This window comes from Giraffa tippelskirchi, chromosome 8 (assembly GCF_054371585.1).
Source record: "Giraffa tippelskirchi isolate mGirTip1 chromosome 8, T2T-mGirTip1v1.2.pri, whole genome shotgun sequence".
Lineage (NCBI taxonomy): Eukaryota > Metazoa > Chordata > Mammalia > Artiodactyla > Giraffidae > Giraffa > Giraffa tippelskirchi.
The window spans coordinates 70456-141744 of record NC_137282.1 but is presented as its reverse complement, the minus strand read 5'-3'; the positions used below and the strand labels follow the sequence as shown (position 1 = coordinate 141744).

Below are 71289 nucleotides of genomic sequence, written 5' to 3'. Positions count from 1 at the left end.
CCCATGCCCACCTTTGGATCCTGGGGGCAAGCGGAGCCTTAGGGCCAGCTGGCTTCCTGGGCTGAGCAATGAGTGGGATGTGCCTGAGCAAAAAAGATAGGGCCTGAGTCTCACTCCTTTCCCCCTACAGCATCTCACAAACGGCCCTTCCAGATGGGTCCCTTCAGGGTCCACAGTGCACTGCTGGGGGTTCTTAGGCGCTAGAAGGCTGCATCCTCAGGCAGGAGGCTGGACCTGGGCTTCCCAGCACCGGGGGAGGGAGAGGCCGCCTGAATAACCTCAGTTACGCAGATGACAGAACCCTTATGGCAGAAAGCGAAGAACTAAATAGCGTCTTGATGAAAGTGAAAGAGGAGAATGAAAAAGCTAGCTTAAAACTCAACATTCAAAAAACAAAGATCTTGGCATTCGGTCCCATCACTTCCTGGCAAATAGATGAGGAATCAATGGAAACAGTGAGAGTGTTTTTTTTTTTCCGTTGGACTCCAAAATCACTGCAGTTGGTCACTGCAGCCATGAAATTAAAAGACGCTTCCTCCTTGGAAGAAAAGCTATGACCAACCTAGACAGCATATTAAAAAGAAGAGACATACTTTGCCGACAAAGGTCTGTCTAGTCAAAGCTATGGTTTTTCCAGTAGTCATGTATGGACGTGAGAGTTGGACCATAAAAAAACTGAGCGCTGTGGAATTGATGCTTTTGAACTGTGGCGTTGGACAAGACTCTTGAGAGTCCTTTGGACTGCAAGGAGATCTAACCAGTCCGTCCTAAAGGAAATCAGCTCTGAATATTCATTGGAAGGTCTGATGCTGAAGTTGAAGCTCCAATACTTTGGCCACCTGATGGGAATACTGACTCACTGAGAAAGACCCTGATGCTGGGAAGGATTGAAGGCAGGAGGAGAAGGGGATGACAGAGGATGAGATGGTTGGATGGCATCACAGACTCAATGGACTTGAGTTTGAGTAAGCTCCAGGAGTTGGTGATGGACAGGGAGGCCTGGTGTGCTGCAGTCCATGGGGTTGCAAAGAGTCAGACATGACTGAGTGACTGAACTGAACTGAACTGAGGCAAAAAGGGCCTGACTTCCTCAGCTTTACCCTACTCTGGCGATCCCAGAACCTCTTATTTAAAAATAGAAATTTTGCTTTGGCTCGATTTATAAATTGAAAAAGGTCTGTGGTGAATGTCTTATACAATCTTTTAAGGCATAATAATTTAACTCTGAAGTTACAGAACATAGAACTTCCTAAAAGAAATTTCCAGCCAGTGGAGAGGGGAACCCCGTAGGACCATGCTTCGAGAACTGCGCCCCCTCCTATGAGGAGTCCAGGGGCTTATATAAGACAAGGACTTGCAGTCAGGACTTAGTGATGAGGAACAGAGGTGTTAGGATCTTGTCAAAAACAGTCTTAGGCTGGTGTCAATAGCCCAGTAATTGAGTCTAGCAGTTCAGTGACTCTGTGGCCTTTCTGATATGTAACTACAAGGGGAAGGGAGTGTTGTGAGGATAAACAAAGGATAATATGTACAACACTGTGTCCTTACATGGCAGGGAGAGAGACAGAGAGACACACAGGCAGAGCAGACAGTCTTTTAGAGAGAATTTGCTGAGAACAGAGGACTGAGGTAGGGAGGGCCGCTGATGAGACAGTGGGCAGACTTCCTGACCGACCAGAAGAGCTGATCTCTTTCATGGGCTTGAGGCAATTGTTATAGTCTCAGGACAAAGAAAGTTCCTATGAGATGGGATGGTGTTCTCATTGGTTGGGGGTCTTTTGATTGCCCACCTTGCCTAATATGGAGGTTGGAACTTGCTGTTTAGGGACAGCATGTAAAGTGAAAAGTGAAGTGAAGTCGCTCAGTTGTGTCCGACTCTTCGCGACCCCATAGACTGTAGCCTACCAGGCTCCTCTGTCCATGGAATTTTCCAGGCGAGAATACTGGAGTGGGTTGCCATTTCCTTCTCCAGGAGATCTTCCTGACCCAGGGATTGAACCTGGGTCTCCTGCATTGTAAGCAGACAGTTTACCGTCTGAGCCACCAGGGAAGTCCAAGGGACAGAATGACGAATGACAAACAGAATGGCCCATGACGGTGGTTGCCATGGAGCTTCGCTAATTCTGGAAATATTGCCCTATGACCGCAGCACGTGGTTCCACAGTTTATGCTTCAGAAGGACCATGTTGAGATGGGGTGTAAGATTCACCTTGTGGGCAGGGAGCTTTGTTAGGGCCTGAGGGAGGGATCAGGCTTGAGCCAAGGTTGTGGCCCTAGAGGGAAATCAGTGTGGGGACTGGCCATAGGCTCGGAGGGGGAACTGGCAGTCACTGGGACACAAGCAAGTGGGAGACTGGGAGGCCCTGGGCGTCTGGGCTCAGCAACCAGGGGAGGTCGGGCTGCCTCCTGGGTGTGGGAGCAGCGGGATCACAGTCCTCTGTGAGGCCTCTTGGCCCTCAAGGTGAGACGTGGATGTGGTGGCTGGACAGATGCACCTGGTCTGGGAGAGGGTCTAGGCTGGAAATGTCACTGGAATCGTTGCAGGAAAAGGAGAGGCTGGGCCGGGGCATGTGGGTCATAGCAGACTCCACGCGGGTGACTGTGGTGCAGTCCTGGTGGAGTCAACTCAGTGCCAGAAAGGGCTGCCTGTCAGGAGCTCAGCTTCTTTCTCTGTTCCTATAAAACCCCCATGTCAGTCTGAAACCCTGTCAGGAGACTTCTGAGACCAGTGTTGCATGGTTTCATCAAAGGGCGTGTGACCATGCTCAGTCATGTCTGACCCTGGGGATTGTAGCCCGCCAGGCTCCTCTGCCCTTGGAATTTTTCATGCAAGAATACTGGAGCGGGCTGCCATTTCCTCCTCCAGAGAATCTTCCCAACTCAGGGATCAAATCCCCTTCTCCTGTGTCTCCTGCATTGGCAGATGGGTTCTTTACCACTGAGCCACCCGGGAAGCCTTTTCATCAAAAGGTCCCTGGGAAAATAGAACCACTGCCGGCCCCGCCCGTGTCCGCACTGGGGATGAGTCCCATCAGGGCCCCGGGCCTCACAGACGACAGGGAGCTCTTGCCCTCAGGACTGGCTCCTCCTCCCAACCAGCTGCTGGTTAGAGGCCCAGGCATCCCCATCCTGGCTCCAGGCTCCAGGGCCTGGCTTCTGGGACAGCTTAGGGGTAAGGAAGACCCTCACATTCCTATACTTGCCTGGGGTCAAAATGTCTTAAAATCGGCACCTCGGAGATCATGGAGGGCTCAGTGTTTCCAGCGGGTATGGGGGAACCATGGGGCGTGAGGTTCCTAAGTGTGCAGGGCCTTCCCAGTGCAGAGGTCTGTGCGTTTCCCCGGCCAGTCAGCTCCCCACGTCATCCTCCCAGGAAGCCCAGACCCAGGGTCACCAGGGCAGAGGCCCTCTCTCCCTTTATGTGTAGCTGTCAGTCCCACAGTGAGGAACCCGGTGCCCACCCTCCGCCGTTTCTCTGTGTGCTGCTCCTTTCCAGATGACATGTTCAGAGGTTTGAGCATTCTCAGCTGCCACACCCTGGAGAGACCTCTGTAAAATCAAGCCCACTGTTTATGAAAGCTCCGTTTTGCCTTTAGTCTACAGATTCTGCTCTTTCCCACAGTTGTCAGCGCCTTTTGCCTCATCTCGCACAGTGAGGTTTTTCTATGTAGTTCTACTACAGTCAGATGCGGTGTCCCATTGTGTGTTCCACTCCTACACCCAAAATAACTAAAGTCAAATAGATTATAATCAACCCCTTGGGCTATACACATCTGCAGGCTCAGACAAATGCATAGTGACAGGTATCCATTCTAAAGTATCACATGGACTCCTTTAAACCCCCACCCCATGCTCTACTTATTATCTGTGTAGCTTTGCCTCATCCAGGATGTCATAAATGGGGTCACACTGATGTAGGAGATAGCTGGGCTCCAGGTTAGACACTAGCAACTGGCCTCCTGTTTGCATTTCACGGGGGATGAGGAAGTGGGCTTCAGCTGGATACTCACAACGGTTAGCATTTCCTGAGACAAGGGACAGCTGGACCCCGGTTACGGCATTTACAATCAGCCTCCTGTTTGCCCTCTGAAATGGCAGTAACAACAGAAACAGGGTAAATAGCCAGGGTTTGTCTCTTGGAAACACCTTAAAGTAACAGTCATGGCAATAGTCAAGGTAATAGTCAAGGCAAGGACAAAGAGGGGCAAAACCCTGTGTGAGAAAAGGAGTCAGGAATCGCTGCTCCCCCTCCTTTGGGACAAAGGAGACACTCCACATGCACAGGAAGGCTCTTTGTGGGTTGAAAGTCTGGGGACAGTGCCAGGTCAGAATGAGTCTGGCGCCTCCCTTCACTTTGAGGTCCATCTTGGCTGAGGGGTGTGTGCACACCAAGGGGAGGGTCCCAGCGTAGATCAGGTTGAAAAAGAAACCAGGTAACTGTCTGAAGGAAGACAAAGACCCGGAAGATCCGACCTGTATGAATGACTTAACCGCCTCTTTACTGCGCTCCTCCTCACCAGGGGGGCTGCCCACACACTTTCTCTCCGGATGTGCGTCTCTGCCTTGCTTCTGTCTCAACTAAACAAATGGTTTCTCTCTGTGCTCTCCCACTTGTTATGCTATGTCTATAATAATGAATTTTATACTTGCATTTACAGTCTCTGCATCCGGGATAAATGCATTTTTCTCTGGGACAAAGACTCAAGGGAAAATATCTTCTAGCCCGTAGCCCTTGCTGCTCTGGTGTCTAGGATCCCTGGCTTTCATCCAGGCTGGCCGGGTTCAGTTCTTGGGCAGGGAATTAAGATCCCGCTTCATGCCCTGCTCACTGTCTTACCAAGTCCAAGCTCACTCTGCTCGTCGCACAACAGGCCAATGAATCCAAGAGACTAGGTGTTGAGGCAATGAAGAGACTTTAATTGGGGAGCCAGCTGACTGAGAAGACCGCAGGCTAGTGCCTCAAAATATCCGTCTTGTCAGGGCCTGGTGGCCATGCTTTTTTATGGATCAGAAATGGAGGGAGGTGAGGAAACACAGCAAGAAGACTTTTCAATCCTTGCAGATGTCTCCTAGAATGGCAAGCCTCAGGCAGGGGGATGTGTTAGTCTCACTTCCTTACAGTCCTTCATAGGGGGCTCAGATTATCTCCCAGAGGCAGGCCATTATGTATATTTATTATAATAAAAAAGGGTTAAAGTCATAGAAGCAGATCCAGTGTAAATTTAAAATTAACCCTCCCTGGTTACAACTGCTGCCTCATTGAGTTCAATAGTGTGTGCAGCTTCTTTAGACTGGATTCTTTCACTAACAGTGTATGAGTTGATGGTTTATTCCTTTGTATTGCTAAGCAGTGTTCCATTGCATATGCTTGTAAAGAAAAACAATTTTCCTTCTACCCTTCCAGATTCTTGGTAGAGACTTTCCCTGTAAAAAAGAAGAAACAGATTACCAGGAGAAAAACAGAAGTTTAATAACCTGTATATCTCCTATATGTGTTTTCCTGGCGGCTCCGATGGTAAAGAATCCACCTGCAATGCGGGAGACCTGAGTTTGATCCCTGGGTTGCAAAGATCCCCTGGAGGAGGGCACAGCAACGCACTCCAGTATTCTTGCCTGGAGAGCCCCCCTGGACGGAGGAGAGGAGCCTGGCGGGTTACAGTCCACGGAGTTGCAAAGAGTCGGACATGACTGAGCGACTAAGCACATACCTCCTGTATATACAAGAGCTACCCAGAAAAAGTGAGGTACTCCCTGTAACGTCCAAGGCCATTATTTAAAATACTATCTTCAGATAAAAACAATAGGAGAAAGTCCTTGGGGGAGGTTATCATGCGAAACACAGTAAAGAAATGTATGATTGTTTGCAGATTTAAGTCAGGGCTCCACCATTGAAAAGAGCTACTTGAGATTTAATCATCCTTCTATTTCTGGTGCAAAGAGGGATAGCCATTAAATATGGAAATTTTTCTATGGTAAATGTCCTTCATCTCCATACAGTTTTCTGAGATTCCTGTTTTTTTTTCTTTTCTTTTTTTTTTAATAAGACTGAAATATTCCTTATGCCGGAAAGGCATATCTTGGGGCGGCATATTCTGTTTGCCTTGACATGGATGTTTCCCACTTTGCTTGTGCATTCATCTATTGAAGGATATCCTTATTTGTTCAAGTTTGTAGCTATTATGAATAGTGCTGCTGTGCATAATTTCATCCTTGTTTGAATTTGGAGATAGGTTTTCAAAGCAGTTGACTAAATACTGAGCATCCCAAGGTGAGACTTGTTTAGCTGTGGAAAAAACTGCCCAGCTGTCTTACAAAGTGGCTGTACAGGCAACCCACCGTTAGGGGAAGCACACTGACTGAAACCGCCCACCCTGCCCAGGCACCATGGTAACCATTTGCATGAGTTGTTTTACGACAGGAGGTCCTGGTAAGGAACACAGAACTCATGAGCCACCACCAACTGAAAGAGTTTGGGAAAGGTCAAAAGGAGACACCATATCCAACCACCTCCCAGAATCCTCTCTGGCATCCATCTTGGCTGAACAGGGTGTGCACTGTTGTAGCCACGCTCTCCGGGAAGCAAACTCTTTCAGAAGGACAACGCAAATACTGAAGAGCAATTTATTACATGGGTGGGTCCAAGGCAGAGTCTCCTCTTAGCCAAGGACCCCGACCAGTTTTTGTGACAACCTTATATACCATAAGTGTACGTGCCCAAACTCACATCCCCAGATTCCTTGAAACTAGTCTGGATAGTGTAAAGGAGAGATATAATCAAGGGTAGCTATGATTTATATGCAGTAAGTCTTAGTTGGATAAACAGGGTAACATATATCAATAGATATTGTACAGATAATTTGTTTTGCTTTGGGGTAAATTAGTACACTCCCTTGGTGACAGGATGTCTTGGTACGAGTCCTGAAGGCCTTTTATCCGGGGGTCACTTTTCCAATTGATACGTCATCTCCATGGATACTGGGCACATAATTTAGTGTCCATCGGGTGAGCACCCAAGCATATAGTCCAAAGTTCACAGGGGTTTCAAGACAGAGACTGATTTTCAAGACGGAATCTGTTCGGCCTACTTTCCTCCTTCAGCACCACCAGGCAGGACTCTGAGTCAGAATGATTGGCTAAAGACAACCCGGAAACTAATCCCATCACCATAAAACCTTGGTTCCCTTCCCCTACTGCTCTCCATCCGGGCGCCCTTCCCAATAAAGTCTCTTTCTTTGTCAGCACGTGTGTCTCCTCGGACAATTCATTTCCGAGTGTTAGACAAGAGCCCAGTTTTGGGGCCTGGAAGGGGTCCCCCTTCCTGCAACACCACCAGCAGTGAAGGAGAGCTTCTGTTGTTCCTCACCCTCCAGCAATCGCTACTGTCATATATTCGGAGCACAGCGGTGCGAATAGGTGCGGTGTGTTAACTCATGATTTTAAATGTTATTCCCTAGTAGTATGATACTTTTGTATAATTTTTCTATGATATTTAGCATCTGCATATCCCGTTTGGCCAGGTGTTTCTGGTTAGATCCTTACCCATTTTTTTTTTTTTTAAACTGGGGCTGTTTTAGAGGCCTTTGTCTATTGTAGGTCCAAATCCTTTATTAGATATGTGTTTGCAAATATTTTTCTCCCAGTTTGTGGCTTGTCTTTAGACTTTCTGAATAAGGTCTTTCAGGGGAGAAAACTTTAATTTTATAAAGTCCACATATTTTTTTCTTTTGTATATTGACGTTTTCTGTGTTAAAACTCAAAGCTCATGATCTGCAGACCAAAGCCAAGGTCATGTATATTTTTTTATATATACATGTAATTTTGATTGTTTTGCATTTTAAATGTCTGTTAATAAATCTGAGTGAATTTTGTGTAAGTTTGACAGTTTGTGTTTACAGTCATTTCATTTCATATGGTTTCCAGTTGATTGTTCTGTAACTATTTTGGAGAAGTCATAAGATATTCATCTCTATTTCAGTTTGAATTTCTTATCTGCAGCAGAACTCCACATATCTGCTCCACGGCCCCCTGGAGCCTGCTCCCTCTGAGATCCAGGAAACAGGAGGACCTACCAAACCGAGCCCATCCCTCATCAATGAGGTCAGGCTTCACGCTGTCTCTTCAGACTGCGTTCTTTCACTGAGTAATATGCACGTGAGATTTAACCATGCCTTTTGAGGGTTGGTGGTACAGGTCTTTCTACTGCTGAGTAATACTCCATCGCATGTGTATGGGAGGAACAACAATTTTCATTCTGCCCTTCCACAATAAAAGACAAATCACCAGGAGAAAAAACAGAAGCATACCTCCTCTCTGCTTCCCTGGTGGCTTAGTGGTAAAGAATCCACCTGCAAAACAGGAGAGACGGGTTTGATCCCTGGGTTGTGAAGATCCCCTGGAGAAGGAGTTGGCAACCCACTCCAGTATTCTTGCCTGGGGAATCCCATAGACAGAGGAGCCTGCGGGGCTACAGTCCATGGGATCCCAGAGTTGAACATGACTTAGTGACTAAAACAACAAATGCCTACTGTATACAGGGGAGCTACCAAAGAAAAGTGAGTCACTCCCTGAAATGTCCTAAGCCATCACCTTAAATACCATCTTCAGCTGAAGACAGAAGTAAGACCTTGGGGAATGGGAGAAGCTGGTTATGGAAGGTTATCATGCAAGACACAGTAAAGAAGGATGATTGTTGGTAGATTTAAGGTGGGACCTTTCCATTGATAAGTTACTTGAGTTAATTATCCTTCTATTTCTGGTGCAAACAGGGGCAACCCTTAAATGCAGAGATTTCTCTGTTGTAAATGTCCTTCACAAAAGGCAATTGCTACTTAGTTGACTGAGAGTCCTCTTTTTTTTCCCCCTTGAATTCGATGTGAATAATCCTCACACCAGAGAGGCTTATTTTGGGGTGGCCAGCTCTACTTGCCTTCAAGTTTTTAACTATTATGAATAGTGCTGCTGTGCAGAAGTTCATCTTTGTTTGCATTTGGGTATGGATTTTTCAAAGCAGTTTCTTAAATACTGGAGATAGCGATTGTTGGATCCCAAGGTGAGGTTTGTTTAGCTTCGGAGAAAACTGCCCAACTGTTTTACAAAGTGGCTGTGCATGCGTCCCATCAGCAGTGAGGGGACTTTCCTTTTGTTCCTCAGCCTCCAGTAATTGGTATTGTCATATATTTAGAATTTAGCAGTCCTAATAATATGTGATGTGATATCTCATGATTTTAATTTGTAATTCCCTAATGGTGTATGATGTTGAACATGTTTTTGTTTTTGACTATCTGTATATCTTTTTTTGGCTGGCTGTCTGTTCAGATCCTTACTCATTTTTTATGGGGTTGTTCAAGAGGTCTTTGTCTATTTTGAGTCCAAATCCTTCATCACATGTGAGTTTTGCAAATACTTGTCTCCCAGATTGTGTCTTGTCTTTTGATTTTCTGAATAAGATCTTTAAGAATCAGTTCAGTTCAGTTACTCAGTCATGTCAGACTCTTTGCGACCCCATGGACTGCAGCACACCAGGCCTTCCTGTCCATCACCAACTCCCGGAGTTTACTCAAACTCATGTCCATTGAGTCAGTGATGCCATCCAACCATCTCATCCTCTGTCATCCCCTTCTCCTCCTGCCTCCAATCTTTCCTAGCATCAGGGCCTTTTCAAAGGAGTCACCTCTTTGCATCAGGTGGCCAAAGTGTTGGAGTTTCAGCTTCAGCATCAGTCCTTCCAATAAATATTCAGGAGTGATTTCCTTTCAGATGGACTGGTTCGATCGCCTTGAAGGCCACAGGACTCTCAAGAGTCTTCTTCAACACCACAGTTCAAAAGCATCAAATCTTCGGCCCTCAGCTTTCTTTATAGTCCAACTCTCACATCCATACATGACTACTGGAAAAACCATAGCCTTGACTAGATGGACCTTTGTTGGTGAAGTAACGTCTCTGCTTTTTAATATGCTGTCTAGGTTGGTCATAACTTTTCTTCTAAGGAGAAAGTGTCTTAATTTCATGGCTGCAGTAGTTGTGCATGGGCTTAGTTGCTCCATGGCAGGCGGGATCTTCCCAGATCAGGGATTGAACCCATGTCTCCTGCGTTGGTAGGTGGATTTTAACCACTGCACCACCACGGAAGTCATTCCACTCCCTCCTTCCTGCCAAACTCCTACTTAAAAAAAGACTAAAAGCAACCTGTTTAGTAAGTTTTCAGGAGTCTGAGCTCTGAGGTCAGAGTCTGTGGTGTCATTCTCCCAAAGGCTTCAGATACCAGTTGTGCTCATGAATCTGGCAACCAGGGTGGGTCTGGCGGCTGAAGACAGGCTTGGCCTCTGGAGCTCTGCCTTCACCGACTCACGCAGGGTCCCTGAGCCCTGGTAGCCAAGCAGAGCGGCACGCAGGCGGGGCTGGTACAGCTATGGGACCGCTGCATTCAGAGTGGAGCCTGCGGCGGAGGCAGCTGGCTGTCCTGTCCCCGTGACTGCTGCTGTCCTGTGTGTCCGTGCAGGGCAGTCACGGTGTCAGGTGAGGCCTGGCCGCTGTCGTGGGGACAGGATGGGACCTCAGACAGCTCACATCCCCACCCCACCCCAACCCCGCTTCAGGTCGTGGCTTGTGGCTGCTGTCAGCTCCCTGGGCTGGGAGGCTGTGTAACGCACCAGCCCCATTGCTCATGGTCAGCTGAGATCCCAAGCTCTGGGGTAGCACACCATCCCTGCCACCATGCAGGTCGTCCCACTTCTGTGAGGGAGGGCCTGTGTGGGGCTGTGGGTGATGGGGTTTTGGGGGTGTTGTGGGCTGGTCCAGGAGTCAGCTTTTTGAGGGGAAGAGAGGGGAGCAGAGGGGAGGGAGAAGCTTTGAATTGCTCAGGCCTGCAGGGGATTCCAGGCCCAGCTCCGGTGGGAGGTGCAGGTGAGAAGCCCCTGCAAGTTGCTCGGTCCCCACCGTATTTCAGTTGAAGCCTCTCTGCCTGCACCACCCCTAACTCTCCCTCCCGCGGCCCCTGCCTAAAGCCACAGAAGATGGGGAGTCTATACGACTTCCCTTCCTGTAGGGAAACCAAGCCACAGACAAAAGTGTTCCTTTAAGAAAGCATGAAAGAAACGAGAAAATACTAGTGCGGGTTATTACCGACACAGTTCATGTAGACGCTTCAGAAGCCTGGCACAGGGAGGGAACTGAGGGCCGTTGCCCCCAGTCCTGGAGTTTGCACCCTCCGCCCCCCGTCCCACGGCCCACTCTCCCCTTGGTGTCTTCTGGTGACCGGCCGAACTTCAGCCTCCTGAACCCATCCTGGAAGGATCAGGCCGGGGCAGAGGTCATTCACAGAGGGGAGGATGTGGTCGACTCTTTAGCACGCCATTGCCTCCACTCTGTGTTGGAGCTCAGTTCTGGGTCAAAGCAAGCGTGGCTTCCTGATGCGGTCACCACCTTCACTCACTGGGGGGTCTTTGTGCCCATCTTGTCCCCTCGTGCAGCCTGGTCACCCCTGGGACCCGTGTGTGCGTATCTGCTCTGCTCACAGCACACCCTGGGGTCCATCCGACTTCACTCATAAAAGGGACGTGTAAGGATGAACTATTCCATAGTTAAGAATTTCAAGGTCGTGACAGTATTGACCAGAGCACGTGGACACAGGTACGAAGGCTGTGCGTAGAGAAGCTCCTGTGTGGGCTTCGAGGACCCTCCGTGTCGGTGTGGGATGCGGGCCGGACAGGGACTTCCTGCACACGCGGCTCCAGGCTCTGTTCTCGGCAGGCGGACGACTGTCGGCACTGCCTGTCCGTGGAGGGGCTCTGGGGCTGCCCCGCTCAGCAGGAACGGCAGTGGTGGGAACGGAGGGCGCCCTCCCTTAGCACCCCTGACCTCACACCCACTCCTCAGGGCAGCCAAGTGCCTAAACGGCCCCTTCCTCGTCTAGCTCTGAAGACCTGAAAGGTGTAGGGGCTGAAGGACATGCAGAAAACAAAATTCTGTAAAGCAATTATCCTTCAATTAAAAAATAAGAAAAGGTTAAAGAAAAAACCACAAAGAACAGCAAAGGTGGGGCTTGCCTTCTCAGCCAGCCTCTGCCAGATTCTCCCTGTGCTCATGCATCAGACCAAAATGCTGCTGCCTCCACCGTGTGTCACAGATGAGAACAGAGACACAGAGAGGCTGAGCATCTTGCCCCAGGTCGCACAGCTGTTGAGGGCAGGGCTGAGAACTGGACCCCTGTGGTCTAATCTGGAGTCCAGATGCTGTGATGACCCTGAGGGAGCGGCAAAGACCAGATGGCCCAGACTGAGTGAGGCACACACACACGCACACACATACGTGCACGAGGCCTTCACCTTTGAGGCCACAGAGGTCAGAGGAAACCAGAGGGCAAACCCTAGATTTGCCTGTCTGTCTCAAACCCTAGATTCCTCTCCCTGGACCCAGGAACCGACTGTCCCATGACCTAACTGAGTTGGCTCCAGAATTATGCCTTCCCAGGGGTTCAGCTACCACTGGATCCCACCGCTCTCAGTAATAAGTGGGGAATAAGTACATAGTCTGGGCTTCAGATTTGTTTGGAGACAAAATTTATTAGGAGTACAAAAAACCACGAAGGCAATTGGCATGAACATCTCCGGAACACTTAAGAAACCCTCTGCTGTTTATCTATCTCCTCTCCTGTCATGAAAGTGGAAGGTCTATTTAATCAATTAATTCTGTGCTTATCACACTCTTTCTTTAAAATGTTTATTTATGTATTTATTTATTCGGCTGCTCTGTGTCTTAGTTGCAGCATGTGGGAGCTAGTTCCCCAATCAGGTATTGAACATGGGTCTCTGCATTGGAGTCTTGGCCACTAGACCACCTGGGAAGTCTCTCCTCATACTCTTGGGGACAGTAACGGGTCATAGACCTCCTCTGAGGCCCCCTTAGAGCTAAGGCATGGGGTCTCTGCAGTAATCCTAAGATGTGGTTTGTTGGTCATGACTCACTCACACTCCCTGCACACATAGGGCTTCTCCCCTGTGTGTGTCCTCTGGTGTGTGATGAGATGGGACTTCCGACTGAAGCTTCGCCCACACTCCCCGCAAACATAGGGCTTCTCCCCTGTGTGTGTCCTCTGGTGTGAGATGAGATTTGACTTCCGACTGAAGCTTCGCCCACACTCACCGAAAACATAGGGCTTCTCCCTTATGTGTGTCCTCTGGTTTGTGATGAGACTTGACCTATCCTTGGAGACTTGCCCACACTCTCTGTACTTGTCTCTCATAATCCCTGAGACCCCTGCCCCCATGAATGATTTGCCTGTGTCCTCTGGATTCAGTTTCTGGCTTGTGCTGGGCTCTTCTGCCATTCTCTCATGCACCCCAGAACCCCCCATTTGCACTCTGGATGAGTAGGAAGAGGCCCTTGAAATCCTCTTCAGCCTTACGCTTTCCAGCAAAGGTTGGGGCCTTTCCTTAGCCTCGTGACCCTCAGGTTTGTCACTCGGGCTGTGTGGATTGGAATATCACTGCTGCTGATTTTGATTGCCTGGGCAGGGATCCTCTGCTTGGAGGTGGTCTCTTTTAGATGGTCTCAGGAGGGTTTGAGAGGGGTGATTGCGTTGGACATGTTGGCTGAGGAATTTCTGACTAGAGAAGGCCAGAGAGCAGGAGGCACATGGGTGGATCTTGGGCTTCAGTTCTGCTGAAAGAGAAAGCTTTGGTCAGGTAGCTGGTTTGCCATGGGAAGGCCTGCCCACTAATCATCTAAGTGTTGACAGCACACAATTTGTCTCCCATCAAGTGTGTCTTTACGGTCCACTTTTCCATTCCATTCTTATTCACTACATCTACAGAAATCCAGGAAGCCTGTGTCAAGGGCCTTTTCTACATATCACCCAGACTAGGGACCTTCCAGCAGCATCAGAGGCAGCGTCTCTCCTGATACAGGTGGATCTGCAGGGACCTTTCCCTGCGTGTAAGTATCTGAAAAGTCATGTCACCGTGGTCACAGGTATTTTACCCTACTGAGAGATAAGACTCTTGATGACTTAGGTGGAATCTTCCTGAGCAGCTCCCTGTGAGGGGAAAGGGTCTATTAAGTTAGGGGCGCCTGGCCTGGAACTCTCTGCATATGGGAGGCAGCACAGGGGGTAGTTAGAGCAGGTTTGAGTAAAGCTGACTTTGTGGCTCCTGGTTCAAAGAGCAGCCTTTGTGCCGATCTCTGCAGGAAGTGGGTTTCAGACTGGATGAAACCGAGTGGCCCAGGTCCCACTGACTACAGGTCTCTGGCTCCTGCTGCCCCAACTGGTTCACAAATTGCTCCTCTCTCAGTTTTCCATAAATCAGAAAATAAAGGCATGTCCTTTCTCAAGCCTCACCAGTATTCATACCTCATTTATTTCATTCAGTCTTAGCTCATTTAACATGCACTAGGAAGTCCTGTTTAAGAACACATCTCCAGCCAGACTCCACACAACCTCACTCCCGTGCATCTTCAGCCAGCCCACTCTCCCCTCATGTCTGGCAATGAACTGACCTCTGAGGGGACTCCCCGCTGCTGTCTCTTCCCCAAAATGAACCAAAGCATCGTCACAGAACAGGGAATATGCCGCTTGCAGCTGAAAGCCTCATGGTTGTTCTCTGTCACCCAGGAAGACCCCTGGGGCCTGCACGTGGACACGGGCCCTGAGGCTTCCGGTCCAGCCTCCTTCCTCGCCCTCTGTGCTTCCTCCTGCGACCACTGGCATGGCCTCTCGTCCCGGCCCTGGGGCTGTGGCACTGGCTGCTCCCCTGCCTGGAATCCTTTCCCAGGGGTGTTATCTCTGCAGAGACCCTGCCCCACCATCCTGCGCCACATCCCACCCTCTGCTCAGGCTGATCTGAGGCACTTTTCCTGCGCTGTTTTCCTCAGAGCACCAGCCCCTGTCTGGTATGAAGCCCGTGCTGCCCCAGGGCAGTGGTTCTGTCTGTTTCGGTGGGTGGAGCCCTGTCTGGCGCAGAGTATGAGCTCACATGACAACAAACTGAAACAGTGGCTGAATGCAAATCACTGTACACGTGTCGCTTAGAAATGGGAGGAAATGAGGGAGAAACAGGGAGAGGTGAGAGGGCGGGTCGGTGCTGGGAAACTTGCTGTTTGCCTCTGAGCCTTTCAGCAGAAGGTGATGTGGCATAGTTTTTGCACAAAATTTTGAAAATTTGAAGTAACATTTTTAATATAAAAATCTTTCCTAACAGTCATATGAAATGAATCAAATTCTGAGGCATTTTAATGACGACTTGACTGACTTTAGACTGGACTGTACTCTGCTTCGGAATCGGACCAGGGAGGCTCCCCAGGATGGGCTGGGGCGCTGGAAGAGTGGTGGCGCTCACCTCTCCCGGCCGCGAGCTCTCTCTTCCCCCTGCTGTCCCGCTTGATGCCCAGGTCCTGGCCATACTCGTCCCTGTACCAGACCAGCAGCTCCCAGCCCAGCCTGACCACCTGGCAGGTTCGGTAGAAGATCTGCCCGTGATACTGGAAGGGCACCAGGTTCTGCTCCTAGTCGTCCCGGGCACAGTTCACATACCTGGGGTCGAGTCCAGGAGAGGGAAAGAAACCTCAGGTGATGAGTGCCCTCCAGGGTCGGACCATGCCCAGCTCCTTGCCTTCAGGCTCTGAGGCTGCCGTGGTTCCCACCACCCCTCATGGGGACCTTCTGTTCACACCTTCGACCAGGCCGTGTGAACTGTTATTTCCAGATCCTGTTTCCAGTCCTCTTCCTGGCTCGAATGTTTTTCTCTCCTTACTTAATTAGTCATTTTCCAGAGCCCAGTTCTAGACTCATCTCCACTTGGACTGTCCACGAGGCTGGTGACCTCCAGCTCCCCTAAACTCTAAATTAAGTTCTCTTTCATTCCACAGGACTTGGTGCTTCTAGGCTAACACACTGCCCTCAGCGCTCACCCCAGCCTGCCTTCTCTCCCGAGGCGTTTCTTCAATCTCCCCACGTGTATCCAGGGTCCTACTCACTTGCCCACCCCATCCCATGGAAACTTGCAGCGTGCTCTGAGATAGCTTGAGACCCAGAACAGTAATAGTTTATTCACTTTCTGCCTGCCCTGATGAAAGGAGAGGCCCTCAGAGAATGGCCATGCTCACAGCCATCCTGCCCCCTATTCCTTCCCACACCTCAGGGCTCACTTCTCACTGGAAGCAAGCCTGGGGAAGTTGTTGCCCACATGGACTCAAGGTCTCCTGTGTTAGGTTATCCTGGCGCTGTGCAGCTACTCAAAGATAGAAAAATCAAGGTTACTGTTCCTAAAATCAATTGGCTAATGTCTGTCTGCAGTATGTTCTCCAAAAGGACATGGTTTGTGTGATCTACTTCAGTAATGAAGTTCGCTGACTAAACTGAAACATTAAGTGCTTGGTAAGTGTCAATTAAGTGAGTTAAAGTGTCCCTGGTGAATCTAGATTCCTCAAGTTGTTTTCAAGTCCCCCAGTTTTGTTCAGCATATAGACTTGTATTTTGAGGGCACATGCTATATTTTTATTTCGTTCTTTCTAATGTCTTTTGAAATGAAAAAGCATGATATGGAGGGAAAAGAGGAAATAAGATGTGAAAGCTATTGAGGGAGACAGGTTGAGAAGGAAAGGGGTGTGGGCTTGAGGGAAGAGCAACGTCTACAAACTGCAGACTCACTGCACTCACCTCATCCAGTTGGCCAAAGACGTGTCCTTTCTATCCACATACTCATAGCAGTTTCTCCCTTTGGTGATCTGAGTGTCAGAAAAAGAGTTACAATCTTTCTTCTCTCTTTTATTTATTTATTTATTTTTTGGTAGGAGGCAATAGAAGAACTATTTCTCTATGCTGTCATTGGTGCTCTTCAGCCTGCATGGATTCAGCTGCTTTCATCAAGAGCCTCTTTAGTTCTTCTTCCCTTTCTGCCATAAGGGTGGTGTCATTTGTATATCTGAGGTTATTGATATTTCTGCCAGCAATCTTGATTCCACCCTGTGCTTCATCCAGCCCAGTGTTTCTCAGGATGTACTCTGCATGTAAGTTAAATAAGCAGGGTGGCAATATACAGTCTTGACATACTTCTTTCCCAATTGAGAATCAGTCCAGTGATCCATGTCCGGTTCTAACTGTTGCTTCTTGACCGGGATAAAGTTTTGCAGGAGGCAGATAAGGTGGTCTCATATTCCCATCTGCTTAAGAATTTTCCACAGTTTGTTGTGATTCACACAGTCAAAGGCTTTATCATAGTCAATGAAGCAGAAATAGGTGGTTTTTTTTCCTGGAATTCTCTTGCTTTTTTGTGATCCAGCAGATGTTGGCAATTTGATCTCTGGCACCTCTGGCTTTTCTAAATCCACCTTGAACATCTGGGAGTTCTTGGTTCATGGACTGTTGAAGCCTGGCTTGGAGAATTTTGAGCATTACTTTGCTAGCATGTGAAATCAGTGCAGCTGTGTGGTAGTTTGAACATTCTTTGGCATTGCCCTTTTCTGGGATTGGAATGAAAACTGACCTTTTCCAGTCCTATGGCCACTGCTGAGTTTTCCAAATTTCCTGGCATATTGAGTGCAGCACTTTAACAGCATCATCTTTCAGGATTTCAAATAGCTCAGCTGGAATTCCATCTCCTTCACTAGCTTTGTTCATAGCGATGCTTCCTAAGGCCCAGTTGACTTCACACTCTAGGATGTCTGGCTCTAGGTGAGTGATCAAATCATCATGGTTATCTGGGTCATTAAGATCTTTCTTGTATAGTTCTGTGTATTCTTGCTGCCTCTTCTTAATATCCTCTGCTTCCGTTAGGCCCATACCATTTGTGTCATTTATGGAGCCCATCTTTGCATGAAATGTTCCCTTGGTATCTCTAATTTTGTTTGCACATATTCGAGTATTTTAACTGGGATGGGTGGAGAATGTTCAGGAGCAGCTAGCCTAGGGATCAGGCAGCATTTACTTCAAGATGCCTCTGCGTGGTCCCGCAGCTTCCCACCGAGGACCCTCCCTGTGGGAGTGGGGGTGGGGGGTTAGGAGGGTAGAGGAGGGGGTCAGAAGTGTGGAAGAGGGGGTCGGGAGTGTGGAGGAGGGGTGGGAGAGTGGAAGGGCTGCTGTCTGCATGTAAGTCCCCACCCCCGACCATCTTCAGCATTGCTCATTGGTGTAACAAGTGTTCTAATTGGGTTTTCATCTGTGTATCTGGTGGGTTCTTAATGAGCAATGTGAACAGTGACATTTAATGTCCTCAGTCAGGACTAGATACTTACTACGCCACATACAGGTGTAAGAACCTGGGGAGGCATGTGCAGCCAGTACCCCTAGGGACAGGGTTCAGACTTGACCCCTCAACATTTTGCGGTCCAGCCACTGCTTTAACATTTCTGAGGGCCCAGTGCTGACTCTAAGGGTTCTGTCATCCAGCATCCATCTTCCTTTAGTGAGACCCACACTTCTAGGATCCCACAGAGCAGGGCCTGTGTGAGTTCTCTGTGGCTTCTCTAACAGACGACCACATGTTGGGTGATTTAAAACAGGAGGAGTTCATCCTCCCCCAGTCCTGGAGGCCAGACACCTGAGATCAAGGTGGCGCAGGGCTGAGGTCCCTCCAGAGGCTCCAGAATAGGGTCCTTCCTGCCTTTTCCAGCTTTGGGGCTCCAGGGGTCCCGGGGCTTGTGGCCCTCTCCCTCCCATCTCTGCCTCCATCTTCATGAGGCTTCTCGTCTGTGTCCTCTTTCATCTCTTATAAGGACTCTGTCAATTGGATCGAAGGTCGCCCTAACCTTAGATGACCTTACCCTGAGATCCTTAACTACATCTACAAAGACTCTTTTCCCAGGTATGGCCCTGTTCCCGTGTTCTGGGGGGGGCACATCTTTTGGGGCCACTATTCACCCCATTATCTGTGTATAAAATAACCCTTATTTTAGGAGATCACCACAGGCCCATATAGACGGGCACAGACAGCGGCCACACAGGTGGGGTCTGGAGAGAATGAGGATCCTGGATCACCTGGAACGGATCAAGGCCTGGCTTCATCAGGTGAGGAGAATCACAGGGAGGAGGGGGCACGGTCTTGCTCAGGCTTCAAAAGACCGTGTTGGGTGGGATGTGAGACGCACTGTGAGGGCAGGGAGCTTTGTCAGGGCCTGATGGAGGGATTCGGCTTGGGCCAAGGCTGAGGGTGTAGAGGGGAATTAGTGTGGGGGTTGGCCGTACGCCCTGGAGAAGGAGCTGACAGTCCCTGGGGCACAAGGAACTGGGAACCCGGGAGGCCTCCGTGTTCCTGAACCAAACTTGAGTCCACACACCTGAGTGCAGTAAAGCCAGTTGCCTGACACCAGTTGCAGTAAAGGAAGTGCAGCATTAATTGTAAAGGCACCAATACCTGGAGACAGGTACTGCTAAGCTGCTGCTAAGTCGCTTCAGTCGTGTCCGACTCTGTGCGACCCCATAGACCGCAGCCCACCAGGCTCCGCCATCCCTGGGATCATCCAGGCAAGAATACTGGAGTGGGTTGCCATTTCCTTCTCCGGTGCATGAAAGGGAAGAGTGAAAGTGAAGTTGCTCAGTCGTGTCTGTGAGACAGGTAACTCGTGCTCTAAACCCTGAAATCCCTGAAGGGTTTCAGGAAAGCAGTTTTACAGGCCACATGAGGGAGGGGGGTCACAGAGTATGTGATTCGCTGGTGCACGGTTCTCTGGTTGGTGAGGTAACAGGCAGCTCACCTCACAAATCCTCAGGCACTGGACACTCTGGGGGTGACGCGTTCGTGCTCATCAAGTTCTTCCACTCAGTGGGGCTTTTAGCAGCTGTAAAACAACTCCCTGAGTGTGCCTCAGATACTGTTATCTCCATACTTCAGAGAGGAGCTGCAGCAGAGGATACGGGACGGGGTCTGTCCTGGGAGGGCCCCATAGGCTCCTGCTTGGTTACACCAGGTGTCTGGGCTCAGCAGCTGGAAAAGTTGGGGCTGCCTCCTGGCTGTGGGCAGCAGCAGGATCGCAGTCCTTGAGGGGCCTGTTAGCCCCCAGGATGAGATGGGGAGGCCGTGGATGGACAGATGCACCTGGCCTGGGAGAGAGGTACAGGCTGGAAATGTCACTGGAATCATCGCAGAGAGAAAGGGGAAAGGCCAGGAGGGGGCAGGTTGGCTATAGCCCCTACATGCAGGTGATGGTGGTCCTGTTGGACACAACTCAGAGCCATAAGGAGTGGTGGTCAGGGGCTCAGCTTCATCCTCTTGTTCTTTGCTTATATGTAACTTCCCACTCCTGCAGCGAGGAGACTGGCCCCCACCATCTGCATCTGTCAGTTCTTTTCTCCTCTTCAGATTACATGTACAGTGGTCTCAGAATTGCTAGCTACTGCACTCTGGAAAGATCTCTATAAAATGAAGCCCAGTGTTTATGTGCAGGTCATTTTGCCTTTTGTGTATCGATTTCATTCATTTCCAAAGTCACATTTTCCCCCATCTCCTACAGTGAGATACATTTTTCATGCATTTCTAATGTGGTTAAGTATTGTTGCATTGTGTATTCTGTCCTGCGACTCTCCTACACTTTAAATAACTATACTTGAATAGATTGTTTGATCCCTTGGGCTATACAAATCGAAGAGCGTAGACAAATGCATAGTGACAGGTGTCCATTCTAAAGCATCACAGGGAATACTTCAACCCCCTTCAGCAGATGATCTGCTTATCATCTATGTAGCTTTGCTTTTCCTAGAGTGTCATAAATGAGGTCATACTATGTGCTGTCTCTCCAGACTGTATTCTTTCACCGAGTGATATGCACATGAGATTTAACCATGCTTTTCAAGGTTTGGTGGTTCATTCCTTACTACTGATGAGTAATACTCCACTGCATGTGTATGGGAGGAAAAACAATTGTCACTCTGCCCTTCTGTAATAAAAGACAAATTACCAGGAGAAAAAACAGAAGCATACCTCCTCTATGCTTCCCTGGTGGCTTAGTGGTAAAGAATCTGCCTGTAATACAGGAGACTTGGGTTTGACCCCTGTGTTGGGAAGATCCCCTGGAGAAGGAAATGGCAACCTACTCCAGTATTCTTGCCTGGGAAATCCCATGGACAGAGGAGCCTGGCGGGCTACAGTCCGTGGGGTCGCAAAGAGGCGAACACGACTTAGTGACTAAAACAACAAATAGCTTCTGTATACAGGGGAGCTACCCAAGAAACCTGAGTCACTCCCTGAAATGTCCAAAGTCATCACATTAAATACCATCTTCAGCTAAAAACAGAAGACCCTGAAGAATGGGAGAAGCCCGTTATGGAAGGTAATTATACAAAACACAGTAAAGAAGGGTATGATTGTTTATAGATTTAAGTCGGGACCTCTCCATTGGTAAGTTATTTGAGTTTTAATGATCCTTTTATTTCTGGTGCAAACAGGGACAACACTTACATGCAGAGATTTTTCTGTTGTAAATATCCATCACAAAACAGCAATTGCTATATATTTTCTTGAGATTCCTCTTTTTTTTTTTTTTCATGGAAGTGGACTTAAGCAAACCTCACAGCAGAGAGGCATACTTTGGGATCACTGAGAGAGGGCGTCAGTGAGAAGTGGCGTGACGTCCTAGAGAGGAAAGACGTCAGGGATCAGTGAGAGGTGGTGTCATGTCCTAGAGAGGATGACCTCAGGGATCAGTGAGAGAACCCCGCCCCCCAATCAGGTCCTAGAGAGGACGACCTCAGAGACCAGTGAGAGGAGGCGTCAGGTCCTAGAGAGGAAAGCCGTCACGGACCAGTGTGAAGTGGCGTGAGCACCTAGAGAGGAAAAACGTCAGGGAGCTGTGCGAGGTGGCGTCAGCTCCTAGAGAGGAAAGACGTCACGGACCAGTGAGAAGTGGCGTGACTTCCTAGAGAGGAAAGACGTCAGGGATCAGTGAGAGAACCCCCCCCCCAATCAAGTCCTAGAGAGGACACCTCAGAGACCAGAGAGAGGCGGCGTCAGGTCCTAGAGAGGAAACACGTCACGGACAAGTGAGAAGTGGAGTGACGTCCTAGAGAGGACGACCTCAGGGATCAGTGAGAGAACCCCCCCCCATCAGGTCCTAGAGAGGACGACCTCAGGGATCAGTGAGAGGTGACGTACGGTCCTAGAGACGAAAGACGTCACGTCCTAGAGAGGAAACACGTCGCAGAAAGACGTCATGGATCATTGAGAGACGGCGTCAGGTCCTAGAGAGGAAAGGCGTCACGGATCAGTGAGAGGCGGCGTCACGTCCTAGAGAGGAAAGGCGTCACAAAAAGACGTCATGGATCATTGAGAGACGGCGTCAGGTCCTAGAGAGGAAAGGCGTCACGGATCAGTGAGAGGTGGCTTGAGGTCCTAGAGAGGACGACCTCAGGGATCAGTGAGAGGCGGCGTCAGGTCCTAGAGAGGAAAGACGTCACCGACCAGTGAGAGGCGGCGTGACGTCCTAGAGAGGAAAGACGTCAGGGAGCAGTGAGAGGCGGCGTCACGTCCTAGAGAGGAAAGTGTGGGTCACGACCTGGGGACTGAAGAACAAAGAGGTACTCATAAGCAAAACTCTTAAGGTTGCTATTGCAGGGAATGGCCACAAGGCGGCAGGATTCTTTCATGCCCTGTTGTGATTCCTTGGAAATGAAAGCTTTCGAGTTTTAACTCAGGACTGTAATTTAATACGGAACGTACCTGAAGAAACACCCAAAAGCCTGTGTGTTCTTCCTGAACATTCTTATTTATTTATTTTAATAATTTTATTTATTGGCCATGCCATGCGGCTTGTGGGATCTTTAGTTCCCCGCCGAAGAATCGAACCTTCGCCCTCTGCATTGGTAAACAGAATCTTAACCAGTAAACTGCAAGGAAGTCCCTCTGGGCATTCTTTTTTTAAATGAACATTTATTTTATATTGTAGTAACACTGATATACTATGTGTTGTTGGTGGCAGGTGAACCGAGTGCATTTTCTATTTTGTTGTTCAGTCGCCAAGTCATGTCTGACTCTTTTTGTAGGAGTGTTCCCTTTTCGCCAGGCCCTGTTACACTGGTAAAACATCTAGTTGTGTGTACATAAGTGTACATAATTATAAATGTCTAGGCACATAGATATATAAATGTCTATATGCATAGATATATAGATATATAAATACCTTGATACACAGAGACATAAATATCTATATACATAGACATAAATCTCTATGTACATACAGATATAAATTATTATAGATACATATAGATATTTATATACATAGACATATAAATATCTGTATACATGGAAGATGGTTACACAGTGGAAAATGCAAGAGACAACCTTATAGACAAAATAAGTGATACAGATAGTGGCATTTATAAGAGCATCCTAGGAGAGAGAAACATAAACAATTTCAAACAAAGAGAACAAAGCTTCCTGTAACTAGTTTTAATCTGGTGGCAATAAACCAAGTCCACAGGGGAGTCAGTAGATGATGGCAAATTCTGGAAGGGTCAGATAGTGAAAACAAGTTCAATGTGTCATCTTTGTTTACAAAGTATACCTTATCAATTTATGGATTCATACCTGTTGATACCTCCTTAAGTATGTATCATGCTATATATATCCTCACATGCCCACATCCAAACTGTTTCATCTCAAATCATTTCAAGCATAATTCCAACTTATTGCAACTCTAGCTAGTCAATTGTTGCAATTTCACGAAAAAGGCACATTGTAATTCTTTCGTATAGACCAGTAAAGGCTAGGATTTCTGTCTAATGTTTTTTTAGAGGCCTTAGGAATCATTGAAAATTTCAACTCTTCTTCCAGCTTCACCTTGTTCTGATTCAGTTGACATGGGAAAAGCTATGGAAAGAGTGTTTAATATAATCTGAACTCACCAGGTATCTATTATTTGGTATACATGAAGATCTGAGAAGTAGATTTGGATGGATAGAAAAAAAATTATTGTGAATGTAGAACATAATTAGAAATTGTGGGAGTCATTTGACCAGAGAACAATCACAATGGATCAACTTTATCTCCCACACTCATGAGGACAAGTTTATGTTGGTAATAACATCAGCAACTGAGGAGTTAAAGTGTTATCACTGTGAAAAATGATTATGAAAAGAAATCTATGAAATGTTTAGAACACAACTTTCCAAGAGGCTTTAAATTTCATGTAACTGTTTTATTATTTGACATCTTGAGTGGATTACAGACTCTGTGTAAGTTTTACAGACTGTTCAAAGTAACATTCTATTCCATCCTGGAATGAATACATCACCTTTTGATTCAGGCACTTGTGACACACTTAATCAGACTTAGAGACAATCTGTGTTGGAGAGTGCTCTTCAGTTTGCACATACCAGCTGCAGATCTGACAAGAAACAGTTACTCTCACGTGGTTGTTGCTGTTCAGTTGCTAAGCTGTGTCTGACTCTTTGTGACCCCATGGACTGCAGCACGCCAGGAATCCCGGTCCTTCACCATCTCCTGGAGATTGCTCAAACTGCTGTCCATTGAATTGGTGATGCCATCGAACCATCTCTTCCTCTGTCATCCCCTTCTCCATTTGCCTTCAGTCTTTCCCAGCATCATGGTCTTTTCCAGTGGGTTGGCTTTGCACATCAGGTGGCCAAAGGATGGGAGCTTTGGTTTCAGCATCAGTCCTTCCTATGAATATTCAGGACTGATTTCCTTTAGGATGGACCTGTTTGATCTCCTTGCAGTCCAAGGGACTCTCAAGAGTCTTCTCCAGCACCACAATTCGAAAGCATCAGTTCTTCGGTGCTCTGCCTTCTTTGTGGTCCAACTCTCACATCCGTACATGACTCCTGCAAAACCCAGCAGCTTTTACTCTCACATATGGGACATCAAATTTGCTTTCACATATTGCCTGCTATGTTTAGACTCTCGGTTCATACTTCATGTAACCATGTAGTGTTGTATTTAAATCCAATTTGAAACAAAGCTTTAAGAATGTTTTGCCTACTAGTAGCGTTCTATTTTCACCAGCACCTCTTACCTTGGTGTGACATCTCCAAACCCAGAAATTCTTACATGTTGATATGAAGATCAATTTCATTTTAGCAGAGTTTGAACAGAGAAGTGACAAAATCAGGATGCCTATTTTATCAGATTTCTCCAGGCAGAAAATTGAAGCTTGTTGCTGTTCAGTCACTCAGTCGTGTCCAACTCTTTGCGACCCCATAGATTTCAGCACGCTGGGCTTCCCTGTCCTTCACCATCTCCCCGAGTTTGCTCAAACTCATGTCCATTAGGTCGGTGATGCCATCCAACCATCTCGTCCTCTGTCGTCCCCTCTTCTTCCACCCTCAGTCTTTCAAAAGGAAACTGTTAGAAGGCAGGGTTCATGCAGCTTATGGGCTCCTCGACTCAATCTTTTTGCAGGAATTTTCTGATGTATTTTTTCAAGTGTGACCTTTCCTTCATATAATAACAAATAAACAGAATTAGAAGAAACTAATTTGAAAGGATGGATTGTTTCTACCCTGACAATCTGAACACAAAGGAACCAGTGGGAACCGCAAAGATTTGGGGGCCAGGCTTTTAAGAATATTTTAGGTTGGCAAATACTAACTAATATGCTTTCAATTTCAACAATTTTTATTCTGATAAAGAATACCCTTTTCTAGAAGGCTTCCAGTGTGGCTACCTCCTCCTGGAAGCCTTGGGTGATGGAATCAGGGCACTTTCTGTCTGTCTGTACAGGACCCTGGGCTCAACTCTAAGAAACCCCTGGATCTCCCCTGGATCCTGACCACCACGTGCCCAAAGACACTGGTAACGGTTTGGTTTTGCCTGTTGAAGTGTTTAATGACAAAGGTTCTTTCAGTTTCCTAATGTGGGTGACATGTGGAGCCCAGTGATGGTTTTTTCTTTAAGAAACTTACTTGCTAATTCCCACATGAGGGTGAGGCCCCTGTCCAACGATGAGAGACCCTGCATGTGTGTGATCTTTGCCTCCAGGGAGAGCAACCTTATGCTAGTTTAAACCTGACCACGTTCTGTCTACATGGTAGATTTAGACCTCCCTAAGTCTTGTCTAGGGGCTTCCCTGGTGGCTGAGATAGTAAAGAATCTGCATGCAGTGCAGGAGACCTGGGTTTGATCTCTGGATCGGGAAGATCCCTTGGAGAAGGGAATGGCAACCGACTCCAGTATTCTTGCCTGGAGAATCCCATGGACAGAGGAGGCTGGAGGGCTACCGTCCATGTGGTCACAAACAGTCAGACATGTCTGAATGACAAACACCTTGACTTTTCAATCCCGTCTGCACTGATTATGTTTAGACAAGACTGTGTGCTTTCTACAATGATTCCATGTCTTGCCTGTTGGAATAGTGTGAGAATATTGACACTGACCGTGTTCTGTGTGCACTAGGGTGTGGAGACCTGGGTGCAGACTGGGCCTGTCCTCTGTCCTGGAAAACTCCGTGCCTGTGTCTAAATGTCAGTGCTCAGAGGCCTGGGGTCTGGAGCTGAGGTGGGCTCCTCTGGGTAACGTGCCCTCCTCTGAGTGGGGTTCCATGGCCCTCGCAGGGGTCAGGCCTGCAGTTGGGCTCTTAGTCTTTCCTCCTGCCAGGTTCACCTGCCCTGGGGCTCACGGAGACACCTCAGGTGGGCTACCTGGTAATTAGTCCCATTTTCCAGCACATTCAGTTTGAGTAGGAAGGCAGGTTCACCTGGTAAATTGATTCCAGGGTACTGGGATGAGGCAGAAAACCAACGGGCAGCAGGTGAGGTTCCTCCAGTGATCGCCTTCCTGTTGGCCGTCCTTGCTCAGCAGAGACCAGTCCTGCCCCTCGTCTCCTAGCCCCGTGCCTGGTGTGTTTTCTCAACACCTCAGTGGGAAAACGAAGGACCGAGCCTGCTGGAACCAAGGTAGTGTGTTCAACATTATCGTGACAGCTGTAAAAACAGTATCAGACAAAACAGAAGGGCGGGAGAGGAGGACTTCCCTGGGACAAGTGTGGGGAGAGGAGACCCTACGCTTCTTTCTACCATCCCAGGAGTTTCCAGGAACCCACTCGTTTCCGCCTTAGGGGCCCAGCCAGCAGAGACCTGGTGTCCTAACCAAGAGTCATGCGACCCCAGATGCAGGGGCTGGGGATTGTGTGGGTCTCACCCCATCCCCGTAGGTCCGAATCCCGTACTTGGAGACCCTGTGTCTGCTCCTGCCCCTCGGAGATTCCCAACATCTGAATTGAGGGTGTTGCCCTGATTAACCTGTGGTCCTTTTTCTTCTCTTCATCTTGGGACATTCACATGAGGTCAGGAACCTTTGAATGGGTTGCTGCTCTGTGTTCTGCTGAGTGAAAACCTTTGGTGGTGTCATATTAATGTCATAGCATATCGCATATCTAATCTATAGGGTCACCACTGTCTGGGGTTCCCCAGATGGATTTCAGGTAATTTAATTTTTATTTTCTATTGGAGTCAAGTTGACTTCCATTGTTTTGTTAGTTTTAGCGGTATAGGAGCTTAATTGGATTTTACATAGAAGCATATCTATTCTTTTTCCATTTTTTTCCCTCGTATTATAGATGATTACAGTCTGTTCAGTAGAGTTCCCTGTTCTATTCCCTAGGCCCTATTTGATTATTAATTTGTTAGATATTAGTGTGTATAGTTAATCCTAAACTCTTAATTATTCCTTCTTTCTAACTTTCTTTTGATAATCATAGTTTGATTTTCTCAGGCTGTGAAGTCTGTTTTGTATATTAAGTCATTGGTATGAATTTATAGATTGCACCTGTAAGTGATATCTCACATATTTATCTTTCTCTCTGAGTTCCCTCACTTACTGTGATGATTTCTTAGTCCATCCATGCTGCTGACAGCATCCTTATTTCATTCTATTTTATTGTTGAGTAGTATTCCAGGGTATAGATGTACCCCCTAGTCTTCATTATTCTGTCAGTGGAACTTTTGGTGGATTCCATGTCTTGCCTATTGAAATAGTGCTGCCCTGAAAATCAAGGGACGTGTGTCATTTTGGATGGTGATTTTCTGTGGATCTGTGCTTCCCTTGTGGCTCAGCTGGTAAAGAATCCACCTGCAGTGAGGGAGACTTGGGTTTGACCCCTGGGTTCGGAAGATCCCCTGGAGAAGAGAAAGGCTGCCCACTCCAGTGTTCTGGCCTAGTGAATTCCATGGACTGTATAGTCCATGGGGTTGCAAAAGGTCAGACACGACGGAGCTAATTTCCCTTCACTTTCTCTGGACTTAAGCCCACGAGTGGGATTGCAGGGTCATATGATACCTCTATGTCTTGTGTTTCTTGGAAGCTCCATACTGTTTTCCATAGTGGCTTCACCATTTACATTCTCAAAAAGCTTGTAGGAGGATTTCATTTTCTGTATATTCTTTGCAGATCTTTTATTTTATTTATTTATTTTATCTTTATTTTTTGTAGATCATTTTGATGATAGCCACTGTGACCAGCGTGAGGTGATACCTTATGGTAGTTTTGATTGGCATTGATTTAATAATGATTGGTGTGGAGTATCTTTCCATGTGCTTTTATTATTTTATACTTTGTGAGTACAATTTACCTCTTGAAAATGGCTTCTTTTGGAATTCTTTTCTGATGAAATACCTGGGACATTTCTTGAGGGCAGATGTCATTTAAAGCCCTGTCATGTTTGTGACTATTTAGAGCCCTTCAGCACCTGTTTTATGGCTTGTCTGCTCGCTCAGTGGTAAAAGAATCCACCTGCAATGCAGGAGACTTTCAGGAGGCCTGCGCTCAATCCCTGGGTTGGGAAGATCCCCTGGAGAAGAAAATGGCAAACCACTCCAGTATTCTTGCCTAGAGACTCCCATGGACAAAGGAGCCTGGCCGGCTACAGTCCATGGGGTTGCAAAGAGTCGGACACGACTGAGCAACTAAACAACAACAGCTGCACCAGTTTTGACATGTAAATCTTGGTCTGTACCAGTTAATTACTCCCCCACCCCCTGCCACCTTTCCATTTGGCCACCTTTCCATACGTTTCTGAGTCTGTGAAACTGTTTGCCTTTTGTAATGACGTTCATTTGTATCCATTTATAGATTCCACAGAAGTGATACTCTCTATTATCTGACTTTCCCTTTCTCAGTTATTTCACTTAGTTTGATCTCCTCTAGTTTCTTCCCTGTAACTTGAAATGGCATTATTTCACCCTTCTTTATGTCTGAGCAATATTGCATTGTGTATATGTGCCTCATTCTCTGTGTCCGTCTGTCTGTCCTTGCTCACTGAAGTCGCTCCCTTGTCTTGACTGTGGTACCCGGGGCTGCCGTGATCTGTGGAGTGCAGGTGTCTTTTAAAATTTTGCATTTTTTTTCTGGATCTCCTTCTAGGTGTTGTATTTCTGGGTCACTGGGTACTTCTGTGTTTAGTTTTTAAAAGAACTGCCATAATGTTCTCCCTAATTGGTGTACCGATTTACATTCCCACCAACAGTGTAGAAGGGTTTCTTTCTCTCCACACCCTCTGCAGAAATTATTGTTGTAGGTCTTTGATGTGGCTATTCTGACCAATGTGAGGTGATGCCTCATTCTACATTTGATTTGCCTTTCTCAAAGAACTAGTGATGCTGAGCATCTTTTCATGTGCTTTATGACCGTCTCTATGACTTCTTTAGAGAAACATTCATTTAGACCTTTGGCTGATATTTTTGTTGAGTTTTTTTTTTTTCTTTAGCTGAGGTGTACTAATAATTTGTATGTGTTGGAGAGAAAGTTCTTGTGGAATCAACCCTGAATATTCATTGGAAGTGGAAGGACTGAAGCCGAAGCTCCAATCTTTTGGCCACCTGAGGCAAAGAGTCGACTCATTGGAAAAGACCCTGATGCTAGAGAAGATTGAGGATGGGAGGAGAAGGGGCAGCAGAGGATGAGATGGTTGGATGGCCTTACCCACTCGACAGACATGAGTTTGAGCAAACTCCCAGGGACAGTGAGGGACAGGGAAGCCTAGCATGCTGCAGTCCACGGGGTCACAAAGAGTCAGACGTGACTTAGCAACTGAACAACTACAAAAACCTGGATCTTCCTGAATATTAACTGCTTAGCAATTCAGCTGGCATTTAATATTCAGCTGCACAGTATGAAAAGACAAAAAGATATGACACTGAAAAATGAACTCCCCTAGTTGGTAGGTGCCCAATATGCTACTGGAGAAGAGTGAAGAAATAAATCCAGAAGGAATGAAAAGGCTAAGTCAAAACAGAAACAGTTGTGGGTGTGTCTGGGGGTGGAAGTTAAGTCTGATGCTGTAAAGAGCAATATTGCATAGGAACCTGGAATGTTAGGTGTATGAATCCAGGTAAATTAGATGTGGTCAAGAAGGAGATGGCAAGAGTGAACATTAACATTTGAGGAATAAGTGAACTAAGATGGATGGGCATGAGTGAATTTAATTAAGATGACCATTATATCCACTACCGTGGGCAAAAATCCCTTAGAAGAAATGGAGTAGCCCTGATAGTCAACAAAAGAATGTGAAATGCAGTACTTGGCTACAGTCTCAAAAACAACAGAATGATCTCTGTTCATTTCCAAGGCAATTCATTCAATATCAAAGTAAACCAAGTCTATGCCCCAACCTCTAATACTGAAGAAGCTGAAATACCGAGTCTATGAAGACCTACAAGACCTCCCAGAACTAACACCAAAAAAAGATGTCCTTTTCATCATAGGGACTGGAATGCAAGTTTTCTATGAAATCTCTACTTCCCCCCCCCCCTCAACTTTATGCCTTAGAAGGTAGAGCAGAGTGGTGAGCATCAGGTCCATGTGAGTTATTTATATCAGATACACTTTTCTGTGAATATAAGCAGGAAGATAGGAGATAAATTTTATGGATTGTCTCTTAGAGACAAAGATTTCTGTGCATACGTCGAAGGAAGGAATGAAGGAAGGAAGGCAGAGGATTTTCCTTGTGAGTTACTTGTTACGTATATTGATTTCTTGTCAATTTAGGTATGGACCTCCTAATGCATCCCATCCCTTCACTTCAATTTTTTTCTGGAACCCCTTGTTTGATTTGAATTCTCAAAGTCTCTTTCAGAATTGGAAATTTGTTGACTCGTACATCTTTTTTTTAGCTTACCTCATACACCATGTTCTACCTCTGCCTTAGTGTATGATCCTTCAAACTCCATCCCTGTGACTACCAGTGTCATAATTCCCTAACTTCAGTGGCAGTTTTATATGAGTGAGAAATAGTCTACTGTATACCTGTAGCACATCTTGTTGTTCAGTTGCTGAGTCATATCCGACTCTTTGTGACCCCATGGACTGCAGCATGCTAGGCTTCCCTGTCCATCACCAATGCCCAGAGCTTGCTCAAACTCGTGTCCATTGAGTTGGTGATGCCATTCAACCATCTCATTCTCTGTCGTCCCCTTCTCCTCCTGCCTTCAATCTATCCCAGCATCAGGGTCTTTCCCAATGAGTCAGTTCTTTGCATCATGTTACCAAAAGATTGGAGTTTCAGCTTCAGTATCAGTCTTTGTAAATAATATTCAGGACTGATTTCCTTTAGGATTGTCTGGTTTGGTCTTCTTGCAGTCCAAGGGACTCTCAAGAGTCTTCTCCAACACCACAGTTCAAAGGCATCAATTCTTTGGCAGTCAGCTTTCTTTATGGTCCAACTCTCACATCCATATATGACTACTGGAAAAACCATAGCTTTGACTAGACAGATCTTTGTCAGCAAAATATTGTCTCTGCTTTTTAAAATGCTGTCTAGGTTGGTCATAAATTTTCTTTCAAGGATCAAGCATCTGATAATTTCATGGCTGCAGTCACCATCTGCAGTGATTTTGGAGCCCCGAAAAATAAAGTCTGTTATTTTTCCATTGTTTCCCCATCTATTTGCCATGAAGTGATGGCACCAGATGCCATGATCTTTGTTTGTTGAATGTAGAGTTTTATGACAGCTTTTTCACTCTCCTCTTTCACTTTCATCAGGAGGCTCTTTAGTTCCTCTTCACTGTCTGCCAAAAGGGTGGTGTCATCTGTATATCTGAGGTTATTGATATTTCTCCTGGAAACCTTGATTCCAGCTTGTGCTTCATCCAGCTCAGCATTTCACATGATGTAATCTGCATATAGTTAAATAAGCAGGGTGATAATGTACAGCCTTGACGTAGTCCTTTCCCCATTTGGAGCCAGTCCATTGTTCCATGTCTGGTTCTAACTGTTGCTTCTTGACCTGCATACAGATTTCTCAGGAGGCAGTTCAGGTGGTCTGGGATTTCCATCTCTTGAAGAATTTTCCACATTTTGTTGTGATCCACACAGTCAAAGGCTTTGGCGTAATCAATAAAGGAGATGTTTTTCTGGAATTCTCTTGCTTTTTCTATGATCCAATGGATGTTGGCAATTTCATCTCTGATCCCTCTGCCTTTTCTAAATCGAGCTTGAACATCTAGAAGTTCATGGTTCATGTACTGTTGAAGCCTGGCTTGGAGAATTTTGAGCATTACTTTGCCAGCATGTGAGATGTGTGCAATAGTGCGGTAGTTTGAACATTCTTTGGCAATGTCCTTATTTGGGATTGGAATGAAAATTGACCTTTTCCAGTCTTGTGGCCACTGCTGAGTTTTCCAAATTTGCTGGCATATTGAGTACAGCACATTCAAAGCATCATCTTTTAGGATTTGAAATAGCTCAACTGGAATTCTGTCACCTCCACTAGCTTTTTGTAGCAATGCTTCTTAAGGCCCACCTGACTTCACATTCCAGGATGTCTGGCTCTAGGTGAGTGATCACATCATCATGGTTATCTGGGTCATGAAGATCTATTTTGTATAGTTCTTCTGTGTATTCCTGCCATCTCTTCTTAATATCTTCTGCTTCTGTGAGATCCATACCATTTCTGTCCTTTATTGTGCCCATCTTTGCCTGACATGTTCACCTGGATCTCTAATATTCTTGAAGAGATCTCTAGTCTTGCCCATTCTGTTGTTTTCTTCCATTTCTTTGCATTGATCCCTGAGGAAGGCTTTCTTATCTCTGCTTGCCCTTCTTTGGAACTCTGCATTCAAATGGGTATATCTTTCCTTTTCTCCTTTTTCTTTCACTTCTCTTCTTTTCACAGCTATTTGTAAGGCCTCCTCAGACAACCATTTTGCCTTTTTTGCATTTCTTTTTCTTGGGGAAGGTCTTGATCCCTGTCTCCTGCACAATGTCACGAATCTCCATCCATAGTTCTTCAGGCACTCTTCAGGCACTCTGTCTATCAGATCTAATCCCTTGAAACTATTTCTCACTTCCACTGCAGAATCGTAAGGGATTTGATTTAGGTCATACCTGAATGGTCTAATGGTTTTCCCTACTTTCTTCCATTTAAGTCTGAATTTGGCAATAAGGAGTTCATGATCGGAGCCACAGTCAGCTCTTGGTCTTGTTTTTTGCTGACTGTATAGAGCTTCTCCATCTTTGGCTGCAAAGAATATAATCAGTCTGATTTCGGTATTGACCATCTGATGATGTCCATGTGTAGAGTCTTATCTTGTGTTGTTGGAAGAGGGTGTTTGCTATGACCAGTGCGTTCTCTTGGAAAAACTCTGTTAGTCTTTGCCCTGTTTCATTTTGTACTCCCAGGCCAATTTTGCCTGTTCTTCCAGGTATCTCTTGACTTCCTACTTTTGCATCCCAGTCCCCTATGATGAAAAGGACATCTTTTTTGGGTGTGAGTTCTAGAACATTTTGTAGGTCTTCATAGAATAATTCAATTTCAGCTTCTTCAGCATTGCTGTTTGGGGCCTAGACTTGGAACTGTGATATTGAATGGTTTGTCTTGGAAATGAACAGAAATCATTCTGTCATTTTTGAGAATGCACCCAAGTCCTGCATTTCCAACTCTTCTGTTGACTGTGAGAGCTGCTCCATTCTAAGGGATTCTTGCCCATAGTAGTAGATATAATGGTCATCTGAGTTAAATTTGCCCATTCTAATCCATTTTAGTTCACTGATTCCTAAAATGTTGATGTTCACTCTTGCCATCCCCTGTTTGACCACTTCTAATTTACCTTGATTCCTGGATCTAACATTCCAGGTTCGTATGCAATATTGCTCTTTATAGCATGGGATTTTACTTCCGTCACCAGTCACGTCCACAACTGGGCATTGTTTTCACTTTGGCTCCATCTCTTCATTCTTCCTGGAGCTATTTCTCTCCTCTTCTCCAGTAGCATGTTGGGCACCTACTGACCTGGGGAGTTTATCTTTCAGTGTCATATATTTTTGCCCTTTCATACTGTTCATGGGATTCTCAAGGCAAGAATACTGACGTGGTTTGCCATTCCCTTCTCCAGTGGACCACATTTTGTCAGAACTCTCCACCATGACCCCTCCGTCTCGGGTGGCCCTACATGGCTTGGCTCATAGTTTCTTTGAGATAGACAAGGCTGTGGTTGTTGTGATCAGTTTAATTAGTTTTCTGTGTTTTGCATTCTACCTGAACAAACAGAAAAGGCCTTGAGTCTCACTACTATTTCCCCGTAAAGCATCACACAAACACCCAATCCAGACTCATCATTTTAGGGTCCACAGTGCACTGCTGGGGGTTCTTAGGCGTTAGAATGCTGCATTCTCAGGCAGGAGGCTGGAACTGGGGTTCCCAGCACCAGGAGAGGGAGAGGCTGCCTGAATAACCTCAGTTATGCAGATGACGGGACCCTTATGGCAGAAAGTGAAGGACTAAATAGCGTCTTGATGAAAGTGAAAGAGGAGTGAAAAAGCTAGCTTAAAACTCAACATTCAAAAAACGAAGACCTTGGCATTTGGTCCCATGACTTCATGGCAAATAGATGAGGAATCAATGGAAGCAGTGAGAGTGTTTTTTTTTCCCCCTTGAGCTCCAAAATCACTGCAGTTGGTGACTGCAGCCATGAAATTAAAAGACGCTTCCTCCTTGAAAGAAAAGCTATGACCAACCTAGATAGCACATTAAAAAGAAGAGACATACTTTGCTGACAAAGGTCCGTCTAGTAAAAGCTATGGTTTTTCCAGTAGTCATGTATGGATGTGAGAGTTGGACCATAAAAAAACTGAGCACTGGGAATTGATGCTTTTGAACTGTGGTGTTGGAGAAGACTCTTCAGATTCCCTTGGACTGGAAGGAGATCCAACCAGTCCATCCTAAAGGAAATCAGCTCTGAATATTCATTGGAAGGACTGATGCTGAAGTTGAAGCTCCAATACTTTGGCCACCTGATGCGAATACTGACTCACTGAGAAAGACCCTGATGCTGGGAAGGATTGAAGGCAGGAGGAGAAGGGGATGACAGAGGATGAGATGGTTGGATGGCATCACTGACTCAATGGACATGAGTTTGAGTAAGCTCCAGGAGCTGGTGATGGACAGGGAGGCCTGGTGTGCTGCAGTCCATGGGGTCGTAAAGAGTCGGGCAAGAATGAGTGACTGAACTGAGCGGAAATGAGGCAAAAAGGGCCTGACTTCCTCAGCTTTACCCTACTCTGGCGATCCCAGAACCTCTTATTTAAAAATAGGAATTTTGCTTTGGCTCAATTTATAAATTGAAAAAGGTCTGTGCTGAATGCCTTATACAATCTTTTAAGGCATAATAATTTAACTCTGAAATTACAGAACATAGAACTTCCTAAAAGAAATTTCCAGCCAGTGGAGAGGGGAACCCCATAGGGTCATGCTTTGAGAACTGTGCCCCGTCCTATGAGGAGTCCAGGGGCTTATATAAGATGAGGACTTATCGGAGTCAGGACTTAGTGATGAGGAACAGAGGTGTTAGGATCTTGTCAAAAACAGTCCTGGGCTGGTGTCAATAGCCCAGTAATTGAGTCCAGCACTTAAGTGACTCTGTAGCCTTTGTGATATGTAACTACAAGGGGAAGGGAGTGTTGTGAGGATAAGCAAAGGATAAGATGTGCAACACTGTGTCCTTACATGGCAGGGAGAGAGACAGAGAGACACACAGGCAGAGCAGACAGTCTTTTAGAGAGAATTTGCTGAGAACAGAGGACTGAGGTAGGGAGGGCCACTGATGAGACAGCGGGCAGACTTCCTGACTGACCAGGAAGAGCTGATCTCTTTCATGGGCTTGAGGCAATTGTTATAGTCTCAGGACAAAGAAAGTTCCTATGAGATGGGATGGTGTTATCATTGGTTTGGGGGTCTTTTGATTGACCACCTTGCCTAATATGGAGATTGGAACTTGCTATTTAGGGACAGAATGTGAAGTGAAAAGTGAAGTGAAGTCGCTCAGTCATGTCTGACTCTTCATGACCCCATAGACTGTAGCCTATCAGGCTCCTCTGTCCATGGGATTTTCCAGGCGAGAATATTGGAGTGGGTTGACATTTCCTTCTCCAGGAGATCTTCCTGACCCAGGGATTGAACCTGGGTCTGCTGCATTGTAAGCAGACAGTTTACTGTATGAGCCACCAGGGAAGTCCAAGGGACAGAATGACGAATGACAAACAGAATGGCCCATGAATGGCCCATGGGCTCAGAATGGCCCAGAATCAGTGGTTGCCATGGAGCTTCGCTAAGTCTGGAAATATTGCCCTATGACCCCAGCATGCGGTTCCACAGTTTATGCTTCAGAAGGACCATGTTGAGATGGGGTGTAAGATTCACCTTGTGGGCAGGGAGCTTTGTTAGGGCCTGATGGAGGGATCAGGCTTGAGCCAAGGTTGTGGCCCTAGAGGGAAATCAGTGTGGGGACTGGCCATAGGCTCTGGAGGGGGAACTGGCAGTCGCTGGGGCACAAGGAAGTGGGAGACTGGGAGGCCCTGGGCGTCTGGGCTCAGCAACCAGGGGAGGTCGGGCCTGCCTCTTGGGTGTGGGAGCAGCAGGGTCACAGTCCTCTGTGAGGCCTCTTGGCCCTCAAGGTGAGACGGGGATGCGGTGGCTGGACAGATGCACCTGGTCTGGGAGAGGGTCCAGGCTGGAAATGTCACTGCAATCGTCGCAGGAATAGGAGAGGCCGGGCGGGGGCGTGTGGGTCATAGCCGACTCCACGCGAGTGACTGTGGTGCAGTCCTGGTGGAATCAACTCACAGCCAGAAAGGGCTGCCTGTCAGGAGCTCAGCTTCTTTCTCTGTTTCCATAAAACCCCCGTGTCAGAGTCTGAAACCCTATCAGGAGACTTCTGAGCCCAGTGTTGCATGGTTTCATCAAAGGGCGTGTGACCATGCTCGGTCATGTCTGACCCTGGGGACTGTAGCCCGCCAGGCTCCTCTGCCCTTGGAATTTTTCAGGCAAGAATACTGGAGCGGGCTGCCATTTCCTCCTCCAGAGAATCTTCCCAACCCAGGGATCAAATCCCCTTCTCCTGTGTCTCCTGCATTGGCAGGTGGGTTCTTTACCACTGAGCCACCTGGGAAGCCTGTTCATCAAAGGGTCCCTGGGAAAACAGAACTACTGCTGGCCCCACCCGTGTCCTCACTGGGAATGAGCCCCATCAGGGCCCCGGGGCTCACAGACAACAGGGAGCTCTTGCCCTCAGGACTGGCTCCTCCTTCCAACCAGCTGCTGGTTAGAGGCCCAGGCATCCCCATACTGGCTCCAGCCTTCAGGGCCTGGCTTCTGGGATAGCTTAAGGGTAAGGAAGACCCTCACACTCCTGTACCTGTCTGGGGTCAAAATGTCTTAAAATCTGCACCTCGGAGATCATGGAGGGCTGAGTGTTTCCAGCGGGTATGGGGGAACCATGGGGCGTGAGGTTCCTACGTGTGCAGGGCCTTCCCAGTGCAGAGGTCTGTGCGTTTCCCCAGCCAGTCGGCTCCCCACGTCATCCTCCCAGGAAGCCCAGACCCAGGGTCACCAGGGCAGGGGCCCTCTCTCCCTTTATGTGTAGCTGTCAGTCCCACAGTGAGAACCCGGTGCCCACCATCCGCCGTTTCTCTGTGTGCTGCTCCTTTCCAGATGACATGTTCAGAGGTTTGAGCATTCTCAGCTGCCACACCCTGGAGAGACCTCTGTAAAATCAAGCCCACTGTTTATGAAAGCTCCATTTTGCCTTTAGTCTACAGATTCTGCTCATTTCCAAAGCTGTCAGCGCCTTTTGCCTCATCCCGCACAGTGAGGTTTTTGTATGTAGTTCTATTACAGTCAGATGCGGTGTCCCATTGTGTGTTCCACTCCTACACACAAAATAACTAAAATCAAATTGATTATAATCGACCCCTTGGGCTATACACATCTGCAGGCTCAGACAAATGCATAGTGACAGGTATCCATTCTAAAGTATCACATGGAATCCTTTAAACCCCCACCCCATGCTCTGCTTATTATCTGTGTAGCTTTGCCTCATCCAGGATGTCATAAATGGGGTCACAGTGATGTAGGAGATAGCTGGGCTCCAGGTTAGACGCTAGCAACTGGCCTCCTGTTTGCATTTCACGGGGCATGAAGAAGTGGGCTTCAGCTGGATACTCACAACGGTTAGCATTTTCTGAGACAAGGGACAGCTGGACTTCGGTTACGGCATTTACAGTCAGCCTCCTGTTTACCCTCTGAAATGGCAGTAGCAACAGCAACAGGGTAAATAGCCAGGGTTTGTCTCTTGGAAACACCTTAAAGTAACAGTCATGGCAATAGTCAAGGTAATAGTCAAGGCAAGGACAAAGAGGGGCAAAACCCTGTGTGAGAAAAGGAGTCAGGAATCGCTGCTCCCCCTCCTTTGGGACAAAGGAGACACTCCTCATGCACAGGAAGGCTCTTTGTGGGTTGAAAGTCTGGGGACAGTGCCAGGCCAGAATGAGTCTGGCGCCTCCCTTCACTTCGAGGTCCATCTTGGCTGAGGGGTGTGTGCACACCAAGGGGAGGGTCCCAGCTTAGATCAGGTTGAAAAAGAAACCAGATAACTGGCTGAAGGAAGACAAAGACCCGGAAGATCCGACCTGTATGAATGACTTAACCGCCTCTTTACTGCGCTCCTCCTCACCAGGGGGGCTGCCCACACACTTTCTCTCCGGATGTGCGTCTCTGCCTTGCTTCTGTCTCAACTAAACAAATTGTATCTCTCTGTGCTCTCCCACTTGTTGTTACGCTATGTCTATGATAATGAATTTTATACTTGCATTTACAGTCTCTGCCTCCGGGATAAATGCGTTTTTCCCTGGGACAAAGAGTCAAGGGAAAACATCTTCTAGCCTGTAGCCCTTGCTGCTCTGGTGTCTAGGATTCCTGGTTTTCATCCAGGCTGGCCGGGTTCAGTTCCTGGGCAGGGAATTAAGATCCCGCTTCATGCCCTGCTCACTGTCTTACCAAGTCCAAGCTCACTCTGCTCGTCTCACAACAGGCGAATGAATCCAAAGTGTCGAGGCAAGGAAGAGACTTTAATTGGGGAACCAGCTGACCGAGAAGATGGCGGGCTAGTGCCTCAAAATATCCATCTTGTCAGGGCCTGGTGGCCACGCTTTTTTATGGGTCAGAAATGGAGGGAGGTGAGGAAACAAAACAAGAAGACTTTTCAATCCTTGCAGATGTCTCCTAGAATGGCAAGCCTCAGGCAGGGGGATGTGTTAGTCTCACTTCCTTACAGTCCTTCATAGGGGGCTCAGATTATCTCCCAGAGGCAGGCCATTATGTATATTTATTATAACAAAAAAGAGTTACAGTCATAGAAGCAGAGCCAGTGTAAATTTAAAATTAACCCTCCCTGGTTACAACTGCTGCCTCGTTGAGTTCAATAGTGTGTGCAGCTTCTTTAGACTGGATTCTTTCACTAACAGTGTATGAGTTGATGGTTTATTCCTTTCTGTTGCTAAGTGGTGTTCCATTGCATATGCTTGTAAAGAAAAACAATTTTCCTTCTACCCTTCCAGATTCTTGGTAGAGACTTCCCCTGTAAAAAAGAAAAAACAGATTACCAGGAGAAAAACAGAAGTTTAATAACCTGTATATCTCCTGTATGGGTTTTCCTGGCGGCTCCGATGGTAAAGAATCCACCTGCAATGTGGGAGACCTGGGTTCGATCCCTGGGTTGGGAAGATCCCCTGGAGGAGGGCACAGCAACGCACTCCAGTATTCTTGCCTGGAGAACCCCCCTGGACGGAGGAGCCTGGCCGGTTACAGTCCACGGAGTCGCAAAGAGTCGGACATGACTGAGCGACTAAGCACATACCTCCTGTATATACAGGAGCTACCCAGAAAAAGTGAGGTACTCCCTGCAACGTCCAAGGCCATTATTTAAAATACTATCTTCAGATAAAAACAATAGGAGGAAGTCCCTGGGGGACGGGAAGCCAGTTTTGGCAGGTCATCACGCAAAACACAGTAAAGAAGCGTATGATTGTTTGCAGATTTCAGTCAGGGCTCCTGCATTGAAAAGAGCTACTGGAGGTTTAATCATCCTTCTATTTCTGGTGCAAAGAGGGACAGCCCTTAAATATGGAAATTTTTCTGTTGTAAATGTCTTTCATAGCCAAGGAATTTCCATACAGTTTTCTGAGATTCCTGTGTTTTTTGTTTTTTTTTTTTTAAATGAGACTGAAATATTCCTTATGCTGGAAAGGCATATTTGGGGGCGGCATATTCTCTTTGCCTTGACATGGATGTATCCCACTTCGCTTGTGCCTTCATCTGTTGAAGGGTATCCTTATTTGTTCAAGTTTTTAGCTATTATGAGTAGTGCTGCTGTGCATAATTTTATCCTTGTTTGAATTTGGAGATAGGTTTTCAAAGCAGTTGACTAAGTACTGAGCATCCCAAGGTGAGACTTGTTTAGCTGTGGAAAAAACTGCCCAGCTGTCTTACAAAGTGGCTGTACAGGCATCCCACCGTTAGGGGAAGCACACTGACTGAAACCGCCCACCCTGCCCAGGCACCATGGTAACCATTTGCATGAGTTGTTTTACCACTGGAGGTCCTGGTAAGGAACAGGGAACTCAGAAGCCACTACCAACCAAAAGAGTTCGGGAAAGGTCAAAAGGAGACACCACATGTCAGACCAGCTCCCAGAATCCTCGCTGGCATCCATCTTGGCTGAACAGGATGTGCACTGTTGTAGCTACGCTCTCCGGAGGCAAACTCACTCAGAAGGACAATGCAAATAGTGGAGAGCAATTTATTACACTGGTGGGTCCAAGGCAGAGTCTCCTCTTAGCCAAGGACCCCGACCAGTTTTTGTGACAACCTTACATACCATAAGAGTACGTGCCCAAACCCACATCCCCAGATTCCTTGAAACTAGTCTGGATAGTGTAAAGGAGAGATACAATCAAGGCTAGCTATGGTTTATATGCAGTAAGTCTTAGTTGGATAAACAGGGTAACATATATCAATAGGTATTGTACAGATAATTTGTTTTGCTTTGGGGTAAGTTAGTACACTCCCTTGGTGATGGGATTTCTCGGTACGAGTCCTGAAGGTCTTTTATCTGGGGGTCGGTTTTCCAATTGTTATCTCGTCTCCATGGATACTGGGCACATAATTTAGTGTCCATCAGGTGAGCACCCAGGCATATAGTCCAAAGTTCACAGTAGTTTCAAGATGGAGACTGATTTTCAAGATGGAGTCTGTTCGGCCTACTTTCCTCCTTCAGCACCACCAGGCAGGGCTCTGAGTCAGAATGATTGGCTAAAGACAACCTGGAAACTAATCCCATCACCATAAAACCTGGGTTCCCTTCCCCTACTTCTCTCCACCCGGGCGCCCTTCCCAATAAAATCTCTTTCTTTGTCAGCACGTGTGTCTCCTTGGACAATTCATTTCCGAGTGTTAGACAAGAGCCCAGTTTCGGGGCCTGGAAGGGGTCCCCCTTCCTGCAACACCACCAGCAGTGAAGGAGAGCTTCTGTTGTTCCTCACCCTCCAGCAATTGCTACTGTCATATATTCGGAGCACAGTAGTGCTAATAGGTGCGGTGTGTTATCTCATGATTTTAATTGTTATTCCCTAGTAGTATGATACTTTTGTATAATTTTTGTATGATATTTAGCAACTGCATATCTCCTTTGGCCAGGTGTTTCTGGTTAGATCCTTACCCATTTTTTTTTTTTTTAACTGGCGCTATTTTAGAGGTCTTTGTCTATTTTAGGTCCAAATCCTTTATTAGATGTGTGTTTGCAAATATTTTTCTCCCAGTATGTGGCTTGTCTTTAGACTTTCTGAATAAGGTCTTTCAGGGGAGAAATCTTTAATTTTATAAAGTCTACACTATTTTTATCTTTTGTATATTGGCGTTTTCTGTGTTAAAACTCAAAGCTCATGATCTGCAGACCAAAGCCAAGATCATGTATATTTTCTTATATATGCATGTAATTTTGATTGTTTTGCATTTTAAATGTCTGTTAATGAATCTGAGTGAATTTGGTGTAAGTTTTACAGTTTGTGTTTACAGTCATTTCATTGCGTATGGTTTCCACTCGATTGTTCTGTAACTGTTTTGGAGAAATCATAAGATATTCATCTCTATTTCAGTTTGAATTTCTTATCTGCAGCAGAACCCCACATATCTGCTCCATGGCCCCCTGGGGCCTGCTCCCTCTGAGATCCAGGAAACAGGAGGACCCACCAAACCGAGCCCATCCCTCATCAATGAGGTCAGGCTGTGCGTTGTCTCTTCAGACTGTGTTCTTTCACAGAGTAATATGCACGTGAGATTTGCACGTGAGATTTAACCATGCCTTTTGAGGGTTGGTGATTCATTCCTTTCTACTGATGAGTAATACTCCATTGCATGTGTATGGGAAGAAAAACAATTTTCATTCTGCCCTTCCATAATAAAAGACAAATCATCAGGAGAAAAAACAGTAGCATACCTCCTCTGTGCTTCCCTGGTGGCTTAGTGGTAAAGAATCCGCCTGCAGAACAGGAGAGACAGGTTTGATCCCTGGGTTGTGAAGATCCCCTGGAGAAGGAGTTGGCAACCCACTCCAGTATTCTTGCCTGGGGAATCCCATAGACAGAGGAGCCTGCGGGGCTACAGTCCATGGGATCCCAGAGTTGAACATGACTTAGTGACTAAAACAACAAATGCCTACTGTATACAGGGGAGCTACCAAAGAAAACTGAGTCACTCCCTGAAATGTCCTAAGCCATCATCTTAAATACCACCTTCAGCTGAAGACAGAAGATCTTGAGGAATGTGAGAAGCCGGTTATGGAAGGTTATCATGCAAGACACAGTAAAGAAGGATGATTGTTGGTAGATTTAAGGTGGGACCTTTCCATTGATAAGTTACTTGAGTTAATTATCCTTCTATTTCTGGTGCAAACAGGGGCAACCCTTAAATGCAGAGATTTCTCTGTTGTAAATGTCCTTCACAAAAGGCAGTTGCTACTTAGTTTACTGAGAGTCCTCTTTTTTTTCCCCTTGAAGCCGACGTAAATAATCCTCACACCAGAGAGGCTTATTTTGGGGTAGTCTGCTCTAGTTGCCTTCAAGTTTTTAACTATTATGAATAGCGCTGCTGTGCCTAAGTTCATTTTCGTTTGCACTTGGGCATGGATTTTTCAAAGCGGTTTCTTAAATACTGGAAATAACGATTGTTGGATCCCAAGGCGAGGTTTGTTTAGCTTCGGGGAAAACCGCCCAACTGGGTTACAAAGTGGCTGTGCATGCGTCCCACCAGCAGTGAGGGGGCATTCCTGCTGATCCTCAGCCTCCAGTAATTGATATTGTTATATATTTAGAATTTAACAGTCCTAATAATATGTGTGATGTGATATCTCATGATTTTAATTTGTAATTCCCTAATGGTGTATGATGTTGAGCGTGTTTTTGTTTTTGACTGTCTGTATACCTTTTTTTGGCTGGTTGTCTGTTCAGATCTTTACTTATTTTTTATGGGGTTGTTCAAGAGGTCTTTGTCTATTTTGAGTTCAAATCCTTCATCAGATATGAGTTTTGCAAATACTTCTCTCCCAGATTGTGGCTTGTCTTTTGATTTTCTGAATAAGATCTTTAAGAATCAGTTCAGTTCAGTCACTCAATCGTGTCAGACTCTTTGTGGCCCCATGGACTGCAGCACACCAGGCCTCCCTGCCCATCACCAACTTCCAGAGTTTACCCAAACTCACGTCCATTGAGTCAGTGATGCTATCCAAGCATCTCATCCTCTGTCGTCCCCTTCTTCTCCTGCCTCCAATCTTTCCCAGCATCAGGGTCTTTTCCAATGAGTCAGCTCTTCGCATCAGGTGGCCAAAGGATTGGAGTTTCAGCTTCAGCATCAGTCCTTCCAACAAATATTCAGGACTGATTTCCTTTCGAATGGACTGGTTTGATCTCCTTGAAGACCACAGGACTCTCAGGAGTCTTCTCCAACACCACAGTTCAAAAGCATCAATTCTTCGGCGCTCAGCTTACCTTATAGTCCAACTCTCACATCCATACATGACTAGTGGAAAAACCATAGCCTTGACTAGATGGTCCTTTGTTGGCAAAGTAACGTCTCTGCTTTTTATTTTTTTTATTTTTTATTTTGTATAATTTATTTATTATTTTTGTCTGTGCCAGGTCTTTAGTTGGGGCATGTGGGGTCTAGTTCCCTGCCCAGGGATTTAACCCAGGCCCCCTGCATTGGGAGCTCGGAGTCTTAGCCACTGAACCACCAGGGAAGTCCCCCGTCTCTGCTTTTTAATATGCTAGGTTGGTCATAACTTTTCTTCTAAGCAGAAAGCGTCTCTTAATTTCATGGCTGCAGTAGTTGTGCATGGGCTTAGTTGCTCCATGGCAGGTGGGGTCTTCCCAGATCAGGGATTGAACCCGTGTCTCCTGCATTGGCAGGTGGATTTTAACCACTGCACCACCAAGGAAGTCATTACGCTCCCCCCTTCCTGCTTTAAAAAAAGACTGAAAGCAACCTGTTTAGTAAGTTTTCAGGAGTCTGAGCTCTGAAGTCAGTATCTGTGGTGTCATTCTCCCAAAGGCTTCAGATCCCGGTTGGGCTCATGAGTCTGGCAACCAGGGTGGGTCTGGTAGCTGAAGATAGGCTTGACCTCTGGAGCTCTGCCTTCACCGACCCACGCAGGGTCCCTGAGCCCTGGCAGCCAAGCAGAGCGGCGCGCAGGCGGGGCTGGTACAGCCGTGGGACCACTGCAGTCAGAGTGGAGCCTGCGGCGGAGGCAGCTGGCTGTCCTGTCCCCGTGACTGCTGCTGTCCTGTGTGCCCGTGCAGGGCAGTCAAGGTGTCAGGTGAGGCCTGGCCGCTGTCGTGGGGACAGGATGGGACCTCAGACAGCTCACATCCCCACCCCACCCCCCCACTCAGATCGTGGCTTGTGGCTGCTGTCAGCTCCCTGGGCTGGGAGGCTGGGTAAAGCACCAGTCCCATTGCTCAAGGTCAGCTGAGACCCCAAGCTCTGGGGTCACACACTGTCCCCGCCACCATGCAGGTCGTCCCACTTCTGTGAGGGAGGGCCTGTGTGGGGCTGTGGATAATGGGGGATTTGGGGGTGTTGTGGGCTGGCCCAGGAGCCAGCTTTTTGAGGGGAAGAGAGGGGAGCAGAGGGGAGGGAGAAGCTTTGAATTGCTCAGGCTTCCAGGGGATTCCAGGCCCAGCTCCGGTGGGAGGTACAGGTAAGAAGCCCCTGCAAGTTGCTCGCTCCCCACCGTATTTCAGTTGAAGCCCCTCTGCCTGCACCGCCCCTAACTCTCCCTCCCGCGGCCCCTGCCTAAAGCCGCAGGAGATGGGGACTCTATACCGCTTCCCTTCCTGTAGGGAAATCAAGCCACAGACAAACGTGTTCCTTTAAGAAAGCATGAAAGAAACGAGAAAATACTAGTGGGTGGTTATTACTGACATGGTTCATGTAGAGACGCTTCAGAAGCCTGGCACAGGAAGGGAACTGAGGGCCATCGCCCCCAGTCCTGGAGTTTGCACCCTCCGCCCCCCGTCCCACGGCCCACTCTCCCCTTAGTGTCTTCTGGTGACCGGCCGAACTTCAGCCTCCTGAACCCATCCTGGAAGGATGAGGCCAGGGCAGAGGGCATTCACAGAGGGGAGGGTGTGGTCGACTCTTTAGAACACCATTGTCTCTACTCTGTGTCGGAGCTCCGTTCTGGGTCAAAGCAAGCGTGGCTTCCTGATGCGGTCCCCACCTTCACTCACCGCGGGGCCTTTGTGCCCACCTTGTCCCCTCGTGCAGCCTGGTCACCCCTGGGACCCGTGCTGTGTGTATCTGCTCTGCTCACAGTACACCCCGGGGTCCATCAGACTTCACTCATAAAAGGGACGTGTAAGGATGAACTATTCCATAGTTAAGAATTTCAAGGTCTCTACAGCGTTGACAAGAGCACATGGACACAGGTACGAGGCTCGTGCATAGAGAAGCTGCTGTGTGGGCTTCGAGGACCCTCCGTGTGGGGGTGGGATGGGGGCCGGACAGGGACTTCCTGCACACGCGGCTCCAGGCTCTGCTCTTGGCAGGGCGGACGACTGTCGGCACTGCCTGTCCGTGGAGGGGCTCTGGGGCTGCCCAGCTCAGCAGGAACGGCAGTAGTGGGAAGGGAGGTCGCCCTCCCTTAGCACCCCTGACCTCACACCCACTCATCAGGGCAGCCGAGTGCCTAAATGGCCCCTTCCTCGTCTAGCTCTGAAGACCTGGAAGGTGTGGGGGCTGAAGGACATGCAGAAAACAAAATTCTGTAAAGCAATTATCCTTCAATTAAAAAATAAGAAAAGGTTAAAGAAAAAAACACAAAGAACAGCAAAGGTGGGGCTTGCCTTCTCAGCCAGCCTCTGCCAGATTCTCCCTATGCTCATGCATCAGACCAAAATGCTGCTGCCTCCACCGTGTGCCACAGATTAGAATAGAGACACAGAGAGGCTGAGCATCTTGCCCCAGGTCACAGAGCTGCTGAGGGCAGGGCTGAGAACTGGACCCCTGTGGTCGAATCTGGAGTCCAGATGCTGTGATGACTCTGAGGGAGCGGCAAAGACCAGATGGCCCAGGCTGAGCCAGGTACACACACACGCACACACTCAGGTGCACAAGGCCTTCACTCTGAGGCTACAGAAGTCAGAGGAAACCTGAGGGCAACCAGGAGAGGCCAAAGGAGAGTCGAGGCCTATAAGGAGGAGAGGCCACACTTCCCAGGAGGCCAGGGAGTTCTCTTCTCTGGTGAGTTTGTCTCAAACCCTAGATTCCTCTCCCTGGACCCAGGAACTGACTGTCCAGTGGCCTAACTGAGTTGGCTCCAGAATTATGCCTTCCCAGGGGTTCAGCTACCACTGGACCCCACTGCTCTCAGTAATATGCGGGGAATAAGTACGTAGTCTGGGCTTCAGATTTGTTTGGAGACAAAATTTATTAGAAGAGGAGTACAAAAAACCATGAAGGCAATCGGCACGAACATCTCCAGAACACTTAAGAAACCCTCTGCTGTTTATCTACCTCCTTTCCTGTCATGAAAGTGTCATAAAGTGAAAGTGTCATAAAAGTGCTTATCACACTCTTTCTTTCAAATATTTATTTACATATTTATTTATTCGGCTGTGATGTGTCTTAGTTGCAGCATGTGGGAGCCAGTTCCCCAATCAGGTATTGAACATGGGTCTCTGCATTGGATTCTTGGCCACTGGACCACCTGGGAAGTCTCTCCTCATACTCTTGGGGACAGTAACGGGTCATAGACCTCCTCTGAGGCCCCCTTAGAGCTGCGGCATGGGGTGGCTGCAGTAATCCTCCTGTGGCTAAGATGTGGTTTGTTGGTCATGACTCACTCACACTCCCTGCAAATATAGGGCTTCTCCCCTCTGTGTGTCCTCTGGTGCCTCATGAGGAGGGACTTCCAATGGAAGCTTCGCCCACACTCCCCACAAACATAGGGCTTCTCCCCTGTGTGTGTCCTCTCGTGTGTGATGAGACTTGACCTATCCTTGGAGACTTGCCCACACTCTCCTTACTTGACTCTTATAATCCCTGAGACCCCTGCCCCCATGAATGATTCGCCTGTGTCCTCTGGATTCAGTTTCTGGCTTGTGCTGGGCTCTTCTGTCATTCTCTCATGCACCCCAGAACCCCCTACTTGTCCTCTGGGTGAGTAGGAAGAGGCCCTTGAAATCCTCTTCAGCCTTATGCTTTTCAGCAAAGGTTGGGGCCTTTCTTTGGCCTTGCAACCCTCAGGTTTGTCACTCTGGCTATGTGTATCAGAATATCGCTGCTGCTGATTTTGATTGCCTGGGCAGGGATCCTCTGCTTGGAGGTGGTCTCTTGCAGATGGTCTCAGGAGTGTCTGAGAGGAGTGATTGCGTTGGACGTGTTGGCTGAGGAATTTCTGACTGGAGAAGGCCAGAGAGCAGGAGGCACGTGGGTGGATCTTGGGCTTCGGTTCTCCTGAAAGAGGAAGCTTTTGGTCAGGTAGCTGGTTTGCCATGGTAAGGCCTGCCCACTAATCATCTAAGTGTTGACAGCGCACGATTTGTCTCCCATCAAGTGTGTCTTTACAGTCCACTTTTCCATTCCATTCTTATTCTCTACATCTAGAGAAATCCAGGAAGCTTGTGTCAGGGGCCTTTTCTACATATCACCCAGACTAGGGACCTTCCAGCAGCATCAGAAGCAGCGTCTCTCCTGATAGAGGTGGATCTGCAGGGACATTTCCCTGCGTGTAAGTATCTGAAAAGTCATGTTATAGTGGCCACAGGTACTTTACCCTACTGAGAGATAAGACTGATGACTTAAGTGGAATCTCCTGAGCAGCTCCCTGTGAGGGGAAAGGGTCTGTTAAGTAAGGGGTGCCTGGCCTGGAGCTCTCTGCGTATGGGAGTCAGCACAGGGGGTGGTTAGAGCAGGTGTGAGTAAATCTCCAGTCTCCTTTCTTCTGAGTTCTAAGATGGAGAACAGAAGCTAAGAAAGGCTGGTGGAGTCTGGAGAGTTAGTCCCTGTTTTATCAGAAAGTGTGAGATCTCCTACCTGTCCATCTATATACTTTGTTAAAACTTGTTTACATGTATTTTTCAAACTTTTACTTTTGTAATTTTATGTTTTAAGGTTACATTATGTATTTATTGGCCATGCTGCATGGTTTGTGGGATCCTAGTTCCCCGACCAGGAACGGAACCCCCGCCTCCTGCAGTGGCAGCGTGGAGTCTGAACCCCTTAACCGCCAGGAAGTCTCTTCTCCATACTTTGTTTCTTCTCCCTTTAACTACTGGTTCAGGAGACTGAGGCTCCACACTGACCACAGATGCCCAGTTCACTGTAAGCTTCCTGAACTTCCCGTTAGTAGGTTTAACTTCCCAACCTTCTTACTTAGGAAATAGTTCACTGACACATCTACTCAGAAAATATATGTTACGGTGTTGACATGACACGTAAGGCATTGAGCAGAGGTCTGGGCATAAACACTAACAAAGCATGGTCCCTATCATCACAGCTGGATTTCCTGAACTACTTTTAGTTCAAAAAAGTGTCAGCACTTTTGCATTTAATGTAATGCTTTCAAACACTGTATGAGTTATGTATCCTTATCTTCACTTTACAGAGGAGCAATCAGGACCTCAGAAACTGTACAAGATTTTCCCAAGGCCCCATTGCTAACTTCATGTCTCAGATCAGTCCAGCTTAAACCCAAGCCTACCCAAAGTCCACGCCACACACCTAGGCCATACTTACTAGCTTTTCTACAGGGATTAGAGGAACTAATTAGAGAAACTCCCCAAATTTTCTCTTACCGACTTTTTGTCTGGGGTGCTGTCCAGCGGTCCTTGTTTTTCTGGGAGGGGGCACAGGTTTCTGAGCCTGCTTGGAGCCACTTGTCTTCAGCAATTTTGCTGCTCCCAGCAATTCCTTCAAACTAGATTTCTTACTTAATGGTGCCTTGGACATTCCCTTCCACTTGAGTAAAAGATAACATGCATTTCTTTAGTTCTTTAGGACTTTATGAAGTGCTTTCACATGCATGACTTTAGTTAATACTTTGACAATTCTTGGAAATACCTGGTGGAGGGGGGCTTCTGAACACAGGAGTGTAAAATAAGGACCTAAGTGGGTAGTGAAACAAAACTAGAATTCATATCTTAAGGTTCTTTCCCTTCAACTTTCTGCATAAAAGTGAGAGCAAGGCAGGGAGAATAGTTGGAGGTCAGGGAAAGAAGAGGGTAAGTGCTCATAGAGAAATCCGAGGGGTTTTCTATTAATTAGTGGACCTTTGATGGATGAGGAAGTATGGGAAATTACAGAGGGGACAAAACACATCTGGAAAATAAAGTGACAAAGGAGTGAGATTGAGAAGAGAAAAGATGATCGGCAGAAACACATTTAGACAATAAAGAAAATGAGCTGAAAGTTGCAGGTTGCCATGTCCTAGAGACAACGTTTGGAATTAAAGTAGCTGGCCTTATCAATTCTGCTTGAACAAGGCTGTATGACTAGCTGGTTCTCCTCAGTTTCCTGATCCATAAATTGGTATACATGCTAATTCTTAATGTTACAGTGGACATGAAATTTAATAACATTTCAACAAATCGTTGTGTGAGCTATTTAGTACAGTATGAATGTGAGCGTACATCCCTGCCATCAATTTATCCCTTCAACTGCCTCTATATTTGAAGTCTAGCTCACAGATACTATGTTTAGCATTCTTTGACCTTCTCACTGGTAGGTGAATGTTTAAATGTGGAGTCACTCATTCACAAAACATTCAGGGGGCCCTTGGAGGCTTTGAGCTGGGCTTGGTCTTCTGAGAATTAATGGGTATGGGCCAGGCTCTCACAGCTCACAACACTGGGCAGGCTAAACAAATGATCCCAAACAGGAGAGTTGCCTAATCAGAGCTCAGGGGCAGGACTTGTGACTTCCTCCTGCAAGAACGAGCATTTGAAGTGATGCCCAGATGATGAGTTTCTACTCAAAAGTGGGTAACCTATGTGAAAGTCCTTCAGTTATTTTCTTATTTGTTGCTTTTCAGTCATAAACCTGAGGCTTGTCAGGGTTGCGAGTTGCTTCCTCTTATTGGAGTGGGAGGCTCTGAGGTAGGGATCCTGTCGCCTTCATCATCCTGGACTGTCCACTCTACAAGCTGCCCAGCATGTCCTTAAGCTTCCCTTAGTCAGATGTCTTAGCATATCCCTCCCTAGCACAGCACAAAAGAACTGAGGTTGAAAACATCTCTCAGATGAATGATATAAAGATGTATGAATAAACTTCATAAAACTATGTAAGTTTTAATCATTATGTAAGGAGTTTAGAAAAAGTGCTTTGGGTTAGATTGCACTACCAGTGATACTGTGATCTCAGGCATATAATAAATCATTTTTTTTACCTCAGTTTTGTGATCGATAATGGTGATAGCTATATACCTACTTATAGGTACTGTAGGATTGTTTTAAGGTTTAAGTAAGTTTATTCACATAAAATGCTGAAAGTCTTAAATATTGTGAACATAATGAAACAATAGGACAGCCTACTATTGTTGCTGTCCTTACTAACTGTAAAGATGGTGATGATATCAGCCACGGTGCTAAAGACTCAGGACAGAAAGGCAGCAGGCTCCAGGATCTCTGTGTTCTCTCCTGTACTCACCTGTGACTGGATCCATGAGGAGGATATTTTGGCAACAGGATTTGGGAAATACTCACCTTCTGGAGTTTACTGTGCCCCACTCTGAAGGCCATCCTAGAAGGTTTACCTAAAAAATGATGAGAATCAGTGTTTTGGTTGGTAAATGTTTCCAAACTCTGGGCATTCTAATTGAGGACACATAATTCTGAGCCAGAGAGTGACAAGGACAAGGATTACCAAAGGAGGAATGGAAAATGATTTCTGTATCATCAACTCGTATGCTTCCACTGGGAGCATTACATAATTTTCTTAAAATTAAAAAAATATATGAAACTTCATTGTGCCTCATCTGATGTCCATAAAGTATCTAATAAATTTACTAGCCTTTCATGACAAAAATACTCAACAAAGTAGAAATAGAAGGAAGTGACTGGAATATAAAGGTCATATATGAAAAGTCTACCTCTAACATCATAGTCATCAGTGAAAAGCTGAAAACTTCTCTAAGATCCAGAAAAAAAGGCAAGGATGCCCATTTTCAGCATTTCTATTCACCATAATGTTAGAAGTTCTAGCCAGGGCATTAGGTTAGAAAAGGAAACAAAAGGCTTCAATTTGGAAAGAAAGAAGTAAAATTATGTCTGTTCACAGAGGACATGATTTTATGTATAGAAAAATCTTTAAAATTCCACACACACAAAAAACCTGCAGAGAAAGTTGCACGGTACAAAATCAACATTCAAATATCTTTCCATGCATGAACAATGACCATTCCAAAAAGGAAAATAAGAAAACAATCCTATTTATTTTTTATTTTTTTAAAACTATATTCAAGATCTAAGTTTAAATTTTTAAAAATATTTATTTTTATTTATTTATCTGTGCCAGGTCTTCGTGCAGCATGTGGGATCTAGTTCCCTGATCAGGGACTGAACCCAAGTTCTCTGCATTGGGAGTGTGGAGTCTTAGCCTCTGGACCACCAGAGAAGTTCCAATAATCTTATTTATAATAGCATCAAAAAGAATGAAATAATTGGGAGTAAACTTAAGGAGATGAAAGACTTATACATTGAAAACTACAAAAGTATTGCTGAAAGGAATCTGACACAAGTAAATAGAAAGGCATCTCATGTTTATGGATTTGGAGACTTAATATTATTAAGCTGTTCATACTACCCAAAGCAATTTAAAGATTCAATGCAATTCCTATTAAAATCCCAATGGAATTTTTTTCTGATATAGAAAATCTATCCTACAGTTAATACCGAATCTCAGAGGACCCCAAATAGGCAAAACAATCTTAGAAAGAACAGCAAAGCTGGAGGTCTCTGATTTCAGAACATATTACAAAAGTACAGGAACCAAAAGAGTGTAGTTGTGGCATAAAGTGTGTGCTTAGTCACTCAGTCATGTTGACTCTTTGTGACCTTTTGGACTGTAGTCCACCAGGCTCCTCTGTCCAGGGGATTTCTCAGGCAAGAATACTGGACGGGGTTGCCATTTCCGTCTCCAGGGGCTCTTCTTAACCCATGGATTGAACCTGCATCTCCTGTGTCTCCTGCATTGAAGGCAGATTCTTCACCTGCTGAGCCACTGAGGAAGCCCGTTGGCATAAAGACAGACATGTCAATCAGTGGAACAGAATAGACAGCCAGAAATAAACAGAAATCAAGCCAGGCTTCAACAATACGTGAACCGTGAACTTCCAGATGTTCAAGCTGGTTTTATTTATTTTTTATTTTATTTTATTTTTTTTATAAATTTATTTATTTTAGTTGGGGGCTAATTACTTTACAATATTGTAATAGTTTTTGCCATACAGTGACATGAATCAGCCATGGGTTTACATGTGTTCCCCTTCCTGGACCCCCCACCCACCTCCCTCCCCATCCCATCCCTCTGGGTCATCCCATTGCCCCGGCCCTGAGCCCTTGTCTCATGCATCGAACATGGAATGGTGTTCTCTTTCACATACGATAATATACATGTTTCAATGCTATTCTCCCAGAACGTCCCACCCTCACCTTCTCCCTCAGAGTCCATAAAATTGTTCCATGCATCTGTGTCTCTTATTCTGTCTCGCATATAGGGTTATCGTTACCATCTTTCAAATTCCATATATATGCATTAGTATACTGTATTGTTGTTTTTCTTTCTGGCTTACTTCACTCTGTATAATGGGCTCCAGTTTCATCCATCTCAGTAGAACCGATTCAAATGTATTTTTTTTAATGGCTGAGTAATATTCCATTGTGTATATGTACCACAGCTTCCTTATCCATTCGTCTGCTGATGGACATCTAGGTTGCTTCCATGTCCTGGCTATTGTAAACAGTGCTGCGATGAACATTGGGGTACACGCGTCTCTTTCAATTCTGGTTTCCTCGGTGTATATGCCCAGCAGTGGGATTGCTGGGTCATATGGCAGTTCTATTCCCAGTTTTTTAAGGAATCTCCACACTGTTCTCCATAGTGGCTGTACTAGTTTGCATTCCCAGCAACAGTGTAAGAGGGTTCCCTTTTCTCCACACCCTCTCCAGCATTTATTGCTTGTAGACTTTTGGATAGCAGCCATTCTGACTGGTGTGAAATGATACCTCATTGTGGTTTTGATTTGCATTTCTCTAATAATGAGTGATGTTGAGCATCTTTTCATGTGTTTGTTAGCCATCTGTATTTCTTCTTTGGAGAAATGTCTGTTTAGCTCTTTGGCCCATTTTTTGATTGGGTCGTTTATTTTTCTGGAATTCAGCTGCAGAAGTTGCTTGTATATTTTTGAGATTAATTGTTTGTCTGTTGCTTCATTTGCTATTATTTTCTCCCATTCTGAAGGCTGTCTTTTCACCTTGCTTATAGTTTCCTTTGTTGTGCAAAAGCTTTTAATTTAGAAAAGGCAGAGGAACCAGAGATCAAATTGCCAACATCCGCTGGATCATTGAAAAAGCGAGAGAGTTCCAGAAAAACTTCTATTTCTGCTTTATTGACTATGCCAAAGCTTTTGACTCTGTGGATCACAATAAACTGTGGAAAATTCTGAAAGAGATGGGAATACCAGATATCTGACCTGCCTCTTGAGAAACCTGTATGCAGGTCAGGAAGCAACAGTTAGAACTGGACATGGAACAACAGACTGGTTCCAAATAGGAAAAGGAGTATGTCAAGGCTGTATATTGTTACCCTGCTTATTTAATTTATATGCAGAGTACATCATGAGAAACGCTGGGCTGGAAGAAACACAAGCTGGAATCAAGATTGCTGGGAGAAATATCAATAACCTCAGATATGCAGATGACACCACCCTTATGGCAGAAATGGAAGAAGAACTAAAGAGCCTCTTGGTGAAAGTGAAAGAGGAGAGTAAAACAGTTGGCTTAAAGCTCAACGTTCAGAAAACTAAGATCATGGCATCTGGTCCCATCACTTCATGGGAAATAGATGAGGAAACAGTAGAAACAGTGTCAGACTTTATTTTGGGGGGCTCCAAAATCACTGCTGATGGTGACTGCAGCCATGAAATTAAAAGATGCTTACTCCTTGGAAGGAAGGTTATGACCAACCTAGATAGCATATTTAAAAGCAGAGACATTACTTTGCCAACAAAGGTCCGTCTAGTCAAGGTTATGGTTTTTCCAGTGGTCATGTATGGATGTGAGAGTTGGACTATAAAGAAAGCCGAGCACCGCAGAATTGATGCTTTTGAACTGTGGTGTTGGAGAAGACTCTTGAGAGTCCCTTGGACTGCAAGGAGATCCAACCAGTCCATCCTAAAGGAGATGAGTCCTCGGTGTTCATTGGAAGGACTGATGTTGAAGCTGAAACTCCAATACTTTGGCCACCTCATGCAAAGAGTTGACTCATTGGAAAAGACCCTAATGCTGGGAAGGATTGAGGGTAGGAGGAGAAGGGGACGACAGAGGATGAGATGGTTGGATGGCATCACCGACTCGAAGGACATGAGTTTGGGTAAACTCCGGGAGTTGGTAATGGACAGGGAGGCCTGGGGTGCTGTGATTCATGGGGTCGCAAAGAGTTGGACATGACTGAGAGACTGAACTGACTGACACTCTTGGATACATGGTCTAACGATCTTCATCAAGGGTGTCAAGACAATGGGGAAAGTTTAATCCCTATAACGAATGGTGCTGGGGAAACAAAATATCCATACGCAAAATAACGAAGATCTTACATCATGAAGAAAAATCAACTCAGAATGGATTAAAGACCTAAATGCAAGACTTGGTAAGACTCTTAGAGGAAAACAAGGGTGAAGCTTCATGACACTGAATCAGCAATGATTTCTTAGATATGGTACCAAGTGCACAAGTATTAGTAATGAAGTAAAAATAGACATATGAGATTACATTAATCTTAAAACCTCTGTGCAGCAAAGGACACAGTGAACAGAGTGAAAAGGCCACCTACAGGACGGTAGAAAATATTTGTAAAATATGTATCTGATAAGGGGTTAATAAGCATACACCAATATGAAGCCTTCCTATAAGTCAGAAAGAGAACCTGATTGACCACGATGGAACCCCGATATCAAACTTCCATGCTCCAGCATTGTAAGAAAACAAATTTCTGTTGTTTAAGGCATGCAGTCTGTTTTGTTATGGCAGTCTGAGCTGACTAATACAGTGGGAGATGGAATTAAATAGACATTTCTTCAAAGAAGATACACAAATGGCCAACAAACATATGAAAAGATGCTCAATATTACTAATCAATAGGGAAATACAAATTGAAACCTTCTGTGATGGGCAATATGAATAAGAAGACAATAGCAAGTTTGGTAAGGATATGGAGAAATTAGAACCCTTATACACTATTGTTGGAAATGTAAAATGTTGCAACCTTCATAGAAAACAGTATGGAGTTTCCTCAGAAAAGTAGAACTGCTGTATGATCTAGCACTCGAACTCGAGTATATTTCCATAAAAAATTGAAAACAAGATCTTCAATAAATAGTGTGCACATCTATGGTCATTGCAGCATTATTCCCAGTTGGTGAGATGTGGAAGCAATCTAAATGTTCACCGGTGGATAAACAAAGATTATATATAAGATATATCTTATATCTGTTATATACACATGCACACAATGGGATGATTTTAAGCCTTAAAAAAGAATTCTGTCATATGCTACATCAGGGATGGGTCTTGATGATATCCTAAGTAAAATGAATCAATCCAAAAACGACAAATATTGCCTGATTCCACTTCTATGAGGTATCTAAATTAATCAAATCCATGGAAACAGAAAATATAATCATGGTTGCCAAGGGCTATGAGGAGGAAGGATTGGAGAATTGTTCCTCAGTGGGTTAGGGCTTCAGTCACATAAGATGGAAAAGTTCTACGGATTTGTTGTATAGCAATGTGTATATATATCCCCGGTGGCTCAGCGGTAAAGAATCCGCCTGCAATGCAGGAGATGCAACAGACGCGGTTCGATCCCTGGGTTGGGAAGATCACCCGGAGTAGGAAATGGCAACCCATTCCAGTATTCTTGCCTGGAGAATCCCATGGACAGAGGAGCCTAGCGGGCTACAGTCCATGGGTACGCAAAGAGTTGGACACGACGGAGTGATTAACACTATGGCCACTAACACTAATGTGTACATAATTAGCAAGAGTGTACCATACACTCAGAAATTGTTAAGAAGGTAAATAAAGATGTGCAGAGGTATGGTGAACCGTGGCATATGTATTCCCTATGAAGAATCTCTCTTCATGTCAAAACCTTTGCAGACAACCAAATGTTTGTTTTTCATATCCCTTCCACTAGTTTTAATAACCTAAGGGAACAGAGGGACTTCCCGGGTGACACAGTGGATGAGAATCTGCCTGCCGACGCAGAGGGCACAGTGTCACAAACTACTGATCCTGCATGTGCTCTGCAATGAGAAGCCACTCACCGCAACCAGAGAAAGCCCATGCACAGCCACGAAGATCCAGTGCAGCCAAAACTAAATAAATAATTTTTAAAAATCTGGGAGAACAGAAATTCATAGATGGAGAATTATAGAACTATCTAAATTGTTTTCTCCAGTCTAGCAAGATTAACTCTTCTAAACTGAGCAGCAGAAGAGGAAGTGAGCTGCTCACTTCTATTGTATAATGAGTGCACTTCATTTTATTTACCTGATGCTGTCTCTGGTCAGTGAAATGTGGGAAAGATCAGGGAGAATAAATAGTTCTCTCAAACCCTTTCCCAGAATTAAAACAAAGAATTAGTTTCACCTTAGGCTAAGAAGATCATGTGTTGTGTTATATACATACATAAATAATGTATCTTGACATAATATGTTAATCATTTCCTCTTCTAAGAGATTTAATTCAATAACCAATTATGAGGTTAATATTAAATCTCTTTGGTGAATTTATTTCTAAGGTTTCTTTAACTGTCATTCATTAAGAATGTTTAGCAAAAACAATTCTTTTTAAAAAGGATGATAAATTTTAAACAAAACTTTTGAGAATTATACTGGAAAACCTATACATTCATCTTCATTCAGGCTTATGTCAATATTCAGCCACAACCACTACGGAATGCTGAAAATTATGTTTTCTCTGCTAGCGGCTGAGATGTAGTTTTCAGGAAGACACCTCTAAATCCTCCTGGCCCGTCACCTTGCTTCCTTGGTGTCCATTCTTCATCAGAATCCTCAGTGTCATCTACCTGGGGCAGTGTCATGACCTTCCTGCGGTGATGCATGAAAGCTGGTCGAGTGGCTCTGAAACCTGGAAAGAAGCAAAATATTTGTTCTAAGAAGGAGGAACAAAGCACAGAAGCAATGGAAAGTGTCACAAAGTCAGGGAAATCAGTAGGATGGGCTGGGAGAATCTAGAACAAGGCAAGAGGTGAGCTCTGCGCTGCAGGGTCAACCTCCCTTTGGTACAGAACAATAAAAATTTCCTCCAGGTTAGTCTCCACACAAAAGGCAACTGTGAGCAAATGAAGCCACCTAAGAGAGGGCCAAGTGAACACTGAGGGTGAAGACCTGTTTCATGTTTCCCAGGCTTACAGGCACCCAGCACTTCCTGTTACCTATAGCAATCAGTGCTTCGTAGTTCCTTTTCACATTCATATATCAGATTTTTTCCCATTCTCCCATCTCTTCCCATTGTTCCTTGGAGAAGTATACAGAGATGTCTTTGAAAGCATCTTTGGCCTAAGGAAAATAATAGATTTCATCAGTAATTTACTAATATAAGTCAGAACTTAGAGCTGGGCGTTTTCCTCCACCTTTTGTGCAGGGAGTAGCCTGAAGCTACTGGATGGTCTCTGTGAGGCAGGGATGAAGATTTTCCTTCCCAACTGTGTCCTGCTTAACTGAACAAACACTGAGCGTTTTCCTAACTCTCCCTGGACACAGAGCAGTTGATGATGCTAGTGTCCTGTTTTGTCCCACTCCACCCCACCATCGCAGACAAGACCAGGCATTCCCATCCTGTGTATGGTCACAGAGAAGTTCACTCAGCTGCCCAGGCAAGCAGTCTGTGGTCCTTCAGGGACCAGCGCCGTGTCCTTCCTATAGAGCTGGCTTAGAGCCCAGCTTTGCCGCCTCCGCCTCTCACCGTGGGCTTCCACTCTGTTCTCCCAGCATCTCCCTCAGTGCTCTCCTCTGGAGACCTGTTTGGCCTCATGGCCATTGGAGTGCTCAAGGCCAAGGTGCCTGTGGAAGAAGAAGGTGCTGAGATAGCCCAGACCACTGTCCAGAGCCTGGTCTGTCTTCCTTGAGTGGAGTTTCCAGGGCAGGAAGGTGAGGGGAGAGTCGGGGTGAGGGTATTGGTGGGATGGACGGACCCTGACCAGCTATGACAGACCAGCCTGATGTGAACTAGATTTGGTTTCTTTGGTTCTGCTACAGTTTAGCCCCTCCGAGGAAAGGCTCTGGGAGGGACGTGTCTGTGGGTGACGGAGGGAGTCCTGAGGAGACCTGGAAGCCCCTAACTGCTGGACTGGGGTCAGGCTGAAATCAGGGCTCTGTTTCAGTGCAGGAGAGGGAATATTTCTCCAAGAAGGGTTTTGAGGACCTCCCCCTGGGGACTCAGAAAAATCTGGGCATAACGTGGGTTCTACGTCTAAGGGACAGGTTACTTGGCTTGAGGAGAGCTGGGTCACACGGGCTGAAGGAACTGGGCTCTTCAGACAGAGGGGACTGGGAATCTTTTGGCTGATGTAGAATGCGCAGGGTGAGAGAACTTGGGATCTCTGAGGCTGAGGAAATCGGGGGTTTCTTATTAAGGTACTTTAGGTCTCCAACAGGCATGACAGTTGGGGTCTTGAGGAGGACGAGTTTTAAGAGCTCCCAGGCTGAGGTATTCAGGGTCTCTGAGGTTAAGGAAATTTGGTCTCTCTGCAGTGCTATTTTTAGGGTGCCTCAGGCTGAGGGGAACTGGGGTTACTCTAGGTATTTGAGGGTCGCAGCACTAGGGGATTCGGTGTTTCTGCGGGTGAAGGGACTTGTAGTCCCTGAACCTGATGAGATGCAAGCTTCCTTCAGATTAGGACTCAAATTCCTCAAAGCTGACGGGATTTGGGGCCTTCCACCCTGGAATTTGAAGCCGTCAGGCTAAAGGTTTATGAGGTTTGTTCAGGGTGTGTTCCCGACAGTCTACCAGCTGTCCTGAGGCGCTGCCCAATCCGGACTGGGGCGCGCTAGTAGCTCGGCGACGTCCAGTCCTCCCGCGCTGAGGCGAAGTGAAGGGCGAGCAGCCGGCCTGTACCCTGTCAGGCACGAGCGACCAATCGGCGTTGCGACCAAGGCAGTCTGGCCAATAGGCGCCGGGAGGGTGCGGAGCGCGATGGAGGCCCCACCCAACTGCTCGGGGATTGGCTACTCTGGGGGCGTGTCTGTCAAGAAGCCTCCAGCGCGCAGGCGCATCTTGGTCGTTTTCTTTGCTTGTTTTCAGGCAAGGCCTCTTACGCCTGGATCCTCAAGTGGGCGGGTTGTCCTCAGGCTTGATGTTTCCTTCCAGTGCCCTCAACTGGAATCTTGGCTCCCCCAGACTGTAGTCATGCTCCCGGACTTTCTTCTAGGCCCACTTGTGCCCTACCTTGTCAAATCCAGTTTTGGCAAGAACTCCATGTGATGAGTACAGCATTATTCAGGGGAAAAGGGTGCAATTAACTAAATTCTGATGAGACACAGGATAAACAACATATGGTCAAAGATTTAAACGCAAGGCATGGAATAAGTATGTTAGAAAAAACTTGGAGGATTTTAAACCTCAAAGTAGAAGTGGCACTGATGAGTCATCTGTATATTTAATGTAGATATTAAAAGCCTTCAGAAACGAGGTATAAATAAAACCTCAAAGCTTTGCAAGTGTTTTCTGTAAAACGGGGCATCGAACTGGAGGACAAAGGATCCATAGAGCTGAGTTTGCTTGACACCTACTGGCTTCACAAGATAAAACAGGGACGCTGTTTCTGGCCCTTAGCTAGTTTTGCTCACAGAAAAACAACGTGATTTCCATGTATTGGAAGCAAGACAGCTGACTGTAGAATTAGTATCAAGTTGTGGTTTGGAGTCTGGACAGAGAAATGTTACCAGGAAAGTGAGTTTACCTCTTGGTGGGTGTTGAGCCAGAAGATACAACCCAGCCAAAGCTCATGGGAAGGAAAAGTGTATTACTTGCAGAACTATGGAGAACACCATGGATCTTTTCAGAGCAGTGTCTCTCTAAACTGCAAACTTGGGGAAGCTTTAATCTATGGGTACAGGCATGTTCAGGCTTTCATGGTGGCTCAGACGGTAAACAATCTGCCCATAGCAGAAGACCTGGGTTCAATCCCTAAGTGGGGTAGATCGCCAGAGGAGGGCGTGGCGGTCCACTCCAGTATTCTTGCCTGGAGAATCCCATGGACAGAGGAGCCTGGTGGTCCATGGGGTTGCAAAGAGTCAGACACGAGTAAGTGACTAACATGTTAACTTGACAGGCGTGTTCACTAAGGGTCTTGGGCTGTGGCAGACTCCAGGCTTCAGTTGATTGAAGTCTTGACAGTTAGAACTAGTCACCATCAGCATCCCTTACATTCCAGCTGGTCTGGTATAGATATAGATATCTATTCTTGATATAGATATAGATAGCTATTCTTCTTCATATTCTTTCCACTAATCAGTTCAATTCAGTCGCTCAGTTGTGTCTGACTCTTTGTGATCCCATGGACTGCAATACTCCAGGCTTCCCTGTTCATCACTAACTCCCAGAGCTTACTCATGTCCATTGAATCAGTGATGCCATCCAACCATCTCATCCTCTGTCATCCTCTTCTCCTCCCACCTTCAATCTTTCCCAGCATCAAGGGTCTTTTCAAATAAGTCAGTTCTTCACATCAGGTGGTCCAAGTATTGGAGCTTCAGCTTCAGCATCAGTCCTTCCAATGAATATTCAGGACTGATTTCCTCTAGGATTGACTGGTTGGATCTCTTTGCGGTCCAAGGGACTCTCAAGAGTCTTCTCCAACACCACAGTTCAAAAGCATCAATTCTTTGCCACTCAGCTTTCTTTATGGCCCAACTCTCACACCCATACATGACTACTGGAAAAACCATAGCTTTGACTAGATGGACCTTCGTTGGCAAAGTAATGTCCCTGCTTTTTAATATGCTGCCTAGGTTGGTCATAGCTTTTCTTTCAAGGAGCAAGAGTCTTTGAATTTCATGGCTTCAGTCACCATGTGCAGTGATTTTGGAGCCCAAGAAAATAAAGTCTGTTACTGTTTCAATTGTTTCCCCATCTATTTGCCATGAAGTGATGGAATTGAATGCCATGATCTTCGTTTTCTGAATGTTGAGATTTAAGTCGGCTTTTTAACTCTCCTCTTTCACTTTCATCAAGAGGCTCTTTAGTTCTGCTTCACTTTCTTCCATAAGGGTGGTGTCATCTGCAAATCTGAGGTTATTGATCTTTCTCCCGGCAATCTTGATTCCAGTTTGTGCTTCATTCAGCCTGGCATTTCGCATGATGTACTCTGCACATAAGTTATGTAAACACGGCAATGATATATAGCCTTGACATACTCCTTTCTCAATTTAGAACCAGTCCGTTGTTCCATGTCTGGTTATAACTGTTGCTTCTTGACCTTCATACAGATTTCTCAGGAGGCAGGTAAGGTGGTCTGGTATTCCCATCTTTTGGGAATTTTCCAACAGTTTGTTGTGATCCACACAGTCAAAGGCTTTGGCATGGTCAATAAAGCTGAAGTCGGTGTTTTTCTCGACTCTCTTACTTTTTCTATGATCCAGTGGATGTTGGCAATTTGATCTCTGGTTCCTCTGCCTTTTCTAAATCCAGCTTGAACATCTGGAAGTTCTTGGTTCATGTATGTTGAAACCTCACTTGGAGAATTTTGAGCATTACTTTGCTAGCATGTGAGATGAGCGCAATTGTGCAATAGTTTGAACATTCTTTGGCAGCGCCTTTCTTTGGGATTGGAATGAAAATTGACCTTTTCCAGTCCTTGTGGCCACTGCTGAGTTTTCCAAATTTGCTAGCATATTGAGTGCAGCATTTTAAGAGCATCATCCTTTAGGACTTGAAATAGCTCAGTTGGAATTCCATCACCTCCACTTGCTTTGTTCGTAGTGATGCTTCCTAAGGCCCATTTGACATCACATCCCAGGATGTCTGGCTCTAGGTGAGTGATAACACCATCGTGGTTATCTGGGTCATTAAGATCTCTTTTGTACAGTTCTGTGTATTCTTGCCACCTCTTCTTAATATCTATTGCTTCAGAAGTGGTCCATACCTTTTCTGTCCTTTACTGTGCCCATCTTTGCATGAAATGTTCCCTTGGTATCTCTAATTTTCTTAAAGAGATCTCTATTCGTTCCCATTCTATTGTTTCTATTTTTTTTTTTTTTTTGCATTGTTCACTTAAGAGGTTTTTCTTATATCTCTTTGCTATTCTTTGGAACCTTGCTTTCAGATGGGTATATCTTTTTCCTTTTCTCCTTTGCCTTTAGCTTCCCTTCTTTTCTCAGCTATTTGTAAGGCCTCCTCAGACAACCTTTTTGCCTTTCTGCATTTCATTTTGGTGGATGGTTTTGATCATGGCCTCCTGTACAGTGTTAGGAACCTCTGTCCATAGTTTTTCAGAGACTCTGTTTATCAGATCTAATCCCTTGAATCTATTTGTCACTTCCACTCTATAATCATAAGGGATTTGATTTAGGTCATACCTGAATGGCCTAGGGGATTTCCCTACTTTCTGCAATTGAAGTCTGAACTTTGCAATAAGGATGTCACGATATGAGCCACAGTCAGCTCCTGGTCTTGTTTCTGTTGACTGTATAGAGCTTCTCTATCTTTGGCTACAAAGAACATAATCAATCTGATTTTGGTATTGACCATCTTTTGATGTCCATGTGTAGAGTCTTCTTTTGGGTTGTTGGAAAATGGTGTTTGCTATGACCAGTGCATTCTCTTTGCAAAACTCTGTTAACCTTTGCCCTGCTTCATTTTGTACTCCAAGGCCAAACTTGCCTGTTACTCCACGTATCTCTTGACTTCCTACTTTTTAAAAAAATTAATTAATTTATTGTAACTGGAGGTGGATTACTTTAAAATATTGTGGTGGTTTTTGCCATATGCTGACATGAGTCAGCCACGGGTGTACACCGTGTACTTGTGTCCCCCTGTCCCAAACCCCCCTCCCACTTCCCTCCCCATCCCACCCCTCTGGGTTGTCCCAGGACACCAGCTCTGAGTGCCCTGTTTCATGCATCGAGCTTGGACTGGTCATCTATTTCACATATGGTAATACACATGTTTCAATGCTATTGTGTCATATCATTCCACCCTCGTCTTCTCCCACAGAGTCCAAAAGTCTGTTCTTTACATCTGTGTCTCTTTTGCTCTTGTGTGTAGGGTCATCGTTACCATCTTTCTAAATTGCATATATGTGCATTAATATACTGTATTGGTGTTTTTCTTTCTGACTTACTTCACAACAGGCTCCAGTTTCATCCACTTCATTGGAACTGACTCAAATGTGGTCTTTTTCATAGCTGAGTAATATTCCATTGTGTATATGTACTACAACTTTCTTATCCATTCATCTGCCTATGGACATCTAGGTTGCTTCCATGTCCTAGCTATTGTAAACAGTGTTGCAATGAACATTGGGTACAGGTGTCTCTTTCAATTCTGGTTTCCTTGGTGTGTATGCCCAGCAGTGGGATTGATGGGTCATATGGCTGTTCTATTTCTAGTTTATTAAGGAATCTCCACACTGTTCTCCATAGTGGTTGTACTAGTTTGCATTTCCATCAACAGTGTAAGAAGGTTCCCTTTACTTCATATCATATCCAGCATTTATTGTTTGTAGACTTTTAGATGGCAACCATTCTGACTGGCATGAGATGGTACCTCATTGTGGTTTTGATTTGCCTTGCTCTGATAATGAGTGATGTTGAGCACCTTTTCATGTGTTTGTTAGCCATCTGTATGTCTTCTTTGGAGAAATGTCTGTTTAGTTCTTTGGCCCATTTTTTGATTGGGTCGTTTATTTTTCTGGTATTGAGCTGCATGAGCTGCTTGTATATTTTGGAGATCGATTCTTTGTCAGTTGTTTCATTTGCTATTATTTTCTCCCATTCTGTCTTTTCACCTTGCTTATAGTTTCCTTCGTTGTGCAAAGGCTTTTAAATTTAATTAGGTCCTGTTTGTTTATTTTTGCTTTTATTTCCATTACTCTGGGAGGTGTGTCATAGAGGATCTTGCTGTGATTTATGTCGGAGAGTGTTCTGCCTATGTTTTCCTCTAGGAGTTTTAGAGTTTCTGGTCTTAAATTTAGATCTTTAATCCATTTTGAGTTTACTTTTGTGTATGGTCTTAGAAAGTGTTCTAGTTTCATTCTTTTACAGGTAGTTGACCTGTTTTCCCAGCACCACTTGTTAAAGAGATATTGTCTTTTCTCCACTGTGTATTTTTGCCTCCTTTGTCAAAGATATAGTGTCCATAGGTGCGTGGGTTCATCTCTGAGCTTTCTATTTTGTTCTGTTGATCTATATTTCTGTCTTTGGGCCAGTACCATACTGTCCTGATGACTGTAGCTTTGTAGTATAGTCTGATTGACTTCCTACTTTTGCATTCCAGTCCCCTATGATGAAAAGCACATCTTTTTTTGGCATTAATTCTAGAAGGTCTTGTAGGTCCTCATAGAACCATTCAACTTCAGCTTCTTTGGGATTAGTGGTTGGGGCGTAGACTTGGATTACTGTGATATTGAATGGTTTGCCTTGGAGATGAACAGAGATCATTCTGTCATTTTTGAGACTGCACCCAAATACTGCATTTTGGACTCTTGTTGACTATGAGGGCTGCTCCATTTCTTCTAAGGGATTCTTGTCCATAGCAGTAGATGTAATGATCATCTCAATTAAATTCGCCCACTCCAGTCCATTTTAGTACACTGATTCCTAAAATGTCAATGTTCACTCTTGCCATCTCCTATTTGACCACATCCATTATCCTGTGATCACGGACCTAACATTCCAGGTTCCTATGCAATATTGTTCTTTACAGCATCGGACTTTACTTCCATCACCAGTCACATACACATCTGGGCACTATTTTCACTTTTGCTCCATGTCTTCATTCTTTCTGGAGTTATTTCTCCATGCTTCTCCAGTAGCATATTGGGCACTGACTGACCTGGGCAGTTCATCTCTCAGTGTCATATCTTTTTGCCTTTTCATACTGTTTATGGGGTTCTCAAGGCAAGAATACTGAAGTGGTTTGCCAATACTGAAGTGGTCCCTTCTTCAGTGGACCATGTTATGTTGGAACTCTCCACCATGACCCGATCGTCTTGGGAGGCCCTACACAGCATGGCTCATTGTTTCATTGAGTTCAACAAGGCTGTAGTCCATGTGATCAGTTTGGTTAGTTTTCTGTGATTGTGGTTTTCATTCTTTCTGCCCTCTTATGAATAAGGATAAGAGAGTTAGGGAAGCTTCCTGATGGGAGACAACAACTGTGGGGGAAACTGGGTCTTGTTCTGATGGGTGGGGCCATGCTCAGTAATCTTTAATCCAACTTTCTGTTGATGAGTGGGGCTGTGTTCCCTCCCTGTTGTTTGGCCTGAGGCCACAGTGTTGACCCACGCTTCCACCAGAGACTCCTGGACTCTCACAGGGAAGTCTGACTCCATCACTTGCGGGGACCCTGCTCCTTCCTCCTGGTGCACACAAGGTTTTGTTTGTGCCCTCCAAGGGCCCGTTTCCCAGTCCTGTGGAAGTTCTGTAATCAAATCCCACTGGCCTCCAATGTCTGATTCCCTAGAGGTTCTCAGCCCCTTTGCCAGATTTCCAGGTTGGGAAATCTGTTGTGGGTCCTAGAACTTACCTAACAGTGCGAGAATTTCTTTGGTATAATTGTTCTGCAGTTTGTAGATCATCTGCTCAGTGTCTCTGTGATGGGTCTAATGGCAACTTCCTCCAAGAGGGCTTATGCCACATGCTGCTGGACCCAGGTCTGCTGCAGCCAGAGCCCCTGTCCATGCAGCAGCCCACTCCTGACCCTTGCCTCTGCAGGAGACACTCAAACACTCAAAGGCATGTCTGGTTAGTCTCTGTGGGGCCCCTGGGTCTTGGTGCACACAAGGTTTTGTTTGAGCCCTCCAAGTGTATCTGGCGGGTATGGGGTTTGATTCTAAATGCTCTTTTGCCCCTCCTACCATCTTACTGGGGCATCTCCTTTGCCCTTGGATGTGGGGTATCTTTTTTTGGTGGGATCCAACATTCTCCTGTTGATGGTTGTTTCACAGAGAGTCGCAATTTTTGAGTTCTCGCAGGAGAAGATGACCACATGTCCTTCTACTCTGCCATCTTTCCCCTTATAAGTTATTACAAAATGTTGAGTTTAGTTGCCTGTGTTATACAATAGGTCCTTGTTGATTATCTATTTTACCTTAATTTTTTAAAATGTTGATTTTACTTATTTCATTTATCTATTTTTGGCTGCACTGTCTTTGTTGCTGTGCGTGGGTTTTCTCTAGTTTCAGTGAGTGGGGGATACTCTTCCTTGTGATGTGAGGGCTTCTCATTGCAGTGTCTTCTCTGGTTGTGGAGCACAGGCTCTGAGGTGTGTGGACTTCTGTAGTTGCAGCTCATGGGCTCAGCAGTTGTGGCTCCCAGACTCTCGAGCACAGGCTCAATAGTTGAACGTGAAGCCCTCACACGCAACAAGGAGGAGCCTACACTCTCTTCAACTAGAGGAAAGTCCACACAGCAGCAAAGACCCAGTACAGCCAAAAATAGACAATAAATAAATAAAATTATAAAATAACAACAGAAATAAACCCCCAGAAAAATCAGAGCTGGTATCAGGTAGCCCGGTAATTAGGTCTGTTTGTCTCTGGTTCACTGCACTGCTGCTTTCTTTCTGAAATGCAGAAAGAAGGAGAACTACAAGGGGTGGTCTGTGGTAAAGGCAAGCTCCAGGGAGTAAGTAGCATGGGGTTGAAGGAGAATAGGTGCAGGATGCAGCTCAAGCAGAGTTAGGAGCAGGAAAGCAGACTTGGTCACAGAGCGCAGAGTAGGGGCAGGAGCAGGAAAGCAGACTTGGTCACAGAGCGCAGAGTAGGGGCAGGAAAGCAGACTTGGCCACAGAGCGAAGAGCAGGGGCAGGAAAGCAGACTTGGTCACAGAGCGCAGAGTAGGGGCAGGAGCAGGAAAGCAGACTTGGTCACAGAGCTCAGAGTAGGAACAGGAAAGCAGACTCGGTCACAGAGCGCAGAGTAGGGGCAGGAAAGCAGACTCTGTCACAGAGCGCAGAGTAGGGGCAGGAAAGCAGACTCGGTCACAGAGCGCAGAGTAGGGGCAGAAAAGCAGACTCTGTCACAGAGCACAGAGTAGGGGCAGGAAAGCAGACTTGGTCACAGAGCGCAGAGTAGGGACAGGAAAGGAGACTTGGTCACAGAGCACAGAGTAGGAGCAGGAAAGCAGACTCGGTCACAGAGCGCAGAGTAGGGGCAGAAAAGCAGACTCTGTCACAGAGCGCAGAGCAGGGGCAGGAAAGCAGACTTGGTCACAGAGCGCAGAGTAGGGGCAGGAGCAGGAAAGCAGACTTGGTCACAGAGCGCAGAGCAGGGGCAGGAAAGGGAGACCTGGGGGGACCCGGCCTGCTCACTGTGCTCTTTATCTTCTTTGTTCTCAAGAAAGAAAAGAAAATCATTTCTCTCTTTTCCTTTTCACTGCAACACTGATAGGAGCAACTTAATGCGAAGGAATGGCCTTCAGGAGCCCAGCCTCATTCTCCAGTTCCTGTATAAAAGCAGGGAGTTTGAGACATCACCAGGAGAAAAGAAGACATTTAATAACTTGTATACCTCCTGTATATAGGGGAACTATCCAGGAAACCTGAGTCACTCCTTGAAATGTCCAAAGCCATCACCTCAAGTACGATCTTCAGAGAAAAATAGAAGACCTTGGGGAAAGGGGGAAGCCTGTTATGACAGGTTATCATGCAAACATAGTAAAGAAATGTATGATTGCTGCAGAATTAAGTCAGGACCTCTCCACTGATAAGAATTACTTGAGAGTTACTCTTCATCTACCTCTGGTGCAAAGAGGGATAGCCCTTAAATATGTAGAGTTCTCTGTTGTAAATGTCCTTCACAAAAGGGCGATTGCTACTTAGTTTTCTGAGATTTCTGTTTTTTCTTTTTTAAAAAAGTTAGACTGAAATAATCCTTATGCCAGAGAGGCATATTTTGGGGTGGCATATTCTACTCATCTTATCATGGATGCACCCCATTTTGCTTATGCTTTCATGTATTGAAGGATATCCTGAATTTTTTTCAATTTTTTAGCTATTATGAATAGTGGTGCTGTGCATAATTGCATCCTTGTTTGAATTTGGGATAAATTTTCAAAGCAGTTGACAACACTGAACACATGATTGTTGGATCCAGTGTTTTGGCTTTGGAAAACACTGCCCAGCTGTGTTATAAAGTGACCGTACATACATCCCACCAGCAGTGAGGGAGACTTCTTGTTCCTCATCCTCTAGCAGTGGATATTGTCATGTATATGAAGTTTAGTAGTCCTAATAAGTGTGGTGTGATACCTCATGATTTTAACTCAATGTTCCCTAGTTCAGTTCAGTTCAGTTCAGTTGCTCAGTCATGTCCGACTCTTTTTGACCCCATGAACTGCAGCAGGCCAGGCTTCCCTGTCCATAACCAGCTCCCAGAGCTTGCTCAACTCCTGTCCATTGAGTCAGTGATGCCATCCAACCATCTCATCCTCTGTTGTCCTCTTCTCCTCCTGCCTTCGATCTTTCCCAGCATCAGGGTCTTTTCAAATGAGTCAGTTCTTCACATCAGGAGGCCAAAGGTTTGGAGCTTCTGCTTCAGCATCAATCTTTCCAATGACTATTCAGGACTGATTGCCTTTAGGAATGACTGGTTTGATCTCCTTGCAGTCCAAGGGACTCTCAAGAGTCTTCTCCAACACCACAGTTCAAAAGCATCAATTCTTCGGCACTCAGCTTTCTTTATGGCCCAACTCTCACATCCATACATGACTACTGGAAAAACCATAGTTTTGGCTAGATGGACCTTGATCAGCAAAGTAATGTCTCTGCTTTTTAATATGTTGTCTAGGTTGGTCATAGCTTTTCTTCCAAAGAACAAGCGTCTTTTAATTTCGTGGCTGCAGTGACCATGTGCAGTGATTTTGGAGCCCCAAAAAATAAAGTCTGACACTGTTTCCACTGTTTCCCCATCTATTTCCCAAGAAGTGGTGGGACCAGATGCCATGATCTTAGTTTTCTGAATGTTGAGCTTTAAGCCAACTTTTTCACTCTCCTCTTTCACTTTCATCAAGAGGCTCTTTAGTTCCTCTTCACTTTCTACCATTAGGGTGGAGTCATCTGCATCTCTGAGTTTATTGATATTTCTCCTGGCAATCTTGATTTCAGCTTGTGCTTCATCCAGCCTGGCATTTCTTATGATGTACTCTGCATGTAAGTTAAATAAGCAGGGTGGCAATATACAGTCTTGACATACTTCTTTCCCAATTGAGAATCAGTCCAGTGATCCATGTCCGGTTCTAACTGTTGCTTCTTGACCGGGATAAAGTTTTGCAGGAGGCAGATAAGGTGGTCTCATATTCCCATCTGCTTAAGAATTTTCCACAATTTGTTGTGATTCACACAAAGGCTTTATTATAGTCAATGAAGCAGAAATAGATTTTTTTTTCTGGAATTCTCTTGCTTTTTTATGATCCAGCAGATGTTGGCAATTTGATCTCTGGTACCTCTGGCTTTTCTAAATCCACCTTGAACATCTGGGAGTTCTTGGTTCATGGACTGTTGAAGCCTGGCTTGGAGAATTTTGAGCATTACTTTGTTAGCATGTGAAATCAGTGCAGCTGTGTGGTAGTTTGAGCATTCTTTGGCATTGCCCTTTTTTGGGATTGGAATGAAAACTGACCTTTTCCAGTCCTATGGCCACTGCTGAGTTTTCCAAATTTCCTGGCATATTGAGTGCAGCACTTTAACAGCATCATCTTTTAGGATTTCAAATAGCTCAGCTGGAATTCCATCTCCTTCACTAGCTTTGTTCATAGCGATGCTTCCTAAGGCCCAGTTGACTTTACACTCTAGGATGTCTGGCTCTAGGTGAGTGATCAAATCATCATGGTTATCTGGGTCATTAAGATCTTTCTTGTATAGTTCTGTGTATTCTTGCTGCCTCTTCTTAATATCCTCTGCTTCCGTTAGGCCCATACCATTTGTGTCATTTATGGAGCCCATCTTTGCATGAAATGTTCCCTTGGTATCTCTAATTTTGTTTGCACATATTCGAGTATTTTAACTGGGATGGGTGGAGAATGTTCAGGAGCAGCTAGCCTAGGGATCAGGCAGCATTTACTTCAAGATGCCT

General features: G+C 45.9%; 1 protein-coding gene and 1 long non-coding RNA gene across 2 annotated transcripts; one reads left to right on the top strand and one right to left on the bottom strand.

Moving 5' to 3' along the window:
* Positions 1-2188: 2188 nt before the first annotated feature.
* On the top strand, positions 2189-7874 carry LOC145518603 (uncharacterized). Its single transcript, XR_014063024.1, has 2 exons — positions 2189-2461; positions 5405-7874. It is a non-coding gene; the product is annotated as an uncharacterized LOC145518603 (long non-coding RNA).
* A 5084-nt stretch (positions 7875-12958) lies between these two features.
* On the bottom strand, positions 12959-59040 carry LOC145517094 (histone-lysine N-methyltransferase PRDM9-like). Its single transcript, XM_081519351.1, is given in 10 exon segments — positions 12959-13656; positions 15333-15526; positions 16652-16719; positions 19078-19133; positions 48654-48707; positions 49554-49710; positions 51459-51508; positions 58014-58124; positions 58432-58555; positions 58962-59040. Coding segments are annotated over 10 exon segments (1587 nt in total). The 5' UTR covers positions 59037-59040.
* Positions 59041-71289: the final 12249 nt, after the last annotated feature.